The sequence below is a fragment of the Pelmatolapia mariae genome, linkage group LG17, assembly GCF_036321145.2.
Source record: "Pelmatolapia mariae isolate MD_Pm_ZW linkage group LG17, Pm_UMD_F_2, whole genome shotgun sequence".
NCBI lineage: Eukaryota > Metazoa > Chordata > Actinopteri > Cichliformes > Cichlidae > Pelmatolapia > Pelmatolapia mariae.
Genome location: NC_086242.1, coordinates 35406651 through 35478016, shown reverse-complemented (window position 1 = coordinate 35478016; position 71366 = coordinate 35406651). Strand labels below are relative to the sequence as shown.

The window sequence follows — 71366 nt, the reverse complement described above, 5'->3', positions numbered from 1 at the left end:
CTGCACTCTGAAGAGCTGCATGATGAAGCTGTGCGACGTCTTGTGTCCAGACAAAACGCAGATTTTGGCAAATGTGAGCCCGAGGAGAAATACGATTGCTGATCGGGTTTGTGAGATGGCCACTGATTTAAGAACACAGTTGTGTGAAAGAAGCAAAAACTTTATTGCATACTCTCTTGCTGTGGATGAAAGTATAGACATGATGGACATTGCACAGCTGGCCATCTTCATCCGTGGAGAGGAAATATTGAACATTAAATCGATGCACGGGACAACGACAGGAAAAGACATTTTTTAAAACGTATGTCAAAGTGTAACCGACATGAAACTGCCCTGGGACAAACTTGTTGGACTTACAACAGATGTTGTGCGGTGAAAAAAGTGGACTAGTCAGCAGGATGCGAGTAAAGATGCAGGAGAACTGTACCGGTGAGTTATCAGCATATCACTGCATCATACACCAGGTAAGGCTGTATGGTAAAATCCTAAAAATGGAGCATGTAATGATCACCGTGACGCAAACCGTAAATTTTATCTGAGCTAAAAGTTTAAATCACCGTCAATTTCAGTCTTTTATGTGGGAAATAGATTCAGAGTTTGCCGACATTCCTTATCATACAGAGGTCCGTTGGCTGAGTTGGGATAAAAATTCTCAATGGAGTTTTTGAGCTCAGCAAGGAAATCTGTCAGTTCATGGACATGGCATTTATGATGCGGTGAAGGCATTTCAAGTGTAGCTGTCACAAATGCACCAGTGCAACCTGCCTCACTTTCCCAAGTAATGTTGAACCAAGTCAATGGACTTTGCTGAACTGCACCTGTGCAGATTCAGATGGAGCTGCAGTGTAATGATACACTCAAGGGAAAGTACGACACTGAATGGGCCGCACAGTTTATTAGTTCCATTCCTGAAGCAATGCCCCAGCTCCGTCTACATGCAGCTCGAACCTTGTATATATTTTCATTTATTTTTTTCTGGGGTTTTTGGCAGCATGTTCATATTTCTAACTTGCATAATTTTGACAGGATATAGTTTTATAAAGAGCAAAATATTTAAAGTTAAAGTTTATTTTTTTAAGTTTATTTAATCTGGAATAATATTCCTGTCTGTTTTTATTCATATTTATGTTTAAAAAACATTGTTTTAGTGTGTTCAATAAATGTTTATCTTGTTTGGCCCGCGACCTAAAGTGTGCCTTGAGTTTTGGCCCCCTGTGCAATTGAGTTTGACACCCCTGCTTTAAATCAACAAAATATAAAATATACATTTTAAATTGTTATTGATCCCTTTACCCCTGGTCCTAAAGTGTATATTTATTTTCTTACTCTTCTTATATTTATTGTTTGTTTACTTGCACTGCTGTAACTGGAGCCTTGTCGTCTCGTCTCTCTATATACTGGACTGTATGTAGCGGAGATGACAATAAAGTTTACTTTGACTTCAGCAGCGAGCAGGCGCACCGAGGGCTCTCGCGCTCACTTTTCGCGTATAGAATTTCGAAAAAACATTGGTGCAAATTATAAGTCTGTATCATAATGTCTGGTGTTTTCGTGTTGTTGGTTTGTTTTTATTTTGTTTTATTTTGCAAGTTGGTTATTAGATGCTGCTCCAGCCACCCAGAGAATCCCCCGCCGCCCCGCCCTCTCCTCCCTGTGCCGCAAGCAGCAGGCGCACCTCGCAAACGGAGGGCGCCCTTACTCCCAGCAAATGGGCGATAGAAAACCGATCGGTGCCTATGCCATTCCCAATATGCGCTGGCTTGATGTCGGGGCAGCATGAGTACGAGCATTTTTTTTTTTTTTTTGCCGATGCCTGTGATGCCGCCCCGGGCAACCGCCCGTGTCGCCCGTATCTAAAACCGCTACTGTATAGGCCTACACTCGAACCTATACCCGTTACACTGCTGAACACCTTCAATTTGCATGCATTTACTGAACTTTGAACTCCCACACTTTCTTCTGGAATCCCTTACACGTGTAGCTGTAATTGCTAGCGATTTTGAATCAATCTATCTGTGGTTTAGTGAAATTCCTTTGAGGAATTTCTGGACATGGAGCGTTTCTATCTGTAAGAAGCATCAAGATATAAACAAATCACAGCATAGAAGGAGCCCTCCACACACAGACAGGCAAAGGAAATATGAAAGAACAAATTTAAAAGATGACTGTCTTAGTTTTGCTGAGCAGGGTACGGTGGCCCCTAGAGACAAAGCACGCACAAACTCCAAAACACTTGCAAACTCCAAAGCACTTGCAAAATCCAAAACACTTGCAAACTTCAAAACACTTGCAAACTTCAAAACACTTGCAAACTCCAAAGCACTTGCAAACTCCAAAACACTTGCAAACTCCAAAGCACTTGCAAACTCCAAAGCACTTGCAAAATCCAAAACACTTGCAAACTCCAAAACACTTGCAAACTCCAAAGCACTTGCAAACTCCAAAACACTTGCAAACTCCAAAGCACTTGCAAAATCCAAAACACTTGCAAACTCCAAAACACTTGCAAACTCCAAAGCACTTGCAAACTCCAAAACACTTGCAAACTCCAAAGCACTTGCAAACTCCAAAACACTTGCAAACTCCAAAACACTTGCAAACTCCAAAGCACTTGCAAACTCCAAAGCACTTGCAAACTCCAAAGCACTTGCAAACTCCAAAACACTTGCAAACTCCAAAACACTTGCAAACCCCAAAACACAACGGAAGTGCTCCAGGACGCTAGGGGCAGTGTTGAGCTTTTATTACCTAGTAACTACACAAGCCATGAAGTACCAATGACCGACGCCCTTCCCAGGTTGCCTAGCAACCATGATACTAACTTTGTTTGACAGAAATGAAAGAGAACATATTTTGTTCATTTGTTTGTTTGTTTCTACAAGAGCTTTGTGTGATTTGATAAGTATCTGAGGCTGAGACCACAGGACAGTAAAACATGATTTTTGGGCTTCATTTCTGTACTGAACAGTCATTTAAGATTAGTTAGTAAATAACAATTTGCTAATGTTGTTCATGAGACTAAAGTCATATCACTTTGGTAATGTAAATATTATATGGCCAGTATTATAGTTATTATATTAATCATTATTAGTTATTACGGCAGTTAACATGAACTCTGTGTTAAATACTGAGCTTACAGATTCAAGTTGCAGTTATTTATATGTCTTATCACCTTAAATCTTCACTCAAAGACAAGTATCTTTGACAGTGCATATATATATATATATATAGATAGATATAGATAGATAGGTGTATCATATATAAGAGACAAATGTTGTTCCTTCAGTATGTTGGCATTACTAAATTTGGCTCATTGCTTACATATATTTATAAAAATAAAATGTACGAGCTGTGATAACTGTTTCTGATAAAATGAAGAGTAGACTGATATATGAAATATTCCTTTATTGGGTGAGAAAATCAGACCATGTCATAACTGCTTTAAGTCATACAGAATAGATATCAGAGCCTTAAACAGGCTGACTTCTGCTAAATGGGTCAAACTGGGCAGAAAGTACACAAACACATAACATCCTTATAGAATATGATGTAACACTATAGATCAACTTACCTCACAATATATAAAGCATATAAACAATTACAGCAATATGATGCAACAAACACAGCAGTGCTACTAATCCAAAATACTCAAAGCTTCATAGAACTGAAACAAACATTTATTTTTAGCTCCATTCTGCTGCTGATACATACTTTAGGTTTCTGAACATTAAACTTGTTGCTGCCTTTCATAGTGTGTAACCTGAAGGCCCTGAGTACTTTCTCCCACACTGAAAACACTGGAATGATAACATTATTTGAAGGTTACCTAATAAGATTGATTCAGGACAGACATTAGTTATGTTAAACTTTTCTACCAGTCCTTCACAAACAGGGAACAGTCTGTCTATTCTCTCCATCTGTCAGCTGCTGCTGGCTCTTCCTCCTCCTCTTTCTCACCAGTGTTGGGAAGGTTACTTTTAAAATGTATTCCATTACAGAATACTGAATACATGCCCCAAAATGTATTCTGTAACGTATTCCGTTACGTTACTCAATGAGAGTAACGTATTCTGAATACTTTGGATTACTTAATATATTATCATGCTGTTTACAACTACGTGAATGTACTATTGCTGTGTGATTTATTACTGTTACTGAAGGTCCGCGGCTCTGAACCGTAGTAAAGGGACCTCTGACTAATACGGTGGGTTCCGTGTCGGGCTGGTAGCCGGAAAATAGCTTTACTTTGTTGTCTGGGTCAACTTTGCTTGCCAGAGACAGAGAGAGGCGCTGAAAGGCTGCTCCAACGGAACTTATTTTTTCCGGAGGAAAACACGAACACAGTGTACAGTTGAGTCTTAATAGCTTACTTACAAATGGGCTCGTCAGGCACTCTTCTTGGCTGCAGTGGTTATTATTATATTTACATGCTTCCAGCTCCCGTTTTTGCTCCGTGACAGCTCGGACTTTTCCTTTCTCTCCCTCCTCGCGCTCACAGACACATAACGTGTATGGTAGTCCATTCTCGCTGCAGCACGGACTACACTGCCCATGAGGCTACATTCTTTAGGGCCATGCCTGTAGCATTCTGCCTTTTAGCTTAGCACAACAACAACAACAAAAAAGGCGCTCTCTCACCCAGGAAACACGCAGAGAGAGAGCGCGTCACCCAGTAACCATGGCAACCGTAACGCTGCCGCCTGGAACAACAGAACATAGCTGTCAAACAAACCCAAACAGTCCTGACTCGCGATAATATGAAACAGGAAAGTACCGCCGTGTAATCCATTTATTTCAACAAAGTAACTGTATTCTGAATACCACCTTTTTAAACGGTAACTGTAACGGAATACAGTTACTCATATTTTGTATTCTAAATACGTAACGGCGGTACATGTATTCCGTTACTCCCCAACACTGTTCCTCACACACGGCTGAGTTTGTCCTGGTGGATCATCAGGGGTGCAAAGCCTCACAGATGATGTGCAGCAGTGGGTCCCTCAGTCTGTCCTCACTCTGGACACTTGCAGTTGTCACACAAGGAAATCAAATGTGTGATAAGCTGCAGGATTCAAACACAAGTGTAACTTATAAATACATGTTCATACTTTTATTCTACAATCAGAGAGAAAGAAACAGAGAGAGAGTGCAGGACAGACAGACAGGTGACAGTCTCAGGTGTATACACTGCTACAGAACAGCACAAGAGAAGGAGGATTTAGCGTTTGTGTTATTACGAGTGCTAAACAAGAGGAGTTCCCAGATGGTCCAGTGGACACATGTGTGACTCCTGTGATTAAAGCATCTTTCTTTCAGCTTAATGTTCACTCGTTAGCTCGTTCAAACACACGTTAAAGTCCATTTGGCTCGACACCACCGAACAGAGGCAACAATAAAACATAGCTGACATTAACAGTGCAGTGAATCCTGCTTGTGCCGTCATATTCAGGACTGCAAACCGAGCAGCATCACTGACTTTCAGCTTGTTGTGTTTGTGGATATATGACTGACTTTAATTATCCATGAAATCATCACATCTCTGTAAGACTAAGGTCGACCATTGAACAGCGAATATTTTTAAGTAAAGGCTTTAAAACCAAGCTAATGTCACATAACTTTCCCGACATGTGTCCAACAGTAATGTTTTAATGTTCTTCATTATAAAAACATTTGCGCATAAATAAGTGACATAATATTCAGTACTTACTTCTGAAAGTTTACTCTTCGGCCGCTCCGCTTCCGCCGTTTTTTCGGCAAAATTATCCACACCACCACCGCGCTATGAAATCTGGGGTATGTTGGGCCATGAAGGCTACACCGACCCATCCTTAAAATTCAGGGAAATTAAGGACGCATTTGAGGGCCGCATTTGGAGCAGCCTTTGAATTGGGACAGCCTTCGTCGTGTCGCTGTGACGTAATCGGCCTTAAAATGCGGCCTACAGCCCAAATCCGGTCATTGGTACTTCGTGGCTTGTGTAGTTACTATGTAACAAAAGCTCAACACTGCCCCTAGCGTCCTGGAGCACTTCCGTTGTGTTTTGGGGTTTGCAAGTGTTTTGGAGTTTGCAAGTGCTTTGGAGTTTGCAAGTGCTTTGGAGTTTGCAAGTGCTTTGGAGTTTGCAAGTGTTTTGGAGTTTGCAAGTGTTTTGGAGTTTGCAAGTGTTTTGAAGTTTGCAAGTGCTTTGGAGTTTGCAAGTGCTTTGGAGTTTGCAAGTGCTTTGGAGTTTGCAAGTGTTTTGGAGTTTGCAAGTGCTTTGGAGTTTGCAAGTGTTTTGTAGTTTGTACGTGCTTTGTCTCTAGGGGCCACCGTAGGGCAGGGGGACAAATTTAGCTTATTTTGGTATCGAAACTTAACAGAACTTCAGATTAAACCTTAAGTTTGGTTAAACTATTTTAATGTCTCAGCCCATATTTTTCTGTCCTTGGTGTGCTTGTTTTATTCTGAAAACTTCACTCATTATGAATGTTTACTACCTCAGAGTTCTGTTGGGTTCCAATTAACAGGATGTGGCCATGACATTGCCTACCTTTATCAACATCTAACCTTGATACAGATCAGTTTCATGCACTTTGCTGCACATTTAGAATGAATGTGATAAAAGCTGAAAGTACACGAGAGATTTTGCATTATTTTACACTGTTTAATACAACTGCTGTGAACTCTTTTTTAAATAAATGTAGTGTTTCTACTGTTCCAGTACCAGCACCTCTACTACCACCCAAAGACCTACTACTACATGTACAAATCCTGCTGCCAAATCTGTAACAATTAAAGCTTAAGCTAGTGGATCTCAGTCTATATAAACACAGGCTTCATTGGAGGGTCCCCCAATATGACTATTACCTATTCTATTCTTGGCTATTAGTTATTCCCATAGACAAAGACATGTGAACTATGATATAGCTGCTGTTTAATAAATGTGCATCTACCATCTTCTGTGGTCTCTTTACACGAACTTTTTTGTATCTAAAAACAAAAGGTAATGTTGATACATATTAATTATTTGGAGGAGACAAAAATATTTTCTCTAATAGATGCCATAGCACCTCTCCTGGGCTACTTATAAATCAACGGTTATAAATCCAAGGCCCATCTAGTGTTTAACTAGCTTTAGAATAAATAGTGTGGAAATCTGTTCGATCATAGTCATTAAAGTCGTTTTTCTTACTAACCAGAATCTGGATATTTTTGATCTTGTGAATATATAAATAAATAAGGCTTACGTATACACTGGAGCAGGTACTTGGTCCATTTTGGACCGCCTTTACTTTCCTTGCATCTGAGAATTGAGATCCCTGCTCTCCTTGCATTATCTTCTATACACGTGAGGCTAAAAGCGCTCCCAGTTTGGAAGCAGGGGTCTTTTGGATCCCCATTTAAACTGCTTTGAGGAATTTCAGGGGATGGACAGCTGCCTTTGGAGAAGTCTGACCTGATGTTTTTGTTCCCACAACTTCAAATTCCAGCTTAAATAATTCTTACTATCCATAATACACTTCAGCCACTTTCCCCCACCTCAGGCTCCTCTATAGCTAGGGTGTCTCCCTCTGAGCTCTCAACTTCTTTTTTGAATCAAAAGGCTTCACTATGGGAAGTTATTTGCTAAAAAAAACGTTTCAGCATTCAGATGTGTTCATCTAACTGTTGTAGTGCTCATGAAATGAAAATACATTTAACAAGAAATCCACACAAAAATCAAAACAGCATAATCATATCACATCATTCTGTTATCAAGGAAGACCTAGTGTCCTCTACACAGAACAGAAGATAAATATAAAGGGGCTTGTAAAGATAAAGATGTAAAGATAAAGGGGCTTGTAGCCTATTCATGTAAAGCGAAAGGTTGACATAAAATGTAAGCTGGATTGAACTAAGGTATCAGCTGGGTTCACAGGCAGAATTACGCATTGCAACTTGCGCATCGGACAATTTCTTACCACGGTTCATTGTTCATTCAGAATTATTCTTAAGCAGGGCTGGGCAACTCCAGGCTTTGAGGGCCGGTGTCCTGCAGGTTTTAGATATCACCCTGGGTCAACAAACCCGATTCAAATGATTAGTTCATTACCAGGCCTCTTGAGAACTTCAACACATGTTGAGGAGGTCATTTAGCCATTTAAATCAGCTGTGCTGGATCAAGGACACATCTAAAACCTACAGGGTACCAGCCCTCGAGACATGGAGTTCCCCCACCCATGCTCTAAAGCATTGGGCGTGCCGGTTAAATGGGTGGAAACAGAGAAATATGTTTAGCTCGAGGTGTATTGTGGAGAACAATGTTTTAAGACAGCAGCATTAACGGCTAAAAAGGGAGAATTTCTGTGCATAAGGCACGAAAACAATGGTGTCTGAGGAGGAAACCAGAAGGGCACGTCTTTCTAAAGTATGTCATCATGAGTGAGAGGCTTCTGGCCCCATTCCAAGTCTGTTTGCAGAGCATAAACAAACCCAGGTAATTAAATACTGACAATTTCCTTCTTGCATAGTTTTGTGCATACACATTGTGAATGAGGCCCATGCTTTTGAATTCATTACTGTCAAAATGTCACTGATTTCAAAAATCCTTTTTCAGTTCTCTCTTGGTGGTTTTAACACCTCTGTATACCCATACAGCTGCCCTTCTAGCAGATCTCCTTTTCTTGAATATCTGATTGTCTTCATCTCTGCCAGGATGAAGATCTTCATACTCTTTCTCTCCTTTACTAATTCCATGTATCACAATACACACTACAATAACAACTGAAGTGATGCTGTTTACTAAAACTCTGGGCTTTTAATCTGATACAGGAAAGTTTAGTTTGTAAAAACAATTGAATGAAGTACCTTTAACAAGGTGGTAGTGAAGATAAAATACTAAAATACCACTTAATCATTCTCATCAAGTAAGAATGCTCCAATTTAGCGGCTGAATTAAGTAAAACAACTTCACTATAAGTTGAAACACGCTGAAGAAGAAAACAACAAGAATTATGCCTTAACAGAGTTAATTATGTTTATTTTTATTACATAAAAGAAGCAAACTGCTGCTAGGACAGAAACAACTGAGTAGTCTTTTTTTTTTTTTTTTTTTTAGATTAAGCTTCTTAGGCTATTTAAACAACTAAAATAATAGCAAGATAGCCATGATGATTTGGGGATGGTGTTGTTGGAATTTATCAGGCTGTGACAAACACCATCTGACTAGAGTCCAGTTCTATGTGAGGGTAAGCGTCAGTGGGAAAGCCACAGGGTACTACAGTATATACAAGTCCACTTCAGATGGGCCAGGATTCATGGGTTTTACTTCATCTGGTGTCCGCACTGGGATGTGCTTTTTTGACTTCCTGAGTTAAAAAAAAGGGAGAGATGGCAATGAGATTGATTAAAAAACAATTAACTGTAATCTGATGGGTGCATGACAAAATTCATCCAAGCTCGCTGTTATCCAAACATTTTCTTTTACCTTTGATACATTAAGGCGATGATGCCCAAAGAGCAGAGAATCACCAGTAAAACAATGACAGGGATGGATGCCAGCGTTGCTGCTTTAGAAGGTCCTGCTAATAAGAGAAAATACTGAACATCAATTTCTACCCATGTACTCTTCTCATTCTCATTTTCTCCACAGAAAATAATACATATAATATGGCATTTTATCAGACATGATGGCTTTGTGAATCTTTCAAGTGCTTCAGCGTAAACATCAAAGACTATAATGAAACTCAGTGGGATTCTGTGCTGTGCCTGCAGCGTGTCCTAGTCTAAAAAAATCTGGGAGGGGGTATTTAATGCTAAATAGTGCAAAAGCTTACATGGTCTGAAAGCAGAAAGGAACGCTAGGGGAAACAAATAACCAGAAGCCACAAGGAATACATATACAGCTAACTCAAGGAGCGGAAACACTATGAAGGCACACGAGTATGTGGGGCGACTCAACAAAGGACAAGGGAGAGAGTGAGAAAATAAATACAAAATGTGATGAGGCTGGGGAACACAATGTGAACAAATCAGGGATGACAGACTGAAACATGCAAACCTGCCACAGAGAAAACTAATGGAAAGAATAAGAAAACAACAACAACAGACTATACAAAATAAGCTTAACGCAGAATATTCATGAAAATAACCGTAAACTGATACAAGGAAATGAGGAACTAAAACTCACGATACTTAGAAATGTGGCGAACAAGAATAAACAATAACGATGAAGAGATTAAGATCAAAGTGAAAGTAAGTTCGTCTTTACCTTCGGTAAAGCACTGTGGCCAAGATTGAGTTACAAGAAAGACTTTGACCATTTAGATCACACTGGAGTGCACAGATGTTCTTCTCACTATCTCATTTTCTGCAGGAAAATTCCCCACAGTCTATGATGTCAGTAAATGACCACAAATTAGCAACAAGGCTCTGTGGCAGTGTTAACTCTGTTATTAGAGCTGTGTGTTAGATAAGCATGTGAAACCTCAGATACATGCCTTTCTTTAGAGACTTGACAGCTAAAATCTAAAAACAAGATAACATAGCTCAGCTAGCTAGCTCAAGGTGAGGCCTTACTTCGACTTCACATTGCTTTTCTAAAGAACACACACCATTCATAGCTTAGACTCATTAGCAGGGCATATTTGGCCTATGGGATGCCCTTGAAATTCCTTTTATAGGTGTGTTTGTGTTTCATCTGTGGTGCTTTTAAGGCAGAAAGATGAATTATTTCTGGATGCTACTAACTGTTAATTGTCAGTGTTTTGTTAAACTGCTTTGATGACTTCCTTAACTACCCATGTTTATCTGTCCTCGCTATGGTTGTTCAGCTCTGAAAGGTCATCTGATGATGAATGTTCCTGTTCTCTTCTCTTGGTCTTGAAGAGGACGAAGAGGTGAGTTCATAAGCACGTTGGAAAGGTTGCGGTTAGTCATTAATTTTGGCTGTTTGTAACGCCAACTGAGCAGGTAAAAATAAGCTGTCAGCAACAGCGAAGCAGAAAATTACCGTTCAAGCACGGTGTGACTTTGTGCTGTTTACCATGTGTGTATATTTCTATGGTGTCCCTTTCTCCAGGAACTGATGGCAAAGTGCGTACATTCTGCATCATCTTGGTGGTGGAAGTTGCTGCTGAGGAGAAAAAAAGATCAATCACTGTTAAATGGAGTAGCAGACATTAGACACCTGCTTGTCTTTTCTTGCTGCCCGAACAGTGCGAGGCTCTCCTTCATGAACCTATATATGAACATCATACTTCAAAACAAAACAAAAAGATTTGAAAACATTGGGTGCAGATCAGTTGAGAAGCTAAATGGTAAAGCATGTTTGAAATTGGGCTCTTAACAGAATGCGGTATTGCAGTTTGGAGCATTCTGGAAAATAGACAGTGATTGCAAAAATTTCTGGCAAAACTTCACGTACTTCCAAGGTGCATGGAGAGGGTGAAAGAATTCATAATGCAGGAACTCCAGCAACACTTAAGGGAATATGAACAACTTTAATAATTGACCAACGCGTTTCGGCTTGTGGCCTTCATCAGTGATTGTCTGGCACGGAAGAATATCTCATGCACTTTGGTCATATATTTAGTTTTATAATGCATATATTTGATCAAAACTTGAGAGAATTTTGTGTCAGTTCACACAGTTTGTTTTAATGCTGATGCAAAGTCTTACATTCATGCAAAGAAAGACATGAGAGTATCAAACCATCATTCACCACATTTACTATTTAGATCCTACTCTTATCAATGCAGCCACACATACCCTAGTTTGTAAAGCAGCTTTTCTCTGATAGATTTATCATCTCCACTCTCAAACTGAAAGTATTGCAGACTTTCAAAAGCTCTACAATTGGACAATCACATCACATGACTCAAAGCTCTACATTACAGTGTTTGCTGATGATGTACTTCTCTACGCTCACACTATGCCTAGTTAAATCAGTTTAAATCTCAATTACAAATGATTTTTCCTCATTTTGGGTATGTTACTGGAAAGAACGCTTCTGTGGTCCACATCATAATTTGTTGGTATGTATGATTTATTGAAACACAATAAATGGATAAAACATATTTAAAACATATTTAAGTTGGTCAGGCTCCAAAACCTGTTGTATAGACGGGGCGGCTGAAGCTCAGTAGGTAGAGCAGGGCATGTGCTGATCCGAAGGTTGGTGGTTTTATCCCTCACTGCTCCAGTCTCTGTGCCAAATATCCTTGGAGTATGAATGTGACTGATTCTTATATAGCGCTTTTCAACTCTCCCGGAGGACTCAAAGCGCTCTATACAACATGACACATTCACCCATTCAACAAGCACTTTCTTCTATGATTTTATGTGCTTACTAACATTCACACACATTCATACTCAGATGGATGCATCAGAGAGTAACCAAGGGTCAGGGATCAAACCACCAACCTTCCGATCAGTGACCTGCTCTGCCTCCTGAGCTACAGCCAGTATGTGGCTACCAATTTTAAACAGCCTTGTGTTGGGGGCTTAGTTAAACTTCTCTGAGGAATCTCTGGACATTGACAGCTGTTATCTGTAAGAAAATAAATGAATCTTTACAATATCATAAAATGTAAAATAAAGCAAAAATAACTAATCTTATAATTTTTTGTAAATCCTGTAAGGCAGATCTTATCTCTATGGCTAGAAGATAGAATTAATAGTCCTATGATAAAATTAATTTAAAGAATTAATACAAATGTAACTTCAAACACATGTGACATCTGCTCGTTGTTGTACTGCTCCCTCTTCATGTCCTCCTTCACTACATCCATGGAAATCTCCACTGTTCATCTTCTTTTCCTCCTGACTAGTAGCTTCATATTCAACATCCTCTGTCCAGTGTATCCACTATGCCTGCACTGCACACGTCCAAACCATCTCAGCCTGACCTCTCTAACTTTGTCTCCAAACCAGTCAACTTGAGCTGTCCCTCTCATTTCTAATCCTGCCCATCCTGGTTCCTCTTACTGGAAATCTTAGCATCTTAACTCTGCTAAATTTCTCAGAGGAATCTCTGGACATTGACAGCTGTTATCTGTAAGAAAAATGAATATTTACAATATTATAAAAATAAAGTAAAAATAACTAATATTATTATTTTTTGTAAATTGTAAGCCAGACCTTAAGGCTGGAAGATAGAATTAATAGTCACCCCATGAAATAATAAAAATGTAACGCTATCAGGTTAACCTATTAATTCTAAAATCAAACTCAAATTCGTCCACATCCAAAGTGATACAGAATTGTGAGTTTCAGCATTTAGGTCTTAAGATTGGCAAATATGTGCACGTAAAAGCACGTCTTTCTTCAATCACCAATCTGAATTGCTCAGATGTTTGATCTTATACACACATTAATGATTAATTTTGAAGGATATGATGGAAAAATGATTTCTGGTAGTGTGTCTACCTGAATCTAATTTGCAATTACACATAACAAATGTGTAATTCTTCTTTTATTTCCTTTTTCTTTTTTAACTTACCGCTGCTGGAGAATCTTGCAACTCCTGGCAGACAAACTATCATAATGCATACATAGAAAGAAAGAGAAATCAGATCCATCTGACACGTCGATCCTGACTGTCATGGCTGCATGCAACCACACAACTGAAATACTTGGGTAATATTCATTTGATCTTTTTGTCTTATGTTTACATTATGCTCTAAAGCTTCTGTGATCATAAGTTAACTAATTTAATATTTTGAGTTTACCTGTAATGCATGACAGCATTAAGCTATAGTCCAAATGATGGCATAGACTCTGTTTTGCATTGTTTGTTATTTTATATGGGTATATGTTATATTAATTATATTTCTGTTTTTTCTAAGTTACCTGGCCTCCGCTCCAGTCCTTCCTGGTTTGGCTGAAAGAGGAGGCTGAGGGTGGAGCTGGTTTAAATGCAGAAGCCAATAAAATGGACTGGACCATCTATTGCGATCATGTAGGGGGAATGGGGTTCTTCTTGAATGATGGTTAGCTGATATCTCTCTAGTTTTCACCTTTGGTGCATATAATGGTTTATTCATTTGCTATATAACTGGAGCTGTTTCTCATTTGGGCAGGTCAGTTTGTTGAGTTATGTTGTGTTAAGTAACTTTTAAGTAGAGTTTTGTTAAGTTAACCTCTTTTATGGGCCCACTTGGTTCTTAAAAAAAGTTTATTTTTGTCATTTTGAATTTTTGTAATCATCTTGTCCTTTTTGGGGTATAATAAAACCCATTTTTTGAAGATTACATTTGTGCCTGTGTGTTCCTGGCTGCTTGGTTCATGATACTGACTTAAACCACGTTCTCCATATAAAGACAGACCGATCAATATCCCAATACCTCCTGACAGTGCAGTTATGTCTCTCTCACACCTTACTCATGTCACTCCTCTAAAGTCTAACGTCATTTAGGACTGCGCAGCCCTTATTTGGTTGTTAAGTGATGACGTGTAAACCCCGCTTCCGTGTCCAAACTACACTTCTTTCATTAATGCTAATGTCCTTTTAGGGTGTTTTAATAGAATGTGGCACGTTGTCTTAACATGTTGGACAGGGGGGTCCAACATGTTAAGACAACGTGCCACATTCTATCTGGCTTTAATCATATTTAGTCATGTATTTATTTCCTATATGTTTAAAGTGTATTTTTAAACCTTTCACAGCCTTAAAAAGCTGAAATAACAGATCTAACAGTTATTTAGATCGAAAATGGGGAAAAAACCCGACTGTAATAAAGTTTTGGAGAAACTCGAGCTTCCTTTCATTCTCAGTGAATTCACCCAGAAGCAGAGCTGGGAAAGCTGATCACAAATTCGGTTATTTGTGAAAGACCAACTCGTTATTTATGCAACACTTAAAACGGATTTGTTTTGTTTGTTCCCAGAGTGCATGTCTACACAATAACCAAGTAAATGCACCGAAAAGCTGTAAAATTCAAGTAAATCTCGGATCAATAAAACATCGCACCGTGCGCGTGTTACTAAATTGGAGTCCACTGACTCGCGGTCCTTCCCCAGTTTCACACTCGCTGATAGCCTCCACTGAATGAACTGATAATGATCATGAATGTATCATGGAGACGCGCACCGCTAAAGCAAAGAGCAGGGGACTTTCGGTAACGTTAACAGCAGAGATACTGAATGCTTTGTTTAACAGCATCATTCGTGTATACGACGAGATGACTGTTCCCGTTGGAGTCTTGGCAGGTTGAATGCTTACTTGTGCATCCTCGCTGGACAAAATCCACAGACAGCGCTCATAGGTGTGGTTAGTTTTAGGGGTGACTTGCAAAAGTTGCCGTTTTCTAAACACAAGCGCAGCCAGTTCATGTCAATATAAAGCGCAAAATATAAGACGTGCTTTTTCAGCGTTTTGGAACGTTTTTAAATCAATTTGTTCGCTTGATATTAAAATTATTTTGCATTTTCATTTTTCCTGCCTGCCAGCCAGCTCTGACGTCGTGATATTACTCATATAGTGTGAATAATGATAGAAAAAAAATAACAATAGTAATAATAATATAATAAATTCAATAAAAAGATACATAGAGAGCGTTCATACTCAACTCACCTTGGAAAAGTAAAGATGTTTGGCGAAACAGTGCGTTCAGATCATAATTCTGATTGAAAAGCTGCCGGGCAAGACAGGCAAAAAACAACAAAAGAAAACATTCTCCTCTCTGTATTTTGAATCTTGAAAAAGGAAATACATAAGCAACAAGGTCAGTCACACAAATGTGTCAGTTGTGTGCCGGATAACATTCGACGGTACAAAGATAAAGGCAGCGTCTGCCCATCTGTTTGTCTGAAATCTTCTCAAGTTGACTTCCAGTGGAAAGTAAATTAAACCTGAAAGTCTGCAGATAGACACGGTGATAGAGGAAGATATGGTCATCTATGGCAGAAGTAACGAAGAGCACGGTGAAAGTCCCTGTGCTGTGCTGCAATGCTGCAGAGCAAAAGGAGTTCAACTGAAGCAGTGTGGCGTGTGTAAGAAAAAGTCAAGTGTGATATATCCACAACTGCAACTGTCAGACACATGGAGGCCCAAGAAGACAAAGATGAGCAAGAACCAGTCCTTGGCATGGTCAGCTACTTCACAAAATGTGTCCTTGGTCTAGCAATCCACCTTTGCATCACCTGTTCAAAAATATTCTGATGATTTCATATGATACACAGCATGAAGCAGATTTCAGGAAAACAAGGACATCACAAGAGAGCCTGTTCTAGTCCAATCGTATTTCGACCCCAGCAAAGAGCTCAGACTACAAGTTGATGCAAGTAAATGTGAGCCAACGGTCGATTCACTGGATATGTTTTTTTTAAACACATATCCAGTTAAAAAGCTATCTGCTATCCATCAGTATGTACATGGTCATCACATCACTGTAGAAAGTGACAATAAACCTCTAGAGTCCATCACAACCAAGCCACTTACAGCAGCACCTTCAAGACTACAACAGGTGATACTTCAGTTGGAGAAGTATGATCTTACCATCTGTACTCTGTCCAGGAAGATGCACAAGATGACCTCGACTTCCAGAGGCCAGTTCATTTTCTGTTCTATATTTCTACTCCTATCTTTAAAGTCATGCTGAATGAAAACAGCATTGTTTTGTGACTTAAGTATTTAATGTTTCAAAACAGAGGTCCCCAATCCCAGTCCACGAGGGCTGGTGTCCCTGCAAGTTTTAGATGTGTCCTTGATCCATCACAGCTGATTTAAATGGCTAAATTACCTTCTTGACATGTCCTGAAGTTCTCCAGAGGCCTGGTAATGAACTAATCGTGTGATTCAGGTGCGTTGACCCAGGGTGAGATCTAAAACCTGCAGGGACACCGGCCCTCACCGACTGGGATTGGGGACCCCTGGTTTAAAAGGATTCTACATGCTTTATTTTGCAGTATTGTGAAATTCAACTATATTTTATTCAAAAATTGTCACAAATGATCTTTTGCAATTTAACTTTTTTCATTAGTGTGTTCTCAAATATGGGACTATGCAGGACTACTGGACTTGGCTACTTAAAATAGGAAAAACTAAAACATTTTTTTTAGTGTCTTTCCCAAATTATATTATGGTGCTAAGGAAGGCCAATGAAGATTCCAGGTTTCAAAGTACAACATGTTGTGTATTCAGAGATGCTCTTCTGCATACCTTAATTGCACCAAGTGGTTATTTCAGTTACTTTCCTATGAGCACAAAGTGTTTGGCATTTGAAGCTAAAATTTCATACAAATCATATATATTGTATATTTTAAAACTTTGTTCCATCAAATTTTTATGCAAACCAGGGACAGTGACCCCATATGTTAAATGAGCAACCTAACAAAACTATAAACAGAAACCATAATATAGCCACATAGATTTGCAAAGCTGTTGATTGCGTTCATGTACTTATTAATTTTGTTCAAAGTACATGGACAAAACCCGTCATACATTTCATACATGAGAGCTGCTGTAGTTTTACGCTCTCCCGAGTAGCTCTTTGCACTGCTCATGCAAATCAGCTGAGTTTTGACTGTTTGGAGGTGGACCACAAAGAAGAACAGGGTCCTAATGTGATTTGTCTCTTTTACAGTCACTTCAAGTTACACTGTGACAGCCACAAAAGCGCCGTTTTAAAGTGGATTTGTTTGCCAAATTATAAACAGTTATTATCAACAGTTATTGTTTTCTGTGCAGCCGTGCAAATACTGAAACTGTCCGTGGATTACGTTACTGCTGAAGAAATCTTAGATTCTAAGGTAAGTCCTGAAGTCTCTGCACTCCTGTCCCATTAATTTGCTGTAGTTTGGTTAGCACTTATGATTTCAAAGAATAAATAAAATGAAAAAAATAAAACAAACCCATGAGGATCATGAAAGGAAGTATGCATCAAGATCTAGCAATCATAAGTTTGGCCAAAATACAAACATTTTTAAGCTTGCCAACAAAAAGTTGCTCAGTCTGCACCAAACACAATTAACTTCCCAAACATGTCTCGATTGGAATGCTTCAATGTGTGCCCTGGAATTCTACAGTTTTTAAGATGGTTTTCAGTATTAAAGTGAAACCAGTGATGAATCAGTACACCCACCAGTGCACAGGAGAAATAAAAGCTGTAGATAAACTGGCAATATTTCATTATGAACTATTATGAACCATTATGAAATAATCATATTTAGTCCAATGAAATCAATATAAAATATAAATCAATGAATAAATTATGGTGTGAATTGTTTCTGCTTCACACTTTGACTCAACAATTAGAGTTTGAAGTATACTGTAATGCAGAACATTTGTACTTTTATTTCAGCAAAAGTATTTTTACAGAATGTACATATACTACAGTTTACTACTTTTATATACAGTAAGTATAGGATTTAGCAAAGTTATTTCTACCACAACTGTAAGAAGTTAATAATGAGCATTTGTTCTTTAAAACTGTGGGTAAATCTCATGAGGGGACTGACATGCTTAACAGTAGACCCCAGTCTGTGGGCCTTTTTCATAAACATGCTTATCAGAGAATTCTGGCCAATTGGTGCATTACCAAAGCCAACATGAGTGGACGAAATTGCAACTAAATACACTTTAACGGTGGGAAATGTTCTTCCCTCATCTAGTATATCACGAAGGAAGCATAAGAGATTTGTACTGATTTGTGAGTGAAGAGCTCCTGTACTCTGAATAATCTCTTTCACCCTCTGACTCATTTAAATTCAGGCTGTCATGTACCAGACACAGAGTGCAAGACGCTGCATGTGGATGAAAAATTTGCCTGTGATACCAGGTCCCTGTGCAAAAGTAGTGCCCACTGCTTGCTGTGGACCAGACAGGCTAAGTCTGCCTTTCATAGCCTGCTGGGGCAATAAGGAGCTATAAAAATCAGCTGCTCCCTCATCCTGCATAGTACTGATGGTATGAAGCTCGAGGGAGTTGGGGAGTGCATACAGCAGCAACTCTGGCCGTGGGCACGCTAGTGCTTCCTCACCTAATGGCGCACCCTCTGTTCTTAACAAAAACAACTTTTTTTGCATGATATAATATGCTAACTGCAGCAGTGTGTGCACAGTGGCTTCTTTGTGCACAGCTGCCGAGTTCAAAATGCGTGGGTTGCTAAATTTCTGCGCAAAGAAGTGCACCTGTGAAACGAAATTATTTGTTCAGATTAGATTTTATTTTTTTCCCCCTCATGATAGAAAATAACTCCAGTTATTTAAAGAAATGAATATTATTTCGTCTTTGCATGGAGACTATGTTTCAAGCATTTTTACAGGCCAGAAAATAAAATACTTGAAATATTAGAATATTGCAGTATGTAAATTACTTTTCAACCCTAACTAGTCCGAGGATTACGCTTCAAGTACAAGCAACCACATTAGGGTAGGAAAAGCACTGCAGTCTTCCCTTGTGTAGCTTATCTACACAAGGGAAGACTGCATTGACTACCACATGATACTCATGAACGCCCTTCACAAGGAGGGTAAGCACAATATATGGAAGATCAGGAAAGTCAGTCCATGAAATAAAGCTGTAAATCACTTTCTAGTGACTTCATAATTTGTGATTACTTCTATGTTGATAAAATATTTGCTATGTTACCAGAGAATACAATTACTAATCCATCAATAAATACTTTATTAAACAATTAAAAGACTTGATTACATGACTCATCAATGCAGAATTTAAAAACAGTATATATATTTTAAAAAAAAAGTGGCAAAATGTGATCTCCCTACTGTAGTTCATGTCTTACTGCATTTCCTGTTTCCATTCACAGTAACATGTAATAAATAATTTAGTTTCTCCTTTAAGATCAATCTCCATGCCCAAGTAAAACTTGATGTACTTAGGCAAGTCTGATTTGTCTGACTTAACAAACAGGCATAGCTAACAAAGTGGCCAGTGATCGTTTCTCTAAGGGGCTAAAATCCATTTGCCAGGTATAAATAAGGACCCACACAAATTACTGAGTGTTTGAGCAGAAAGCGCAGCAGCGCCAAAAGACATGTTGTTACTGGCCGAAATAATACTCTGTGGAAAATTGAACAAATAATTTGGTCTGCTTGTGTCCATCTAGCCTGATTGATACTGAAGATAGAAAAGTATTATATAATTATTGTTTTTGTACAAGAGTTAATCTCTGTGACAAAGCAATACATTGCATCAATGCCTGGCTAGAGACAACATTTAGTTTGAGTAACTCATTATCGGTTTTGGTATTTTCATGAGATCTGAATAATAAATAAAAGAAATAGAAATCAAACACTTCCCACCATAGCACCAGAGCAATGGTTGACCCAGAGGGATGTGAACGATAAAGTTCCTCATATAGAGTTGTTTTTTGGTTATGTGAAGCTAGAAAGCTGTTAAGATGAAAGTTTCAGATTGAGCCTCTTGCACTGCCATATTAAGATGGCTGCGATTCTTTGGGATGACGTCCACAGAAGTTCAAATGGGTTATCAGGCACTGATGACAACCAGTCCTACGTGGAGGTAAGAGTCCATTCTTCACTTTAGTGGGATGTTGCTTTTGGTAAAACACTGCTGCAGCCCTCTGCGACTGCAACGAAGTCAGTGTGTTTTACTGGTCCACTCCAGGTGGGCCAGGACTCATGCATTTAGTGTGCACAGCTCCTCTGGGTCTTGGTTCACTGGGGTGTGCTCTCTTCTCCTCCTGAGACAAAAAAAAAAAAAAAAAAAAAAAAAAAAAAAAAAGGACAATCAGGATTGAAATGGATTATAACTAGCCAACTGCAAAACAATGAGTATACAGAAAGATCCAAAAAGTAGTTTTGTTTTTACCTTCGATACAGTAAGACTACCCCTGCAGTACAGACAATCACCAGTAAAACAGTGATGACCGTTGCCGCTGTGGTTGTTGCAGCGTCTGCAAATGAGAGAGAAAATCCTTAATGTGCTCTGATTCAGTTTCTTCACTGAAAAGAGGTATAACATGACTGAATCTCCTCAAATACAAAGCAGACTTGGAATTGTTGTGAGTTTCAAGTGTTTTCAGACAATCTCAGTGAATGTATCGTCCTAAACGTCAATCGGGGAATCTACACTGCGAGTCTGCTCTGTGGCCTTCAGCATTTCTAAAACGTCTTGCTTCACAAACAGCGTTTAGCCTCAAGGGACTCCCTGCTTGTCCACTGAGAAGTGACATCACTGACTTACAAATAATACACAGACACTCGCAGACCATTATGACCACCTGCTTAATATTTTGTTGGGCTCCCTTTTGCTACCAAAGCAGTCCTTACTTTACTAGACTTCCTTTGGCAGTATCAGAGGGGGGCCTGCGTGGATTAAACAAGTTTGATCCACACATCCCACAGATGCTTGATGTTCCTACTTGCTCACTAATATATGCCACATAACAGGTGTTGTGATGAAGAGATAATCAGTGTTATTCACACCACCTGCTAGTGGTCACACACACACACACACACACACACACACACACACACACACACACACACACACACACACACAATGGCTGATCAGTGTATTTAATGAGATTATCTCAGATAAGAAATAATTTCTAATAACGCCGTTCAAGCTTACCAATTTCAAGCGCAGAATGGGTGGTGTTGTCAGGTCTTGTTGGTGACATGGCGTGCTTCATTGTGTCGGTCTTTCCTGTTGTCTCCATCACAGGTTCTGCTTTTCCAGTACAAAATAAATAAAATTTATAAAAAGTAGTGCAATTGTAAAGGCAAAAGGACATAATCAGTGTCATGCCTGACAAGTTTCTTATGCATGTATATGCTGCTTTGTGAAATGCTGGGGGAAAAGCAGATATCAAAGGTTAAGCTTTATGTACCACTCAGTAAATTACCACAAGGTGGGGTAAGGTTGGGTGGCAGTGCTTTTTACAACCCTTATTGCATTAATGGCTTATGCTTAGAGCGTACGCTTTATTTCACAGGCTTATCAGCTGAAATCCAAAAATACACATCCTTCTGTGACAGCTAGCCAGTTCAAGATATGTCTTCACTTTGATAACTCTTTGAAAGTCTGCTGACATTTCTCAAACCATCCTTGGTTCATCACAATTGATTCTCCTGAGTTTCATTCTTTTGGTAATCTGCAGATTCAGGTGTGGACAGTTACTGCATCTGCCCAGCAGGGGGAGCTCCCAATGCAACAGTTTGTTCAGAAAAAACAAAGTGTTTTTCCTTTAGCAAGCTTCACTTAACACTAGTATTTCTGTGCAATCTGAACTATTAGCTCTCAGAAATTACTGTGTTTAATATGATAATTAACTAGTGTTACAGCATTTATGATAAAGAATAGTATAGATCCCCTTTAAATAACTGCTTGTATAAATACTGCAATGACAGCTGTCTGGATTCAATGGAAGAGACGGCACATTAGCAGCTTCAGCTGTTGTTTCAAGTAATGTATATTTGTACTGCTTTACAAACAAACAACCCACACACTTATGTCAAAGTATGATTTTTTTTTTAATTTAATGTTAATGATGCCCTAGTTTTGAAACTTGAGTCTGTGATCACAAAAAATTATTGTTGAGGTAAATTCATTTAGATATCGTCTTTATATAGCCCAGAGATGTTTCAAAGATGGCTTCAGAAGCCCAGACTTATTTCTCAAGCACTTTGATAATATCCTGTGAACCAGCATTAGCAAAAATATCGTCCATTACATGATTTTATATGCTGAGGGCATCAAAGTCCTGCACCCCAGGTATTGTACAATTCACTTTTTAAAATCCAGTTTCAAGTGCAGAGAAAGGCTTATTCACCTCTGCCTAAGACTTTGACCTTGGTATTAAAACCTTAGATGGCACCTGCCCCGTTTCTGTTTCAGTTCCTCCTAAATTATTTTCATAAAACCTTTCCTTTGGAAGTACAGCAACTAGAGATGCACAATCTTTGTCTCCCTCGACCTGCTGTTTGCTTAGAGTTTAGTTACACGGCCTGCACCCATTTAACCAATTACTCTTTCCAGTGTACAGCTCTCTTTCACCTGTCACCATTTGTGGTTGACGTTTAACTGGAACTGCTTTTGAGGTTTGACCTGTATACAGCTGCTGTCTGTTATGAAACAGATCTGGGTTTCAGACTTTGGGTCTTCCTTTCCTGTCATGCTAAAGCCAGGACACCGGACACAAAGTTCTAAAGGCTAACAACCTTTTGAACAGCACTGTGCCATTCAACACCAAACCTAAAAAAAAAAAAAAACCCCCAAACAAACATGTGTGCTGTTAATGCTAATGATTGTGTATCACAACATTGTAGATTCTCTTAAAGATGTTGATGTAAAACCTCAAAAACTACTTCAGTTCCCTTTTCACATCATATTTACAGTACAGTCCATTAAGTGCCCATCCCTAGATGTCCCTTATATCACCAGTGTAGAAGTAGTTTCTGCTACAAGACAATTTTTATTTTTTTTTATTTTTTTTTAAATTTGAGATTTTTTAACCAATTCCTTGCATAGCAAAGGATTTTAGCATGCTGTAGACTAGCTGTGAGTGCCTAAACCCATCTGCTTTCACCTTATACAAGTGACAAAGTGGTTTAGTCCGCTACATGATCTGGACTTTGTGGCTTGGAACAGCTAATTTCTATAGGTGACCGAATTACTAAAAGTAATTTCAAAGAAATTTGTCAACAGTTTCGATAGAAATTTTAGCAACAGTGTGGTAAACGTGGCATTGAGGACGCCAGATTATTTTACCACATTTTTTTAACCACAATGACACTTTGAGTCAGACAGATTTCGTTAGCTTTAACTAGTTCTAACGAAACATGTCCACACTGCATGGATTACTAAAGCGTCCAGTTTGTATCTTCAAGAACACAACGTTTGTGTTTGATTACTGGCCTGTATTATTCACACTTGCAAAGGACTGTGAGCGAGAAGATGTGATTGAGGGTTTAGGCAGTGAAGACTACAGGATGTTAATATATGATGACGGTCCTATAAGTCTGCACAGTTTGTTATATGAACAGTTCATTAAGGTCTCCTTTAAAGACTGCTACAGATTGGACAATTTTTAAGTAAATATCAGAAGATACATGAGTGATATGCATCAAGAAAGGACGTACGCCCACAGAGACTTTTTTCGACACCCATGAAAGGGTTCTGTTCATCTCCCGTGAAGGCTGCATGACAAAAAAAAAAAAAAAAAAAAAAATTCACAAAGGAGTTAAAGAGTCTGTGTCTCATTGCCCAAGAGAACATAGATGGTCAGTTTTTACAGATGCCACATCCTTTAGTCCTGGACCACCTCACGATTGTCCTTACTGCTGACAGTACACAAGTACACACACACACCCTGCCCATTTGCTGATAGTACAGTAGTGAACACAGCCGTGGATTTGATCTCTGACAACAATGAAGCCACTTCGGAAGGGAGATTTCACCTCACTGTTAAGACAACTTGGAATGAAATTCCTCGATAACTATGGTGGCAGACCTTCCATGGACACTGGTGGTCTTGTAATATGAAGTGTAACGCACACTCCACTTAGAATTATTCAGTCAACACAACCTTCCAACCGTGAGGGAAATCTCTAAGGTTGGATTACAAATTAATCTTTTTAAATTTCCTTCAGTCTTATAAAAACACTCCGAAGCAGTTAAAGAAAAGCACATGCCCTTCAAATTAAGCACTGCAGGCACTGACGGGTTTAAATAATTGTGCAGTAAGTTAGTGTAATTTGAAGCCTATCCATATATCCATTCTCTTCTGCTTAGGCACAGAGGCAAACAACCAGTCGCACACAGATTCACAAGTACAATCACATCTATGGGCAATTTAGAATGACCAATTAATCCCCACTAACTGCATGTTTTTGGACTGTGGGAGGAAGCTAGAACACACACACACACACACACACACACACACACACACACACACACACACACACACACACACACACACACACACACACACACACACACACAAAATAAAAAGGGGTGGGGAGAACATGCAAACACCAACAGAAAGGACCTGGCTAGGTGGTGGAATTGAATTCAGCACCTTCTTGCTGTGAGGTAACAGTGCAAATCGCCACAGTACCATGCTCCCAGTACAGCTATGAGTTCAAGAAACAGCACAGTTCCTTGGCTCAACCATCTTACTTTGACATCATGTGGTCACAAATAAAACAAAGCTCTAAGGCTATAAATCTGAGATTGCCAGTGCGAAATCTTCTATTAAACGAGGCTATTAGCCAACTTGTAACATGTCTGATGGATGAAAATACAGAGAATCCCAAATTTATGCACTGCTTCTATGCAACTTTCAGACTTCGCAAAGTCATCCATTTGGACAGATTAGACTCTGAAGGGCTACTTCTGGCTCAGAAGCAGTTTGTTTTACATTCAACGTCTGGTGAGCCATTAGAGGTGCTAGAATAGCATCTCATATCTGAACGGTCCCTTCTCATGTCCCTCTTGGTCTCAAGCAGACCTAATTAAATGACAAAAATATATTTATATTGTAGAGGGTGCCCATTTTAGTGATAAAGGTGTCAAAAGGCTTGAAGGAGAGTACAGTGGGGAAAGATTAAATAAACCCCATAATTTAGTGGCTTGTAGAACCATCTTTAGCAGAAATAACTTGAAACAATCAGGCTCACATCCTTGAGGAGGAGGTTTGCCCCACTCTTCTTTACAATGTTGCTTTATTTCACTCGGGTTTGCCACCATTTGTTTATTCATAGTACTCTCAAGTTGTGCCACAGCCTTACAGTCAGGCTGAGGTGTGGGTCATTGCAGACCTCAGCAGCTATGCCTGGGATCACTGCCCTGACTCCATTTGAACAGAGCTTTAGCTGTGAGACAAATGGCCTCATATTTGACTGTAGAATACTTTAGTATATAGTGGGGCTCATGGTCAACTAAATCACTAGAAAACAAGCCCAAATCATCTCCTCTCTGCACCACCATGTTTGACAGCAAGTATGAGACAGAGCCACTGAACGCATAAGTCCCTATAAGCAGTCTGGGGGATGTGGTTAGTCATGACTTTGGGCGTCTGTAGCAACATCTCACCTGGCACACTTGAAAGCAACAGCTCAGCGGAAGCCAACTGAGAAAGTACGTATGAATTTAAGTTCTTTACCGTGGGTGGTTGTCTGTGTACTGGTTCCTTGTTCAAGCACTGTGCTTGCATTCTGCATCACCTGAGCAGTGGAAGCTGTTGCTGAGAAGAAAAAACCCACCTCTATTAATACTGTAAAAACCCTGACCACATCTCATACTGCTAAGATTAGTTATAGCACGAATGATCCCTCTGTTATGAAACATGCGTTTATTCCATTATCCCCATTACTAAAAATTCATAACTGTCTTCAAGCATGCATGGAGTGTTGTTATACTTGGTTTGATTTTACATTAGTTAGCTTCAACATGCCACGTATATTAGAATAGCTGAAAAATACACGCAGGATTTCATGTTATCCATCCGTCTATTTTCTTCCGCTTATCCGGGGCCAGGTCGCGGGGGCAGCAGCCCAAGCAGAGAAGCCCAGACGTCCCTCTCCCCAGCCACCATTTAATGTTAGTAAGGGAAATTAACACTTTAACAAAATGTTAAGAGGAGCTGGAGTTGTATTTGTTACTCCCAGATGGATTTTCCTCAGATTAATAAATACAAGCAGCAGCAAGATCCATATGAGCATCCCCAAAAGGAGTGAGCTGTGCACATTTACACATGTCACATTATAAGTAGCTTCTTGTCTTCACTCATTCATGACTATCACTTAGTCACGAATGAGTAAACAAGTTAACTATGACTAACCATATTTTTTGGAAAGCTGAGTTAAATTTCACTAAACACACCTGGGCATGATTACTGCCAGATCTGTTAAAGAAATCACTCAAGCAGATCCTGTCTGACAAAGTGAAGTAGATGTGAACACATCATGCCACAATCTAAAGAAACCTTCATGGAGTGGTGGGCCTACCAAAATTACCCCAAGAGCCCACTGGCAGCTCATCCAGGAGATAGAAATACAAAAAGCCCCAACATTTAAAAAAGTAAAACAAGTAAAAAAGAAAAAAACCTTTAAGTTTTTTTGTTTTGAGTAAATAGTCAATGAACTGATGAGAGAAAGGGTTGAGGTTTGCATCTCATTACATCTGGAATACAGCTAACAAAGCACTTCATGAAAAGAACATCATACCAACAGTCAAATGGTAGTGCAATGATCCGTGTCTACTTTGCTCCTTCAGAATTTGAACAACTTGCCATAATTAACTGAAACAATTATTCTCTCCGTCAGAAAATCCTGTAGGAAAATGTCCAGGAATTTCATGCCATAAAGCTCAAGTGCACTCTGACAATGATTTTTCCCTTAATGAATGAAATCATTAAGAAGGAAAAAAGAAAAAAAAAATGCTTTCCAGGGTTAAGTTTGTCTAACACTTAGATTTGTGTGATGATCTGAAACATGCAAGTATGACAAATATGCAAATAACAAATGAGGAAGGGGAGGGGTGGGGGGGGGTTCACAGCCACAGATGTACACAGCAGAAACGTAAACTGCCCCACTGATCATTTACAGTTAATCTGAGCATGACAACTGCTGTGAAATGAATGACTCATAGGAGCTGGGGTGTTTTTACTTTACTGTTAGTAAGGGTTCAAACCAAGTCCCATGATTTTCAAAAGTTAGTTCTTGAAGCGGTGATTATGATATCAAGATTGTCTGGTTGCTTAGCTGAGCTGTGTTGAACTATAATGATTAGAGCAACCAACCATGGGAACACTACCAGAAGTTTCTGTTACTGGATACATTTTGATTTGACAAGAACAGATGCTCTTCATTTCCATGATGCTAAAAATCATAAAGAAATAAAGCAAAATTTCTTGATGTCATTCAAAGCAGATTTGCTACATATCAAATCTTTGTGTGTTGCTGTAGGACTTGAGGTTTCACTACAGTGAACCATTTCCTTTAATAGTAGTTGCACTGCAACACCTCCTGGATTACTTGGAGAGTCATTTCACCCAAATTACCCAGTTCAAATTTAGACTTTTAGGACCATTTGCTCACTGTACACTTAAATAGCCCATGTTACATCTACTAGTTTTAACATTCCAACCTCTAACACTGCAATATATCAATAAGAATAATAACTTAAACTAAAAGGAAATTCATGTGTCTGACTTAGTTCATCTGCCATTTGTATGAGAATTAAGAAGCCTGATGGCTGCAGGTACTGGGGTTTGTTTTTGTTCCATAAGAAGTTGTAAAATGGGCGATAAAAGTAAGATGAGTGTAATATATACACAGACACTATACATGGCTCTAATATTAGTATTACTGCCACACCCTTGAGACATTTAGTTTCCTTTTAGTTTATTAGTAGTGGTTATAGGTCACGGTTTTTGATCGTCACAATCATGCAAATAGAGAACTTACTGATAGCGGAAGTACTGATGGAGTAAGAGGAAATATCAGTGTGACTCTCTGCAAAACCAAACCATCATTAAGCACACATGTCAGCAAAGTATGGCAAACACCATTTTCCTTAGACAGACGCTTACCTGTTGTTGTTGTTGTTGTAGTAGAAGTTGCACTTGTTGCTTTTGCTGGTTGTGTTGTTGTTATCCTTGGGTCAGCTGAAACATGACAAAGAAAGGAAAGAGATGCATTTAAAAAAAAAAAAAAAAAAAAAAAAAGAAAGTGGGAAAGCTAAAAAATGTACTGTATGGATCAGAGATCTATTATAGATTATAAATCTATTATCACCGCATTCTGGTTGAAAGTACCATAGACTTGACTAAGATCCAACTATTCCCCATGTCCAGGGTGTTCTACAGGTAGACAGTCAAATCCCTTTTACTTTGCATTAATTAAAGTTCTTCATTTCACTGCATTCCCATGATGTACTGCTCTGCACATCACCTGTCTGTCACAAATCACCCCGATACTGGTCTCCATCTGTTCCACTCTGCCTGCATTCTCTTCTCCTCTCTTGCGCAATGTTCGTTGTTTTGGATGGTTGACCTTAGATATTTAAAAAGGCATCTACATTCCCTCTTTGCATACTCAGCTTTCCAACAATCTCCCTCTCATTTACATACATGTACCGTGTCTTGGTTCTACTGACTTTCCTTCCTTTACTTCTCCAGGCTCTCTTAAACCTGCTTCCTGCTCCCACTAAAGATCGCAATGTAATCTATGAACATTCTAGTCCACACAGACTCATGTCTGACATCACCCATCATTATCATAGCAAACAAGAAGCACCCAAGAGCTGGTCCCTGATGTAATCCCACCTCCACAATGACCTCATTTGTTGCGGTCCTAATACACTTCCTGCATCACCCTCAGATTTTTCCTCTGCCACTCCTGACTTATTCATGCAGTACCAACCTTATGGTTTCACTAGATTAAAGACAGTACAACTTCTTTTGACTTTTTATATACTTCTCCATCAGCACTCTCCAAGAAAACAGTGTATCTATAGTGCTCTTTCTACAAAGCCTTGTGGGGCAACAGCAGGAAACTTGGACAGCTAATGAGGCCAAGAGTGGTACACATTGTGAGTACAATCAGCAAGAAGGCAACTAGGAAAGTCAAAACAAATACAAAGCACAAGAGACAGACCATCAGAGTAAAAAACAGGAAATGACAAAGACTCAGCCATACATACTTGCAGAAAGAGGACCATGAGACAAAACTGGAGGAACAGAATAAAGAACTAAAGGCAAAAATAGAGACTGAAAAGCATCAGATACTCATCTCCACCTGCATGATAAGCAGAAGAAAAGAAAAAAAATAAAATAAATCAAACCCATAAAACTTAAGTCTGGGTACAAGACCCAGGGAAAGTGACATTTTATCCCCACTATAACTGCACATCACTGCCGTTCTTGTAAAAATAAATATCAGCACCAGTGCACATCTTCATTCCTTAAGCATTGTCTAATTGTGTTACACAGTGTCTCAAAGTCCACTGCACTCACTTCCTCCTTACTAATCCTCTGGATCTCCTAAATTACTAAATGTCCTTCTTCTGCTCTCCCCTTCTCATCTCCTTCTATTATGAAACCTTAAAAGTGCTCCTTCCATCCAGTGTTTTGGGTCTATAGATAACCTTTCATCAAATCTGTTTCCTAGCAGGTGAATAAATGTTTGTGGTGTGTAGAAACAGGTGCATGCATGAGATTTTCACTCTGAAACCACTCCCCTAGAGAAAACATTCACTCATTTCCTTTTACAGTAGATAATGTCACCTTTGCGCCAAGCTAGAGAGTCTAAAAAGGAAACTGCTCACCGCTGTCAGCTGTGACAACACAAAAACAAACCACATGTGGGTGGCTTTCCACTGCACCCGAAAAGGAACCATTGCATTCTCTTATCTCTTGTAAATTTCAGACTTCCAGCCAGACACCTGCTGTCAACAGTTCTAGTATGACTCTGCAGTTGAAATATCGGAAGGGAGGATGTGCCAGTGTACTAGAGAGCGTGGGATGGTTTAGTCAGCTGGTTTGAGCCGAACCATCTCGACGCATGGGCCTGTCAGTTCTGTTGATGTTTTATCAGTAAACAGTGGCCTAGTGTGACTTTTATTCAGCCAGAGATGGACAAAGACTAAATAATCCACCGATAATCATGAGACATCCTTCGGTTGTGCCGCCATGCAGATTATAAAATTCCCGTGACACTTTGAGCAGATACCAGGCACCAGCCTATGCTCTGTATTAATATTTTAAGTTCCTCCAGGGAATGCATGTAGGGGCTGGCCTTCTATAAACCGTCTCCACCCATTCATCCAGAGCATACTTTCAGGGTTACCTGGCAATTCAGTCATCCCCTGGGGTAATGACTGAACATAACAGCTCCCATTTTTCAAAGTGATAATGGATTCATGTTATGATAATACCAGTACTACTACTACTACTGTACAGTACTATTAGCTACCATTAGCTGTAATCTAAGAATCTAGGGTTATAACAAATATGGGTTCATGGATACTGGATTTGTAATCCCCCCCCCCCCAAGGCCAAATCTAATGTGAATACTTGAAAGTTGACCAAGAGGAACTTTTTACACTAAAAGGGAAAAAGAAAAGCAACAAGCCGCAGTACTGCTGTTTCCAAATAACCTGAGCATGGAACTTCAAGATAAGAGAAGCCTCTTTGAACCATTCAGCTGTGTTTGGGACCTCGTAACAATGTACCGGTCTACATATGTGTGGATATAGAGACGTTTTCACTTTGATATCTTTGCTGTTAAGAAATGAACCAGCAAATAATACTTACGTATACACACTAGCTCTGGTTTGGTTTTGCTCCACTGTAGACCAGTTCCAGAATCTTCGCATTTGATTAAATTTGAGGTTCCCACTTTTCTCAGGTAACCATCCTTACATTTGTAGCGAAAATGGGCACGTATTGTGGGATTGTAGCAGCCTTGTTGTGGGAGGTTTGTTAAATTCAACTTTGGAATTTCTGGACATGGACAGCTGTTATCTGTAAAAATAATAATGATAACTTTTTAAAAAATAAAAGCATACGATTTAAAATAAATAACCAGTATTTTTTTTTTTTTTGGTGAATGGTGTACGTAAGCTCCATAGTACATTGCTAGAAGTTAGAAATAATGGTAACCTGATGGCGTCAATAAAAACTTTTACACCATCACATACACATCAGGTCAACCCCGCTTCTAAGCCTAAAATTTAGCAGAATTCATAACGATACACACTTGCGACTTTCAGCATTTAGGTTTCATTATGGAAATTTACGATACGGGCCCGAGACGGCGAGAAACAATGATTTACCAAACAAACAAACAAACAAACAAACAAACAAAACACAAATCAAGCCGCAGGTATGTCTTCAATAAGCAATTATCCCCCTCCAACATATCTCACTGGTGTAAAATGCTCAAGTGTGCGAGTTTATGCCTTCTATTTGAACGACTTGTTTTTGAAGGTGATCAAATTTAATCACTGATTAAATAAGCGATAAAAATATAAAGAAAAAATCGCGACATGCGCATTTTAAAGCACTTTCTGGAGCGTGTACGCTCGAGTTGAAATTTGTTTGCACTTACCGCTGCTGGATAATTGAGGCCAACAAACTATCATAACGCAGACGGAGAAAGCCAGTGAAACCAGAGCCATCGGACACCTCGGTAGTGACTTAAAACATGTTCACTAAATAAAACCAGGCCGGTAAAGACCATCGTCGCTGTCGCCGCGGTATTTCTTTTCGTTCACACTTTCGCTTTATACCATGCCACTCCCCTTGTGCTCGTGTGTGATCCGCCCATTTTCAATAACAGGGCATATTTCTGCAGAAATCGCTGGTTTCAAATGAGTCATCCGGGCGCCAGATGGCGCAAGAGCGTAAAATGCCGGCAAATGTTGGCTCTTGGTTTTTGTTTTTGCGCTCAGGCTTCCGTTACGAGCAGCGAGGAGGTATATCAAATGTGCTGGTTAGCCCTTTTTAAAGAAGAAAAGTAGATTAATATGAACTGACCTGTGATTAATTTAAAATTATATATAATAGTGGTAGGTATGGAGACAGTGGAACAAATGTTGGGTCTTTTCTTTATACATTTCCTAAGGAGCAGACATTAGCAACACTAGCCTTAGCTTTCGTTAGCTAGCTAACGTTTCCCAGTTTTTCCTGGGAAATTTGCTTCAGTACCAACGACAAACGACCCAATCACAAAAGGTTATAGCGGAGATTTGTGATTTACCTGTTGCACGTTATAACCGATTTTATTTTTTGCTTTTCCAATCAGTGAAGGACTGATTGATCATGCAGTAGGATAAATATTGAGAACTGAAACGTGTTTGTGTGTCCGAAGGCAACAGGAGCACTGACGGGCAGCAATGTCGCTCTATGATGACCTCGGTGTGGGTGCCAGTGACACTAAGACCGAAGGCTGGTCCAAGAACTTTAAGCTACTACAGTCCCAGCTGAAGGTGAAGAAGGCGGCTCTGACACAGGCCAAGGTGCGTGCAGTACTACACATGTAATAGTGGGCTGTCATTCAATAAAGGTTAACGTACACTTTTGTTTATTAGATGGTCAGAAAAGATGATAGTAGTGCTTGTGTGTGTACATGTGTACATTTTTATTAGCTTGTGAAAAAAGCTCTTATTTTTAAATATTAATTAACCAAATATTTTATACTATTTTACATTTGGTCTGAAAAATGTTATGAAAGTCTTGAATTAAATCTGGTCTAGTACATCCCAGTCTAGACTCACCGGTGTTTGCCTCATTCATCCCTTCTATGTAATACTGAGCGGCTGCCGTCAGCCTTCATTAAGCTGTATGTTTTAAACACAGTATCAGACTAAGTTCTGCAGATTTTAATAAAACTTCTGCAGCTTTACAGGACTTTTTAAAAAAATAAAAAAATAAACAAATGGCCATGGATGGAGCAGCTACAAAGTTCACTTTTCATCACTTTGGAGTTTGTTGATCAGGTGCTTTGATGAAGGACTCCCACTCACTTTTTCCCAGTAAAGGTTTTAATGTTGATCACAGGAAGCACGCTGATGTTTTGGACGCCTGAAACAAGTTTTCTTTCACTCAGCCTGAGCTTACCGTCTCGGTAACGGCTCTGCCTTTTTGCTCTTTGCAATCTGTGTATGTGTAAAAAGAATATGGCTCCATGTTAAACCAGCGTCATCATCACTGCTGCTGTTGTGTTATCAGTGCTTTTGTTGAAAACTGGAGGCTGTGTGAACCTGATTTGGTCAAACCTATTATTTACATGCTGCTCCTAAATAAGTTTCTATTGTAGGTCTGTTTTTACATGTAAATGTGGGTGAAATGCTTGCATTTCCATGGTGATAATGGCACGCTACAGAGTCGTACATTAAACGAAGCATCAAAGCAAAGAATTTGTGTCAAAAACTTATTTTTAATTGAAATATTTGATTTACGTGATGAATCATTGCAGCCCTGGGCAACAGCAACTCAAATAACCACTATGAGTAAACCACAAATGAGTATGCCGAAAAGCATCTCTGAATGAACTTGTCTATATACAGCAGTTTTCTTGCCATAATTTGAGCTTGTTTATATAGACTGAGCATTTTTTTTTTTTTTTAATGCTACTTCCTTTCTGAGTATTATTGCTGACCATGTCCATCCCATCATGACCACTGTGTACCCATGTTCTGATGGCTGCTTCATGGCTGCAGATAGCATCCCATGTCACAAAGCTCAGATAATCCCAGACTGGTGTCTTGAATGTGATAATCCCTGTGCTCGAAAGGTCTCTGCAGTCACCAGATTACAATTCAGTAGAGCATGTTTGGGATGTGCAGCCAACATATCTGCTGCAACTGTATGGACCAAAATCTGAAACTGAGCGCATCCTAATGAGTTCAGAGTAAGAAGTGATGTTGTGTCTTTTTGCTATGCTGATTTTCTGTTTGATGTATTTCTACAGTCACTGATCAGAAGAAGAACAAGGTTAATTGGTTGTTTTGTTTATGCTTTTTTTTTTTCTGTAGACCCAGCGGATGAAGCAGACCACCGTCTTGGCGCCTGTCATTGATCTTAAGAGAGGAAGTTCCAGTGATGAGCGACAGATCACAGACGCTCCTCCACATGTTGCGGCTGGTCTCAAGGTACGGCTCACAGTGTTTGTTATGGATGGGTACTCAAGACCAGTGTTAAACTATTACTGGGTTGGTCAGTATGGAAATATTGAAAAGCACCTGGACAAATTCTGCTGTTTATGCAGCATTACTTGAGTCTTAAATATCTGTTAGACCCGGTCTTTTATAATGACAAAGCTGGTGGTGATCGTGTCTGACGTTGCTGTGTGTTCACATTCTCTCCGGTCATGGCTTACAGGCTGAATGTTAAAAGCAAAGGCTCGCTTTGAGAAAATATGATGTGATTTGCTGAACTACAAATAAAACTGTTTCCAAATCAAGTCGAGACTGAATGTTGTTTTAAAAATAAATGTGCTGATTTGTTTGATAAGCAGCAGCCACTGCTTCTTTAGTGGACACTGGTCAGATACTAAATTTAAGCTTATTCTCAGTTTCTACATGAGACAGGAAGAAACAGATTTACAGGGCTGTCGTCATGGTTCAGTGATGAGTGTATGTGGAGCTGCAGCCACTCCTTTCTGGGTGCCAGTGAGGCAGCACTGCAGTAGAGATGAGCAAGGTGGAATGAAATGAGTTGCATTTCTTTAGTTAAGAACAACTGCTCTTTGCTTTGTAGGTATAAAGATAATTGAAGAATCACATCACCAGTCTAATATGCGTAAAACTGTATAAAAGCCACATTTCCCCTGCTTCCATCCACCCCTTGTGTGCCATAAATCCAGCATTATCTTTAGTATTACATATAGTATTCTATAGCGTAATGTTGTCAACCAGTTCTTTCATGTTGTCTGTATTTTGCTGTTTTTAATTTTTTTTTAAAAATTTAATTCAGTTGGATCTTTGCCAAAGATGCAGAGTGAAAATATTACAGTGTCCAGTGTAAAAATTGTAAAGGAACTCCATTTATCTCACTCATATGTTGCATTTGTTCTCCATGTTTGCTGGTTCTTGCTTTAGGATGCAGTCCCCAGTGCCTTCTCTGCTAGCGATGTGCTGATCCCCTTAGCAGACGAGTATGACCCCATGTTCCCCAATGACTACGAGAAGGTGGTGAAGCGTCACAGAGAAGAACGGCAGCGACAGAGGGAGCAGGAGCGGCAGAAGGAAATTGAAGAGAGGGAAAAGTATGGCTGTTTTCTTTTCTTTTGTTTTAAATTCTCCTCAGTAGGTGATGTATTATACAAGCTAAAGATTGACAAACTAGATGAAATAAAATACTTGAAGCTTTCTATTCTTCCACTTTTAAAATGATTAAAAGAGATTTTTATTTATTAGTTTTCAGGAATTTGGAGGATCTTTACTTTGATTTAGAAATGAACTGAATGAAGCAGACAACTAAATCCTGAATGTGGGCGTTGTTTTTGCAGGAAAAGGAAAGACAGACACGAAAGTGGAGCTCCCAGTGGCTTCTCTCGTTTCCCGGCAGGAGAGGAAGACTCAGATGAGGAGGAGGAGTACGAAAAGGAGAGGAGGAAAAGAAGTGAGTTCTCGAAACACCGAATGATGTTTTGACTCTGATTTGCAAGTAAAATAATCTGTGATCTGATCCTTATCCACATTGTTTGGACATTTAGCGTCTCGTGATTTCAAATCAGTTGACACCCTAGATGGTTTGTGCCCCTCCCAGAGATTACTTGTCTTTGTTTTCTTATCTTAAATTGATCACTGAAGTTATTTTGAAAGTAAAACAAAAAGTAAAATTCACTTGCCTGATTGTTTGATCTGTTTTTGTCTCTGTCTCAGGCATGGGTGGAGCAGCCATTGCCCCTCCATCTTCCCTTGTGGACAGAGATGGTAAGTCTGATAAGTCTGAGGGGATATTTAGCTTTTAAAATAGAAGTAGCAGCATACAACTGGCTCACTGCAGAATAATGAAGAGAAACTGTAGGGTTTTTTTTCCTCCTGAATTTTCTTTCTGTGTCATGGACACAGAACATGACACACAGATTTTGGGATCTTGTGAAAACCGATGGGCTGGTAAAGTCAGGATTGTCAGGTTTGTTGAGCTTTGCTCCACCATGCAATACCATCTGAGAAGTATCTGATTGGGAGTGACTTTGTTTTTCAGCATGATAGCACACATTAATAGTGTGTTTACACGCACTGGTAGATAAAGGTATGTTTTTACTGGATAGATAAAGGCATACCTGGATATGCTGGAACACTATCGCTCATGAATTGGCCTCCTCAAAGCCTAAACCTCAACCTTATTGAAGCAGTGTGGGATCATCTCGACAGAGAACGGGACAAAAGGCAGCCAGTGTGTACTGCCACACTGCTTTTTAAGTTTTTTAACTTTAACACAGTACAAAAATTTAGCTTTCAGACTTCTGAATGCTCAATTCTAGTCATTTCTTTCTGCTCCTAGCACCATATAATGGCAGTAAGAGTGGATATCATATACTGTATTCCCAAAAGTGCTTCCTCACCCACTCACCCATGGCCAAAGTGGATAAAATCAAGCACCTAGGCATTCAGACTGCTTCTACAAATGTTTGTGGATGAATGGGTTGCTCTGAGGAGCTTAGTGAATTCCAGTGTGGTACCGTGATAGGATAGCAACAAGTCTAGTCATGAAATTTCTTCACTGCTAAATCTTCCACAGTCATCTGTAAGTAGTATTATAACAAAGTAGAAACGATTGAGAATGACAGCAACTCAGACATGAAGCGGCAGGTCATGTAAAATCAGAGAGCGGGGTCAGCGTTTGTTAAGTGAATGCCTTTGGCAATATCGTGTATGTTTGTCTCAGGTTACTACAGGGCAGCCTGTCGAGGAAATAGAATGATGGTGGTGTTAAAGTTAAAGGAAGAGGAACTAAAACATGGTTTCAGACAGAGGATGAATATAGCTGTATTTACTAACCCCCGTCTAACTGTGAATCATGCAGTTCCAAATAAAGATGTGGAGCTGGAAATGACCATAATAGGTCACCTTTGTATGCCTAAAGTTTACTTTGAATGCATGTTGACATTGCAGTTCAGCCCTTTGTTACTGCACTATAAATCATCAGCCATTTTCTGTTTTGTGTGTGTGATCTCAGGCTCTTCATTTTCCTATGAAGATGAGGGCCGTCCTGCCAGAGGCTCAAAGGCGGCCATCCCTCCACCTATGTATGAAGACTCAGACCGGCCCCGCTCACCACCCGGACCGACCAGCTCCTTCCTTGCTAACATGGGGTGAGTGCTTATATTACACAACAGGTACTTTCATATAATTACTTCATTTATTTCTGCTTGAATAAAAAGTACTTCAAGTTAAGTACTACAGTTAATCAGTTGTATATCATGTTTATATGTACTGTATAGCTGAATGTTTCATGTTATGCATTAACATTAATTCTCCTTCACCTGCAGAGGCACAGTGGCCCATAAGATTATGCAGAAATATGGCTTCAAAGAAGGCCAGGGACTCGGGAAGCACGAGCAAGGCCTCAGCACGGCGCTGTCTGTGGAAAAGACCAGCAAGAGAGGTGGAAAGATCATCATAGGTGACGCAGCAGAAAAACGTAAGAGCGACCTTTGTGCTTTTTTTTTTTTTTTTTTGTTGTTGTTGTTTTTTGTTTTTGTCCTTTCCATCTTTAGCTTAGGGCTGGGCGATGCCTTTGTTTTTGTTTTGTTTTTAAACAGTACATTAGCAGGTTAGATCAGAGAAGTTGGTTGATCGAGTTATAATTTGATCATTGTGTCACATAAATGTTTGTGCAGTCATATAGATGTTTACGGGTCTCTCCCCTGCCCCCACTCTCTCATTTCTTTGAATTCTATGCTCACTCTCACAGTGAAAACCAAAACTAAACTGCACTTAGCTGAACTATTGTCATTATTTTAAACATAAGACTGCCATTTGTTAAAAACGGCATTACTTCTTAACTAAATATACAAATTAAGAAATATATATTAATTTGTAATCATGTGTCAGACTGTCAGTTTAAGTTTTTATACAAATTCCTGCAAATGTTTCACTCTAAAAGCCTCGTTAAGAAATGAAGCGTTTCCTACCAGTGAGACTCTGGTTAGAAAGCGAAGCAATAAGCTAATGTTTTCTTTCATGATGCGTCAGGAGTTGACTTAGTGAGTCAGTTTACACTTGAACTTACTAAGCCTGGGTAAATTGACACGTTCAAAAAGACCTTGTAGGAAAACACAAATCATCATTTACAGTCAGGTCATGACTGTATCTGTGTTAATAAAGTTTCTGTGCCACTTGTGTAAATAGGCACATTACAGTTTAGTTGTTTTTTTTTGTTTTTTTTGTGTGTGTGTGTGTGTTAATGTTCCCATGATGGACCAATCTCTGAGTAAAACCAGAACTAAAACCCTGAAATACTGCAAACCCATCAGCTCACTGTAAAAATGAAGTCTGCTGCTTGTAATAATCATCCTTATGTGTCTAGTAAGGATTCTTCTCCCTCCATTACTCAATGTTAAGTTCACTGTACCTCTGTTTTATTATAATGACAGTGTTACCTGAAGCATGCAGCGTGTGGGTCTCAACCCTAAACATGCAGGAGTGAAAAGCCAGAGGTCAGACCCAAAACTTTGGCTTTGTGCTTGTAGCTTTGCGCCATCCAACCGTGCCAGTTAGGCGCTTGTAAGACTCCTAACAGCATTTATGACAGGCACATGTGTGTCTGGTGTGGCTGATGTGGCTGTGGGGTCACGGCAGATGGCTGCCCCACCCTGAGCCTGGTTGTGCCAGAGGTTTCTTCCTGTTGAAGGGGAATTTTTCCTTCCCATTGTCACCAAGTGCTTACTAATAGGGGGTCGTCTGATTGTTGGGTTTTCTCTGTGTTATTGTAGGGTCTTTTCCTTACAACAGTCATTTCAAATTCAAGAGGGTTGCGGCCCACTTAGATACCAGAAAATGCCATGGGCCAAATCTTAAAAGAAAAGTCAAGTTACAAGAGAAAGAAATTCATTTCCTAAAAATTCTGTTTAAAAAAACCAAACAAAAACATAAGCAACGCTTACGCTTATGCTAATTGCTGAGCCACTGTGTGACCCACCCACCACTGGGCCCCAAGTTCCAGTGCAAGAGCAACATTACTCACTACTCTGCCCTAAATAGTCAGAGTAGTGAGTAATATCACAAACTAATCACTTCCTATTACCAGTTTTAATTCCCTTTTTATAAAAATGAATCATTTTATATAAATATGTAACTGTAAATGTTTATAACTTCAAACTGAATTTCTGTGATTGCTGTAGGCCACCTGCAGTACCTTCATAGCCCACTCGGGGTCCCCAGCCAAACCTTGAGTATCACTGCCTTACAATATCAAGCTGCTTGAAGTGACTGTTGATGTGATTTGGCGCCATATAATTTAAAATAAATAAATAAATACATTGGTCTCCATCAATTTTACAGTTTTGGTTTATTGGCTTCTGTTCATAAAATACTCTTTTATGACCCTTTTAAACTAGATTAGTTCAACTGGATTTTTAATTTTTTTTTATTTCTTCACATTGTGCTCCAGTAGCACGCTACTCTCAGCCTGCCCCTCAAGATCCACATCGCCCAGCCCTACCGCTCATTTTCTGATGTTTATGCCCCACCCCACCTTTCTGTGTTCCTTTTCACCCTGTCTGCTTTAACGTGATTTTCTATATCTGTCAGCTGCATGAAAAGCTGCTTTTGCCTGTATTGTCAAGCCTGTCCTGGTCTGTGTGAGCATGTGCAATATTTAGCCGTCCACTGTTTTCACATACTTTTGTTTTGGGTGTGACCACAACAAGATTCCATTTCAGTATCAGTTATATGTTTTACAGTGACCTTTACATGCACGTCTTTTCATTTTTTGTGTGCGTGTGTGTGTTTCTGTGTGTGCGGGCGTGTGTGAGCAGCAGGCTCCAGCCAATCAGGTGCCACTGAGACTTCAGGCTCTGCAGGTTGGCTTCCACTCCCATTTTATCCCTTTCATATTGCAGAATGTGCCACATGGATTATCTTTAAAGTTTGTGTTTGCATGCGTTTTATATATATGCATACTGTCACGCAGTTGCTCTATGCGGGTGTCACAGATTCTCAGATTCATTGCATTAGCATGAATCTCTGCATCCATGTTCTCTACGCAGCATATTTGTGTTAAAACAGCTGTCAGCTTGGACACATCCAGTTATTGATACCTTCGTACCTTCCTGACTTATCACATATGGTAGCTGGGGGTATTATAAGCTGAGTTGTAAAGTAGATGAGGGTTATTTCAAAGCTAACTTACTTTATTGGAACCTTGCATAACCACATTTAATATAGACATGTGGACTTTGACCTACAAAGAAAGAAGGCTGCTAGTGCGTCCACTGCTAACATTGATCATATTAAGTTGGTGTTCTCTTACTTAAAGAGTAGATGATTAGTTTAATGGTTAAATTTCTGTTTAATTAGGAAATTTGCACTTTGGGACACCTACATTCTTCCATAGCTTATTGATGTGAGTTTGTAGCCACATTAGACACCAGCCAGTGGCTAAAAGTGCGCTGAATGGAGATAAAGTGTGTACCTGTTCTCAAGGGTAATACTGCACACAGCTTTATCCATTTTGTCTGGCTCACTTTTATCAGCAGGAGTTTTAGTTGCACTCTGCCTACTACCCTGTTCACAGCTCTCTTAGCTCCACTCAATGTTTCACATGTAGAGACTGCCCTCTGGTGGCGTCATTATGCAGTGCACTATAATATGACAACCTCGATACAGCATCAACAGTGTCATATTACACCAAATCTCTGTCTGTTTGTTTGCTTACAAACTCGATCTGATAATCAGGAGTTGAGTAACCCAAACTTGGCTCATATCTTAGTCCCCTGAAGCTTCTTGTCTATATCAGAAAAAATCATCCAGTGATTGAGTTTGTGCACCTGTAACACCTTCAAAAGGATCTTATTATTTTAATTTAATGACATTAGTATCTAATTTATCATAACTCGAATATTTGTATTTCCATTTACATCTGAAGTCAAGTTTACTGTATTTAGGGTCTATATCAAAACTTTAATGTTGGATAAATAACTGTATAATTGTACTTTTATGCTAAGGGCTTTCAAGCCATGTGAATTCCTCCAGCCTACTAAAGCACTTTCTTTCCAGCTTGTAATTTTTGCCAGGTGCTACTGTAGGTAAACCATAAGGCTAATGTGTAAATAAGCCAATGTCATAAAAAATTAAGTTATAAAATCCTCTTTTACTATATCGTCTTCCATACCAGTTTTTCATTATTCACGTATTCTGCGGTAGACAGTGTCTGGATACTGAGTGTTGTAGTATATTCCACAGCTGGTTGACTTAAAAATCATATATGCATGGCAATACATTATGCCGTTTATAAACGTACTATGAGTCCCCTAATTACCTTCTATTTATTAATTTGGCCTCTATCACCTTTTTGTAACTTTTGTAAATGCGATTCGATCAAACAATACTGTAGTCTGGTTATGTACTGCAGTCTGCAACACAAATGCTCTGCTGTGCTATAATGCTGTGATGCCGCCCAAGCTGAAGCTGCAACCCGGCCTCAATTTGAAAATTTATTTTAAGTCTTTCCTGCTTTGAATTTGGTCTGTGCTTCTTATAGCAGGGTGCAGATTTTTGCCTGTACAGCATGCTCTTTGCTGCCAACTCAAACAAGTTTCAAGTCTCCATTATTTTCCCCTCTCAACAGCTTTTCATCAAATGTTTGGCTTCTGTGCAGTTTTCACTCTTTGACCTATTCTCCTAACCCCTGGACAGTCATTTATGACAAGTCAAATCTGCAATGTATTCCATTATGACTTAACCCAGTAAAGCCTGCACATTCACATAATTGCCATAAAATTTCCGCCTTTTTTTTTTTTTTTTTAAAAATTGGAGCATTTATGGAAAATTCTGACAAATTTAAAAAAAAAACCCAATTAACATCAATTTGTATACATGAGGGTGTTTTTTTGCAATTTATTGTTTATAGCCATATATAGCAAGCATAGATTAAAAATGAGATGGCCGCTTTGTAATAAGAGGCTGACTCCTCCCTGTCAATAAACATGTCAGTGTTTCTGTTTAACCACTAGAGGGCACAATTGGATATCGTCCCATCCATGTTTACCTTTTCTGTATGCCTGTTAAATAACTTGAGCTCTGTTATCAGTGTTGTTTATTGTCCAGTTAAATGAGTGTCAAATAAGAACATTGCTACTCTGATAATCTCTTATATTCTCAAATGTGCTAGCAGCTTAAGCGTTAGCACATTTAAAAATAACATTTAACCCCTTATTATTATTATTAATTAGTAACATCAATACTTTTGTCAGATCGTCATTTAGATTTCTGAAATGTGGAAAAATAGTGTGGAAATTGCATTCTTTTTTTGTTTGTTTTTTTGTTGTTTAACTTAATATCTAAACGGAAAAATATAAAGATGAGCAGAAAAACTTCAGCTCTGTTTTGTCGTATACATTTCAGTATTTGAGTGAGACTGGCAACTTGGCCACTTTCCAGAAATCTTAACAGTTTTATTACTTGAATGACCCAGAATGACCCAGAGTGGTTTCTCAGCAGCACAGTAAAAGCCAACTGGATGTCAGACGAAGCAGATATCAGACCAGCTGACGCAAAACAAACTGCTGAATTGTTTCATTTATCATCTGTGTTGAATCAATCTCCCAAGTTTTGAACAGTCCTGCACAAATCCACTTATCGTCCGACACCTTCTGTTGCTCCATCCAGCATACCTGCTGCCTGTAAATATTCTGATGATAAGGAAAAAATTATGATCACCTCTGTTTTCTTCCAATCAGCTGACTCCTCCAAGAAGTCTGACGCGAACCCGCTCACTGAGATCCTGAAAAACCCGACCAAGGTGGTCCTGCTGAGGGTACGTGTATCCCTGTTGTGTGCTGTTAAATTCCCCCTTTCTAGGTTTGGCTACTATAGCATTAGAAACATGATCAGTGGGTTATAAGTGGCACGTGTTATTATTTCAACACAGAACACTGGGGTGATGGAAGGACTGTAGTTTTAATATGAGATTATGACTAGTCTGATGTCCCGTGCAGCTTGGTTACATGTGTCGTTTCCCTTCGTAGAACATGGTGGGGCGAGGAGAGGTGGACGAGGACTTGGAGGGAGAGACGAAAGAGGAATGCGAGAAATACGGCAAAGTAGTTAAATGTGTCATTTTTGAGGTGAGATGAAGTGATTTATAAAACTCGATTTATGTAAAGTCATCAAAACAGAAGCGTGAAGATTCTTTCCACTGTCAGATTGCAGAGGTGCCAGATGATGAAGCTGTCAGAATATTTCTGGAGTTTGAGAGGGTGGAGTCGGCCATCAAAGGTCAGTATTCGCTTCTTTTAAGTGCCATCCCTGGAATGGGCCTCAACTCATGAAATATCGGGCATTTCGGCCTTCAAGTGTCACATGAGCTTGAGGAACTTCCTCGCTGTGCACTTGTTCATAATGAAAGTGGTTGCCTCACACATTTCCATTCCCATTTAAACAATGGTTTTCAGTCTGCATATGTAGGCGACTGTTTCCTAAATTACTTCATGTAACAGCATCACACTTTTCCTTTTTCTTTCTCTTTCTTTTGGGGGGGGGGCGAAAGGAATCATTGCATAACTGCTCTAATAATGTGGGTGAAAATGTGTCCCATTCTAAATGAGTTGGCCCAGATCAGAAACAAGGTGAGACTCCCATTCCCTGTGGTGTTACATCATTTGTGACCCAGCAACCCAGGCGTCTCCCTGTGGCACCGGCAGAACCGCGCTTATATCACAGCTCTCAGAAAGCAGGGCAGGTTCTCAAAGAACGACACTAAAACCTGTCATAAAGAATCAAATTAAAAGTCTCACACTAAGTGATCTGTTTCTGGAGGTGATGATGAAACATCTGGAAAGTGAAGTCTGAGGGCATGTTCTCGCACTCATAGGCCGGAGATGATTGTTGTATTTAGTGTCTGTCAGGGTAGCTGTAAATAATATGCTGGAACCCAGTTAAACCTGATTTCCTTCTGTCACTGTGTGAAAATGGGTCATGTTTTTCCTCATGTTAGCTATGATTCCCCTACAGGGAAGAGAACGGTGAGTGTAACATCTAGCACCTGGTTCATTTAAGTTAGTTTCTTCTAGTAGAGGTGATTTAGCTTGTTTTTGCTCATGAATTCCATTTGTAGTTGCTTTGGATATGGCTGGAGTTGTTCAAAGTGCAGTTAAGATATACCAGTCTGCCCATAACATCCACATTTTTATCTCCCCTCCAAGGTTGCATCTTTGTGCACCTCTGGTCATCATGTGCAACTAAGACTTGAATCCACCAATTGAGACATCAAGCATGTTGCCAATCTGTCTGCAATCTGTCTACATTTGATTTAAACAGACCAAACAGCGCGGTTGTGAAACACCCTTTGATGGCTCCCTTTAAGCCCTGTTCTGATCACTCTTGACCACTCTCTGTGATTTTTATCGCTCATCTCGAATGTGCACAAAAAGCAAACGTCATCTTCCTCGTTAAAGCGATCGATGCTGTCTTCAGTGTTGAGACAGGGTGAGCGTGACAGTGACTCAAAAGTAGTAAGAAGCAGTTTTGGGTGACAGGATTCCAAGGTCAGACTGTCGGCTAAAGCCTCTCAAATACTGAAACATACTGTATTCTGCTAGAACACTACTAATCAGACATGCAGAGTTGTTGTTGTTAGTTTTTTTGTTTTTTAAGCAGTGGCCACACAACAGTACATCACAGTAGTGTCCACGCTTGAAGGAATGCAATACTACCCAAGAAGATAAAGTTTGAGGTTAAATTTTCCCGGCTATTCTTTGAAAGGTTTAATGGCTACATAGAAACCAGCTAAATAATCTTGTCGGTTCTCTTCACTGCTGACGTGAGTATGAGGTGATGGAAAGGTTACAGAGCCTGGTGATTGCACATTGTCCTCAAACAGAAAGTTGTTCATTACCTTCATTAGATTACAGATAGTAAATGACAATATTTAGAAACAGTTTGTCATTTTACTGAGAAGTTGTAAAGATTTATAATGATGAATTTAGATCTGTTGTTGGACATTTAGCACTTTCTGCTTGGCATTTACAGAAAGAGCACAGTGACAATATTGCACATGAGAGGTGGAAACTCAGATTTTTGCAATTGGCCCTGTTGCATAGGCGTTTCTCGGAGTTCCTTTCTCAGGGCACAAAATTTAGTGAGGGGAATATTTAAGTTTTGCTATGCATAAGATGTATATGTAATAACAGTTTTTTGCACATCGGTTTTGCTGTGTAGAGGAGACATCGCAGTAAGTTAAGGGTGCGCGCTAGAAGTGCGCTTATTAATTTGTGTGGAATTCCAGATGAGGATGTGGTTAAAAATGGATGGATTACAAAGCCACCTAATTCTAAATTTGTTTAGTGAACTCCGAAATGACCTGGAAACTAAAAGAGTCACGCAGTGCCAGCGGCAGCAAAACTTATTGCACTTCTTCAATTCTCGGTTTCTGGTTCCTGTAAACTGCGGCTTCTGCGGCTATTTCACAGCCTTCACGGAGGTTCAAAGCGAAACAGCTGACGAATGGCAAGAACAGGGGGAATGACTATGTTGAATTTGGACCCTATCCTTAGTATATTCAGGCCTTGGATATGGATGTTGGTCTGATTGATGCATTTATGTTAATAAATCTTTATTAAGAAAAGAATTTGTTTTTTTTAACTTTTATTACACTGAAATTAAAGCATTTTGATTTCAGGATCATAAAAGGCGCACATGGTTTTCACCATGATCTCGTGATCCTCTAACACATGACTGTTTTTTTTTTTTTTGTCATGGGTTACACAAATTCAGCTGCATGCACTTTGGCAATAGGTGTACGTCTGTGTAATCATATTTGATTTTTTGCATGTGATCTATTTTTATTTTTCTCAGCGTAGAACCGTTATGGTGGTACTGTCAACATCGAAGCAATTACTAAAGCCTGTTTCCATTCTAACGAGCTCTTGACTGCCACTGTAGGCCTACACTGAACGTACACATGTACAACTGATTTATATTGATATGCTTGTCCTGTTAGTAAATTACCCACAGCTCTTGGCAGATTGTGCGTGTCACATTGAAATGAACAGACTGCGCCTGCGTTTAGAAAACAACACAACTTTTGTAAATCATCCGCAAAACTAACCGCACCCATAACATAAAATAATTGCTCTCTTTAACCCTTGTGAAGAAAGCACGTTTAAAAAATGGTCTGAATTCATCTTTGAAAAGATGCGCAATTGTACACTAACCATCTGTTGCCATACAAATCAAGATGTTCCCCTTAGCTGCTGTAGTCATAACGCACGTTGTTTTGTGCATATGCACACGCTTTATGGCTGTCTACCAACTGAAGTGATCTCCGGCGTCCTTCAAGATCCATTATCATGCTTGGGACACACACGCCTCAGTGACTAATGATGAATCCTGTCCTCTCTCACACAGTCGGATAAGACGCGTCCTTTTTAAAGGATCATTACCTCAGTGGTTCATCTTTAGGAGACGGTCCTGGGAAATGACCCTGACATAAAATTTCCTATTTTCCTAGAATGCAGTACGAGAGGCAAGAAAAGTTTTCTTTTTTTTTTTCTCTTCTTGAGTGTTGTTTGCTGGGAACTACCAGCATGAGTCGGCTGGTTTTCATAAACAGTGTAATAATTTATTTTTTACAAAGGAGAGATGAACTGATCTGTGGAGGTCACAGAGAATAAATCTACCATAAAACATATTGAGACAATAGTAACTTTGTTTTAGTTTGTTGTGTTTTGTTCTTCCTGTGCGTAAGTGATACAACATTCTCATGTTAGTAGGGATCTGCTTCAAAGAAACACAATGTTTCCAGATTTGTGCCAGATACTCCACAGCATCTGTGTTCTGATGTCTTTGATGGGCCTGTTTTGATCAGTGTTTTTAATTGAAGGCCACATGCTTACCCAGTAAATATCAGAATAGGGTGCAGCCTCAACTGTACAAGTTTTTAACAGCCATATTGTTAAAAAAAATCAGCATGCAGCTGAGTTGTGTTGGGTATCTATACTGATGTGGACTGGGTAAAATGTTAGGAGTCAAAAGATGCCACGTTTGTTTCATGGAGATGGAAAAACATCAACATTTGTATGTGAAAATCAAGGAGGTTGGTCCATTGGGCTGAAATTTCATTGCAGCAACTCAAAATGGTACTCAGTAAGCCCCACATGCATGTATGCATTACTGATATCACAACATGCTCCTAATGAGATCATGGGTGTCCTTGGGGGATTTCCTCCTAGCTCGGAAGAATCAATGAGTTCCTGGATGGTGCAAGGTGCAACCTGCCAGTGTCAGGTGGACTGAAACATAATGTCCCAAAATGTGGTGGATTTTGTTCTTTTTGCATATGACTCTACTTTGTTTTCCCAGGTTCTGACATTAATTGTCCCTCTCTTTTGCAGCTGTTGTGGATCTGAACGGACGATATTTCGGTGGGCGAGTTGTCAAGGCCTGCTTCTACAATCTAGACAAGTTTCGGGTTTTGGACCTCGGCGAGCAGGTTTGAATTCACCCTGGAAACTAAAAGAACCACCACACAAGGAGCTCACATCATCTCCCCACATGTACATAAACCTTTTTTATATTTCCTGAACAGCAGTCTGTGTAGTGATACATGTCTGTAGTATATTGGCTTGTTTGTCCTGTGTTGAAAAAGAAAAATACCTTTATGTAAAAAGAATAAAGGGTATAAACAACATTGAGTTGATGGTTTTTGTCATTTTTACATAGAAAATTTTCTGTTTCTGGTTTTAGATCTTCATTAGTTAAGACAACAAAGCTCATTCTTCATGTTGACTGTCGTTGTGTTCTTAAGTGTCAAAATATGAACACTAATATAACGGGAAGTTAAACTCTAGAAACCCACTCCAATCATATGTTGTATCTCCAGGAAGCCTACTTTCCTTGTCTGAAGTTTGTCTGACATAACGCAGGTTCCTCGCTAGTGTTAACACATCCCCAGGGAGAGACGGTCTTGATTTAGCCTTGCCGGATTATAGGAAGGGGACTGGGACAGTGAACGCAACCCCAGCCTCATTCAGAACTTATGTAAGTGCGCCAGAAGGGCCCTGGAGGTTCCCGTGAAAAACGTCAGGAAGGATCCCACTGGAGAAGGTTTAAATCAGATCAGGGAAACAGGTTGGACAGAGAAACAGAAACAAGAAGCGAGACCCATTTAAAAGATTTAATCATTCCATTCATTTAGGGTTGCAGAAGTCAAAGGTTGAAGTGATGGGAGTTAATGGGTAAAAGCTGAGGAATGAAAACAAATGTTTGATCGACTGCTCTTGTTGATCATTTTGATTATGAAATAAGCCCAGCTAAGAGAGCATTAAACAACAAAATGTTAATTTGATTATTCAGTCTTTTACTGAGCGTGTGCAGTGTGTTTGTGTCAGAGTGCAAACCAGGAGCAGGGCTTGATGTTGAGCGCGTGTCCTGAGCATGCACAGCAGAGTGCTGTTTGGTCTATGAAACTAACCAATGTGTCAACAGTGTAACTTGAGGTGTGTGGGGGGGGGGTGGCCACGGTGTTTGCTCACAGTAGTTCCCGTAGTGGAGCGCACACTCGCACACCATGTACTGAGCTTGAATATTTATTGCACTGGCCTCAGTTTGATTCCACCATGGGCCACTTGCTATAAGTCGTCTCTTTCCTGTCAGCCACTCCAGTGTAAATGACGTAAAGCACCTTTCAATTCAATTCAATTCAATTCAATTTTATTTATATAGCGCCAAATCACAACAAAAGTCGCCTCAAGGCGCTTTATATTGTACAGTAGATAGCACAATAATAAATACAGAGAAAAACCCAACAATCATATCATATGACCCCCTATGAGCAAGCACTTTGGCGACAGTGGGAAGGAAAAACTCCCTTTTAACAGGAAGAAACCTCCGGCAGAACCAGGCTCAGGGAGGGGCGGCCATCTGCTGCGACCGGTTGGGGTGAAAGAAGGAAAACAGGATGAAAGACATGCTGTGGAAGAGAGACAGAGATTAATAACAGATATGATTCGATGCAGAGAGGTCTATTAACACATAGTGAGTGAGAAGGTGACTGGAAAGGAAAAACTCAATGCATCATGGGAATCCCCGGCAGCCTACGTCTATTGCAGCATAACTAAGGGAGGATTCAGGGTCACCTGGTCCAGCCCTAACTATATGCTTTAGCAAAAAGGAAAGTTTTAAGCCTAACCTTGAAAGTAGAGATAGTGTCTGTCTCCTGAATCCAAACTGGAAGCTGGTTCCACAGAAGAGGGGCCTGAAAACTGAAGGCTCTCCCTCCCATTCTACTTTTAAATACTCTAGGAACAACAAGTAAGCCTGCAGAGCGAGAGCGAAGTGCTCTAATAGGGTGATATGGTACTACAAGGTCATTAAGATAAGATGGGGCCTGATTATTTAAGACCTTGTATGTGAGGAGCAGGATTTTGAATTCAATTCTGGATTTAACAGGAAGCCAATGAAGGGAAGCCAAAACAGGAGAAATATGCTCTCTCTTTCTAGTCCCTGTCAGTACTCTTGCTGCAGCATTTTGGATTAACTGAAGACTTTTCAGGGAGTTTTTAGGACATCCTGATAATAATGAGTTACAGTAGTCCAGCCTGGAAGTAATGAAGGCATGAACTAGTTTTTCAGCATCACTCTGAGACAGGATATTTCTAATTTTAGAGATGTTGCGCAAATGGAAGAAAGCAGTCTTACATATTTGTTTAATATGTGCCTTGAAGGACATGTCCTGGTCAAAAATGACTCCAAGGTTCCTCACAGCATTACTGGAGGCCAAGGTAATGCCATCCAGAGTAAGGATCTGCTTAGATACCATATTTCTAAGATTTTCAGGGCCGAGTACAATAACCTCAGTTTTATCTGAATTAAGAAGCAGGAAGTTAGCGGCCATCCAGGTCTTTATGTCTTTAAGACATTCCTGCAGTTTAACTAATTGGTGTGTGTTACCTGGCTTCATGGATAGATAGAGCTGCGTATCATCTGCATAGCAGTGAAAATTTATGCTATGTCTTCTAATGATGCTACCTAGGGGAAGCATGTATAATGTAAATAGAATTGGTCCTAGCACTGAACCCTGTGGAACTCCATAATTAACCTCAGCATGTGAAGAAGACTCTCCATTTACTTGAACAAATTGGAGTCTATTAGATAGATATGATACAAACCACTGCAGTGCAGTACCTGTAATACCTACAGCATGTTCTAATCGCTCTAATAGGATATTATGGTCGACAGTATCAAACGCTGCACTGAGGTCTAGCAGGACAAGCACAGAGATGAGTCCACTGTCAGAGGCCATAAGAAGATCATTTGTAACCTTCACTAAAGCTGTTTCTGTGCTGTGATGAGCTCTGAAACCTGACTGAAACTCTTCAAATAAGCCATTCCTCTGCAGATGATCTGTTAGCTGTTTGACAACTACTCTTTCAAGGATTTTTGATATGAAAGGAAGGTTGGAGATTGGCCTATAATTAGCTAAGACAGCTGGGTCTAGAGATTGCTTTTTAAGTAAGGGTTTAACTACAGCCACCTTGAAGGCCTGTGGTACATAGCCAATTATTAGAGATAGATTGATCATATTTAAGATTGAAGAATTAATTAATGGCAGGACTTCTTTGAGCAGTTTTGTAGGAATGGGGTCTAAAAGACACGTTGATGGTTTGGAGGAAGTAATTATTGAAGTTAACTCAGAAAGATCGATTGGAGAAAAAGAGTCTAACTTAACATTAATGGTACTAAAAGTAGCTGTAGACGATATTACATCTGTGGGATGATTATTGGTAATTTTTTCTCTAATGATAAAAATTTTATTTCTGAAGAAGTTCATGAAGTCATTACTAGTTAACGTTAAAGGGATTGTTGGCTCAGTAGAGCTCTGACTTTTTGTCAGCCTGGCTACAGTGCTGAAGAGAAACCTGGGGTTGTTCTTATTTTCTTCAATCAGTGACGAATAGTAAGATGTTCTGGCTTTGCGGAGGGCTTTCTTATAAAGCAGCAAACTATTTCTCCAGGCTAAATGATGATCCTCTAAATTTGTGACACGCCATTTCCTCTCCAGCTTACGAGTTATCTGCTTTAGGCTACGTGTTTGAGAATTATACCACGGAGTCAGGTACTTCTGATTTGAGACCTTAGTTTTCACTGGAGCTACAGTATCCAGAGTCGTACGTAGTGAGGAGGTAAAATTGCATGTGAATAATATCCCACGTGTGGTATGCACCCCAACAACTATCGGGTCGCCTCCTGCAGCATTCTCAGGCTGATCTTCAACAGTGTTGTGCAGCACTTGTCAGGAAGTTACCCCGAGTACATTACTATTTACATGTTGGCTGCCGGTGGCATAATTCGAAAGAACTGTTTATGCTTTCGTAGTTATCCTGATGACAACTTGTGTCCAAGATATTACTCCAGATTCTGATCTTTAAATCAACAAGGTGACAAAAATGAATTTTCCACAGCCACTTGCATATCAAATGCATGCTATTTGAAGACTACTGCTCTGCTCTTACTTCAAAGGGTCATCTTTCTCTTGATCTCTACGCTCCTTGTTTATCTTCTATTGGGCCTTGATGGAAGCCCTCAGTTCATCCACTGTAGGAATCAAACAGTTTGAACTCTTCTCCCTTTAAGCCAGCTTTCGTCTGATTGGCTGCCCCTTGCAAACACAAGGTTTAAAGAGCACTTGAGTGGGACTTCTGTGCTCACAGGCAGAGCTCAACATTTATGGCCAGGTCCAAAACTACAACTAATTCCCTTGTTAACTACATGCCTTCAAGGATACTGGGAACATCTACTTTGACTTTGGAGGTTAAAATCCAGCATGTGTCTTTCACATTAGAGACAGTTAAGCATGGTTTCTGAATAGTTTTTAAACTAAACTAAATCATGTCATAATAAATTGTTTGTTCATTGAAGACTGGTTCCAGGTGACTTCCATAGCTTTAAAAAATAGCCCGCAGAGAGGTCATTACAATCCTGACCTTACACCGTGTGTTAGGGGGCACAGTTTGACGTCATAGTCCAGAAATGTAATACATTTAGCCTGTAGTGATGTAGTGATGATGTCCTAGTGAGGTGGCTGTTACATTTTTTCCACACAAGTTGTATTTCGGAATATTAAAGAAAGGTTAGTACTGCCCAAAGATATTGAGCCAACCCTCGTTTCTTTATATGTTGCAAGGAAAATGCAAAACTGTACATACAACAAAAACAGTACAATTGCAATCAGTTTGAAATCACCTTTCTTCTTTAATACAACCTGAATTCTCTTAGTCAAGCTTTCTTGTCATTTTTTTTCTATCTTCATAATTAATTGTGGCAAGATCTTCAACGCCACTGGCTGAAATGTGGACCCAAACCATGACAGAGCCTCCACTGTGTTTTACTGTTGGCTGCAGGCACTCACCTGTGTCCTGAGCTCCTCTGTACATACTGACAAGCACTCAAACAAAAGTGCCAATTTTGGATTCATTACATCATAAGATCTGTTTGCCACTGATTTTTCAGTCTAGGTCTTTTGTAATTTGGCTTCCCTTAGTTTTCCTTCCTTAAAAATGTCTTCTTGACAGCCACTCTTCCACTGAGGCTATTTCTGATGAGGCTTTGGTGAACAGCAGATCAACTGAGTGAAAGGTCAGAGGCTGTGTCAGAGCTTTGTTCTTCCTATTTCTTACAAACATGACAGACAAGGTTTTTTTGTCTTCTAGGTCTGCCACTTGTCCATTTACCTCTGATATTTTAAGGACATCCCAAACACAATGATGTGAAATGATTCTCAGCTTATAATTCTTTGGAAATGATCTTGCTGGTGCAAAAATGCAATTTTATGTCAACCCATGTCATTTAAAAAAGATTCTACTAAAGACAATGGGGGGGTATGTTTTAGTAACAGGCTGCTAGTAGCGGGTTTAATTAAATTACAAATTGGCTCTCTGCTAGATAGATTAGACAAAACTTTACTTATCCCTCGGGTGGGTTCCTGCAGGAAATTCTGTGTGCTAAGTTGTTTGTACTGACGCAACACTGGTTCATCCCTTTAGTTAGGTGCTTTTTATGCTTGAATGATTCATAGGTCAGTATTAAGTGTTTTAACAAACAAACATGCCTCAGATATTGGTCAGATACAACAACTATACTGAGAATGAGTGAAAAAGCCACCAGTTTCCAAAAAAAGAGGAAAAACTTTAGAAAGCCTGGATCCTTGGAAGCAAAACAAAAAATTTGTTTTGTACTTTTGCACAGTTTGTTCTAATGCCTACAGAACTACACTGCTATGTGCTGGTATAAACAGGGTTGAGAATAAATGAATGACTGTAGCCACACATTAAGAACACTGGATCAATGACCTTAATAATACACTGTTATCACAGACTGCAGGCTTACTTATGTTTCCTAGAGTTTCCAAAACTAAGGTGGTAGAGTCTTTATCTATCAGGCCCCTCTGCTTTGGAACCAGCTCCCAATTTGGATTTAGCAGACAGGGATCCTCTCTATGTCTAAGATAAGGCCTCAAACTTTCCTTTTTGATAAAGTTTAAAAAGTCAGGACTGGGTCAGGTTACCATGAACTGTCCCTTAGTTAGGCTCCCGTGACCTCAAACGATGGACTGATCACCTCTCCTCCCCTTCATTCCATGCATTCACACCCACACAGACACACACCCATGCACGCACGCACGCACACACACACACACACACACACACACACACACACACACATCAACAAGCTAAGTGTTTATTGTTATATTGTTGCTCATTTCCTTTGTCTCCCTGATCCTCTCTCACCTTTCTGTCTGTGTGTTCTTCACATTAAAGAGTGCTTGCTTAGGGGCAAATTGAATACACAAAGCGAAGTACTGCAAATGATCCAGTGATGACTTTTAAATACACATCTGTAAATTTTATCAGTATGACACCTCAAAAAGCTCAACACTACATGTTTACTTTTGAGACTGTGATTATTATTTTCTTAAACGTTTAACTGTAATCACTTTGTCCTTCTGTTCATCAGTTCAAGCTGAGATTAGTCCTCCGTGTAAAACTTGATAACAAAGCAGAAATCCCTTTGTGTGTAGAAAGATGTCAGTCAAATAAAAGACTTAATCAAGAGTTTCCCTTCAAAATAATGCTTTAATTACCAGATGCCTATACAGCCTTGGCCCCATTTGGGTTAACAGCTATTTTTATGGGAGCTCATTCCAAGACAGACAAGCAGTTTACTCTCCTGAGACAAAATACAGTCTGCATCACTGTCACTGTTCCTGCATATTATATGAAGCCACAGCAGTCTTAAATATATATTTAGGGTTTTGCTCAGTCATCAGCAGTTTTCTTATCCCAACACTTTTTTGCTCATTTCCAACTCTTTATTGTTGACCATATTTACCTTATGCTATTCCCCTTATGATTCGCCCCTTAATTCATGTTTTAAGCTAGCTTTCGTCTGATTGGCTTGCTCATGCAAACAAAACATTTAATAAACAGCAGGTGGGTGGGGCTTCTATGCTTAGGTCATCACCTAACAAGTGGATGACCTATCAGCCCAGTTTCCAGGTCCAAGCTTCTATTGCAATAATTGAGGTTGTCATCTTTTTAGGATGTTTGTGTCTTGTTTAATTTGATAGAAACCAGCCTCATTCTTGGTCTCTTCAGCGTTTTATTTGCACACCGGCAAATTAGGAAATCTTTAAAATCTCATGCTGTACACTGCAGCCCATGGGCACTTCAGAAGATTTCAGGATCTTACTTAGGATCAGGACTTTTTCATATCAAGTAATCAAAATCATGCGGCAACATATTAACGACTAACCTTGTGATGTGGATGGATTATGTCAGATGCTTTCCTGGCTGAAGTTTAGTTCTGCTTTATGATGATATGATAGAAAGTTATAGCAGAGCTGTACATTTTACAATTTTTTAGAAATTCTTCAATTGGAACATAGTGTGTCATCTTTAGGTGGGAACTAACTAGCTAATTTCCTGCTAACATCTAACTGCTAAACTTTATAAATGCTTTATTCAGAAATCCTTGGAAGCTAAACTTTATTGTAACACCTTAGAGAAAAGAAAATTGTGAAACAATAATCAGAGTAATAATCCTCAATGTAGAAATGTGAAGACTGATTATCTCAGTACCTACAGTATATAATATAAAAAGATTCTGAGAATCTGGAGAAATCTGTGCACAAGGGACGAATGAAGGAACAAATTAATAGAGGATGTTCGTGAACTTTGGGCCCTCACTTACAGAAATCAGTGTCTGTGAACATAGTTTTCTGTTCCATCCATGAATTCAGATTAATGCTCTATCATGCAAAGAAGAACCCATATGTAAATACGATCCAGATGCCAGCATATTCTCTTGGATGAATCTAATTTAAAATGGACTGAGGAAAGTGTAAAACTCTTTTCTGGTGTAATTTACTTTTGGAAAACATGGATGCCAGAGAGGAGGCATTGTTATTGGTGCTCAGTACACCAATAACAATGGCTTGTTATTGGTGCTCAGTACAAAAACCTGCATCTCTTGAAGGTATGGCAATGTATCATTGCCTGTCCAACTGGCAGCTTGCGCAACTGGAAAGGAACCATCAATGCTGAAAGGTATATGCAGGTTTTAGAGCAACATATGCTCCCATACAGATGGCATATTTTTCAGAAAAGGCTTTGCATATTTGCACACAATGCTAAACTGCACCCTACGGCTGTTACAACAGCGTGACTTCGTAGTAGAAGACTCTGGGTGTTGAACTGGCCCGTCTGCAGTCCACACCTTTCACCTGTTGAAACTATTTGGTGCATCATGAAATTGAAAATATAAACCAGTTTAAAGTGCGATAATATTTTTCTTAAAATTGTGGACCTTTACAGTTTAATCGAATAACTTTATTTATGTTCTGTTATGAATAAAATTTTAAGGTTTATGGGATTTGCAAATCATTGTATTCCATTTTTATTCACATTTTACATCATCCCTGTGTTTTCAGAATATGGGTTGTAGATATGGAGCATTTATATTGTTTAGATCACAGGGATTACTTAACTACTTAAGTAATCCCTTACTTAATTACTTATTATTTAGAAATTTGGCCATTTTTTAAAGTAATGAGATCAGCGCTAATCAGACCATAGTTATAACAGTATACATATTTAATAAGACATAAAATAAGAAAAAGCACAATCAGCCCCTTTAATTAGGACTAACGTGGCTGTGACCAAAAAAAGAAGAAGAAAAAAACCCTCCAGTGTTACAGTTGGTGGAAGGAGTGTGATAATATTATTATCTAAAATTCCAGAACTGTGTCAGTGCTTCTACAAACATTTATATATGTCCTGCTTTCTTTTTCTGGGGCAAATATGTTTTTTTTTCACAGTCATTTCAGCTGAACCCTTTCACTGCAGACACCGAACATATCTCAACCCTACAGGTAAAGTTCACAACCTGACCTTGTTTAACTCTTAATCAGCTTGGGGGGCAAAAAAGTGTGCGTGGTATGAATATTTACGATGGATGTAAATTCCACAACTATTGTGTCCACTGTTTGTCCAAGAGGAAAGAGTTTGTCACTCTGATTCATTCGGTAAACAGGACACGATGTAGAGAATCATGGTTGGTTTGGGAAAAAGGTTGAAAGGAGGTCAGAAGGAATCCCAACTTAGGCAATGAAGGAGTTTCAGATTGTCCCATATTTTTTTATGTTACTATGTGGCACTTTTTTTTTTTTTTTTTTAGAAAGATCTCACACACGTCAATACATTTTTAAAAAGCCATTATAAAGTCAGTAATGGGATCATAGAATGCCTGTTGATATTTTATAGCATATTAATTGGAGAGTAATGTATCAGTTTGTCTGTTTGCTCAGCTTTTCTGAGCTCTCCCTTTGCAGTCTGTTGTTATAGTGCTCAGGCTTAAGTTACAAAGCCAACTGCAAAACAAAGGCAGTTGTATTTGCTCAGTCTGTTGGGAAAGGATAACTGAATGTAAAAAAAAACACGTTTAAATGTTTAAAATTAACAAAGTAACATTTTTAGAGCAAGTGTTTAAAACCTTTCAAATTATATATATATATATATATATATATATATATATATATATATATATATATATATATATATATATATATATATATATATATTTCATTAAACCTCTCCAGGTTCTTCAGCTGTTAACCAAACCTGAGCTTCTTTCAGTATCATTTGTCTGTAATTTCTGCTTTTTCCACGTCATTTCCCTTCGAATGTCTTTATTGCGCTATAAGATGAAAGCGTGCTTGGCTAATGCGGGCATTTTTGAAAAAGTTAAATCCACACCAGTGTATGTCTAATGATACCCATTGTGACTCAGTGGGACGGCCCAGTATGAGGAAGGAGAGAGAGGTGATGTGAGGCTCTGCACGTCTCTTCTGGGGTTGGTTTCACACATCTTTAGACTGAAGAAAGTAGCTGAGATTTTGTTGGGGGTTGCAAGTGGACGTGGAGAACGTGGGAGGGAGGGGGGGGAGGGATTAATCTTGACCACAAAGACCGCGGACGTGGAGGGAAAAAAAAGAAAAGAAAAATTTGGTTTCAGACATTAAATAGTATCATTTTCGAATCGTTCTTTAATAAAAATAGAAATAAATAAATAAAATAAAACGCATAAATAGCCCCCCTTTTATAAAAACGTTATCAAAATTATCCTAAGAAATATAAAAACAATAATATTCGAAAATATTATGAATACACAGAAATACACAGAAAAATTGTTAATGTTATACATTCACACTACACGTTAGATCGAGACAAAATGGAAATTAATGGCAATGCTGCATTTTGAAATAGTAAAAAATTATTTAAAAAATAAACCTACAGCAGAAAGCTTCAGGAATATTTGAAAATCAGTCTTAGAGAACCACATGGAGCTTTAATTAATAAACCGGATATCAGTTATACCCGCCGCTGGCGCCGCTGCTAAAAATAGAATGAAATGAGTAATATACCGTGGATTGCAGTCGGTTTAAGAACTATTGCACATTAATGTCGGCAATGAAAAAAGGGTTACGTATTAAGTGCTGTTCTAAGGATCACCACAGAGTGACGCTGTGGCGCAGTTGTGTGCGCGTGTAATGTGTGTGAACGTACGTGCTTGCGCGCGCGCGCGTCCCAAGTCACGTTGTCTGCCGGCCGCGCGGGCGGAGTTAAATAGCGGATGTGTGGCACAGGCCGGTAGATTAAACCCGGCTCTGCACCGGTCAGTACGCTGAACACACTGAACGGAAGAACTACGCTCTAGTTTTACATCGCCTCCGGCTCTTCGAAGTCTTTTCATCGACGGGATTTAAGCGTCTTAGTTCACAAGGCCCAAAGGAATGCCCAGAGAGCTCACCCAAAACAGGATCCAAAAGATCTGGGTTCCCACAAAGGATGACAGGCGGAGAGGTAAAACACTGCAGATATTATGCTTTGCTCGTAGGTACCTCAGTAGTTACTTAAATGTAACGATAACTGGTATTTTCAATGTATTTTCGCGTATTAACGTACGCTAATCAAGCTAGTTCTTTCTTTTTTTTCTGACGACATGTGCCTGTGGTGCTGGGTGGGTATTGCCGTATGAATGCTTATCACGTCACCAGGTCGCTGCATTGCTATAAAACAACCCCGTAGTGTTACTTTTGTGACTGAATTGCAGTTTTGGTCGAATATTCTTGAGTCTTTGGGTGATGCACTGCACCTGCCGCGTACGCCGGTCTTCTAAATCACCAAGTCGAAAAACCGGCATCATTCATTCATTGATTGGTGGTCTCGCTCAGCACGTGCAACACGTCACTACCTCTCTCTGGCCTGACAAAGCTCCTGTTGCCATGGGTAATAGTGCCTTCCCCTCCCCCGCGCAACCTGCGAACGATGCTGGTTCCGTTTTCTTGTTGGTCAATCGGCAAATGCCCGTGAATGGGGCGGTGACTCGAAGCCGTTGCTTTCTTGCTTCTGGATCATTTAAAACTGAATTAAATGCTAAAGGAAATGACCTATTTGATAGAAGTAAAGCGAATTTCAGGTCATTTACATCCCTAATTTGTGTGGGTTTTTTTTTTTTGTGTTTTTGATATTTTGTGTGCTGTTACAATTATTTGCACATTTCTTATTAGTAAGTTTAGAAAAAATCAACTGAGTATTTTTACCCAACTTCCAATACACATGAATGCACTGGTTACTTCATTCTACTTCTGACTGATTATTGATAGGATTTTGCACATGGTTCACCAATCGTCTGTCAGTCCTGGGAGCTTGGCTTAAGCTTTGTTTTAGGTCTGATCCAGAGATAAACCTGCAAATTTATCCAACTGAACCTTTTTGTCATAAGACCTAAAACTATTGGTGATCAGCTGTGAAAGATGGAGGTTCAACACAGGGAAGGCTGACTCTGATGTCTGAGCATCTCCTTAAAGTTTGATCCGTCTTTCCGTTTAAGCACTTGTCTTGTGGAAACAAGATTAGCAGTGCTGTGGGGATGCGTGGGCCTATCTGAAGATGAATGGCTGATGCTGCACTGACAGAGAGGGAGCAGGCGTGACACGAAGCAAGCCCTGTAAAATCTCCCATGAGCCTCTGGGGGTGGGGGGCTTACTGTATATCTGGTCATGTGAACACAAATCGTCTTGGCTCGTGAAGGCTAACAGAAGTGGGTCAGATGTGCAGTGAGGTTGAAGCTGAATGCGAGCCCGCCAGAGGCAGGCGGCTACGTGCTTACTGGGAGCATGTCGGGAAATGGAGATTATAGGTTGGAGACTTGAAAGAAAAATTCAAAACCCGTTATTTATGCAACTGGATACAAACCTTAGTTTGCACAGCAGTCAGTTACTTAAAGTCAGTGTTTCATTGATGCTAGTCAAAATAATGGACCTGTAATTAAAAGCATTACATACTGTCAAAGTTTCAAATAATGAGACTGGTATATGTTCAGCTAATCACTGGAGCAAAAACCTGACTTTTTTTTTTTTTTTTTTTTTTTTTTTTAAAGTCTTGGCTCTGTCTAATGTCACATAATGCCCGTTATGGTCATCTGTGACCACAGAAGCCCTAGCCTCTTGCTCATCAAATGTTGCTTACGATGAGCAGCCAATCAGAGTATTGTTGGCTTAAAGAGAGGCTTGCCTTAACACTAGAAGTCCCAGAGAAGAGCCATTTGGCTTTTCTACCTATAAAACCCACCGTCGAGCCAAATGGCTGGTAGGCTTTTAGCTAATATCCTTAATCACCTGTGAACAGCTGCTTTTGTTATGTAAATAAGGTGGGGCCATGCTGAACCACTTGGAGTGGTTAGTTTCCTGAGCCACAAGGAAACTTGTGTTTCAGTTTGCCTTAGGGAGAAATCAACACACATGGGTGTATTTCCTTTGTTGCTGAGATTTATTGATAAAACAGTACAAAAAAATAAAAAACAACCATTTGTACACATATTTACAAATAACAATAAAAAGTGAGTGAGTACATTTCAACATTTTCAGCAATCACTCACAATCCTGGCACTGCTATGGTATCTGTAGTCTGCATTTACCACATGTGTATCTGTAGCAGTGAACACATCGCACAGTGGCATGATTGTTCTTGCATTTGTGTTTGACCTGACACGTGGCTCTTTTTCCAGGGCTAGGTGTGGAGGGTTGTGTCTGAGGCAACTGTTCTTTTCTTGCCTTCTTCCCAGCCATATGAGAGTTAGCCAACTCTCTTGCAAACTCCACCAGGAAGTCCACCCGTCTTTCCTGCGTCCCGGTGCATGCTTGATACAGCACATGTGCATTCAGTGCTCCCATGTCAATCATGTTATAGAACACAGCAACTGGCCAGTGCCGTGTTCCTCTGCGGACCGTGTACTCCCGCACCATCTGGTCCATCACATCCACGCCACACTTTGTGGTGTTGTAAAGGGTGACAGTGTTTGGCTTCCTTTTGGTGGTGTTATCAGTCTGAACCACGCTGTGCATGCTGCTAAGAATATAGACTGTCTTCTTCCGTTTGGCCGCATACGCCGTCAGCGTGGCAGCAGTGGTTGAAAATACCTAAGAAATAAGATAAATTGTTATTTCCATAGCACTTTTACACACAATGAAACACATAAACATAGAACCACAAAAGACCTGCAGCCTACCTGAGTGGTGAATTCATTGCGATTTGTGTATCTAGCGGATTGAGGAATTTCCCGGCGAATCTTGTTGACTGTGCCGAGGATGGTAGTTTTCCGTCTAAGAAGTTTTTGCGCAAGTGAAAGTGATGTGAAGAAATTGTCCGTGGTAACATTTCTGCCCTTGTCTAGGAATGGTTCCATCAGCCTCATCACTACATTTTCAGACAGTCTCTCCCCACTGGGACGATTGGGGTCCTTGCCAAGATATAGGAGGACATTGCAAATGTACTTGGATTTTAGGTCGCAGGCCACCCAAAACTTGATCCCAAACCTGTCAGGTTTACTTGCAATATACTGCAGGAAACAGCACCGAGTGTTTGACATGGCAGCACTGAATGCACATGTGCTGTATCAAGCATGCACCGGGACGCAGGAAAGACGGGTGGACTTCCTGGTGGAGTTTGCAAGAGAGTTGGCTAACTCTCATATGGCTGGGAAGAAGGCAAGAAAAGAACAGTTGCTTCGGACACAACCCTCCACACCTAGCCCTGGAAAAAGAGCCACGTGTGAGGTCAAACACAAATGCAAGAACAATCATGCCACTGTGCGATGTGTTCACTGCTACAGATACACATGTGGTAAATGCAGACTACAGATACCATAGCAGTGCCAGGATTGTGAGTGATTGAAATGTACTCACTCACTTTTTATTATTATCTGTAAATATGTGTACAAATGGTTGTTTTTGTAGAAATATTTTTTGTTTTTTTTTTGTACTGTTTTTATCAATAAATCTTTTGGAGATTTATTTTCCTGGATGATTGAGAATGCATCAAGACGAACACAAAATGAAGTTCACAGCTTTTAGCAGTTCCCCCTCCCCACACACAAAACAAAGAGGCAGTTTGCAGTTAGAAATCCGCAATCATTCACAGACCCCCACTCCCCTCCACAATTCTCAGGTAACGACCCAATTTACATATGAATTGATGCTAACAGACTAGCCAAGTTAGCTTCCACTTGGCTGACAGAGGGTTAGAAAAGCCTGGGACTTCTAGTGTTAAAGAGATGGGACCTAGGTGACCAAAAAGACCCCTAGAGTAATTGAAGTTAAACACACAAAACATGTTTTACGTTTTGCAAACAAGCGCAATTGTGATATCTCACAATGTCTCTACAGCAGGTGGTGCTCCCCACTTCGCCAACCCACCCACCGTCATTGTCATGGTGGGTCTGCCGGCTAGGGGCAAGACGTACATGTCCAGGAAACTCACCCGCTACCTCAACTGGATCGGCATGCCCACCAAAGGTATGCTTACAGACGGCAACACACATTTGTACACTGTTCCTATTTGTTCAGTAGCTTATCAGTTTCACAGTAACACTGTGGTCCTGGAAGTAAATGGCATCAGCTCATGTTTCCAATTCCAGGACATTGTGTTCACACTTGTTTGTCTTTCTTGTGTGTGTTGCAGTCTTCAATGTAGGAGAGTACCGCAGAGAAGCAGTCAAGAACTACAGCTCTTATGATTTCTTCAAGCCTGACAATGAGTGTGCCGTGAAAATCAGGCAGTAAGTCTCCCCTCATGTTACACAAACACTCCAAATAAAAACATATTTTGTTTATTTAAAAAAAAAAAAAAAGAAGAAGAAGAAAACAAACGTTTCTTATCATTGCTTTTCAGGCAGTGTGCCTTAGCAGCCTTGAGAGATGTCAGGTCCTATTTGAAGGACGAAGGTGGCCAAGTAGCGGTGAGTTTCCCATTTTCTCAAATAACTTGTTTCTGTGACACCCTTATCCTGTGGTGAAGCTTTTCTTAAACTTTTCTCTTTTTTTGTAGGTCTTTGATGCTACCAACACAACAAGAGAAAGGCGAGACATGATCCTCAAGTTTGGGGAAGAGAATGATTTTAAGGTACATGCTGCTAACGTTATCAGAGTACCGAAGTACTGAATCAGTGATGTGGAGCACCTTTCTAAACAAAGTCTCACTTTTCTGTTTAGATCTTCTTCATCGAGTCTGTGTGCGATGATCCCAGCGTCATTGCGTCGAACATCATGGTGAGTCACAAATATAACCTCAGAGACATTACTGTGCTGTTTTCACACAATGCTCACAAATCTCTGGCATCAGGCATGTTGTTTGCCATCTGACAGTTTTCCTTCCTATGCAGGAAGTGAAGGTGTCCTGCCCGGACTACCGGGACTGTAACAAGACTGAAGCCATGCTGGATTTCCAGAAAAGGATTGAATGCTACAAAAAGAGCTACCAGCCTCTGGACCCAGATCGATACGACAGGTTAAAAAAAAAAAAAAATTAAAAAAAAAAATTTAAATTTAATTCTCGGCTTAGATTTTTCTTGCTGGTTATGTCGCATCATTGCAAACCTTCAGATGAATAATTTGCATCCTGTCTTCTCCCAGGGATCTCTCCTTCATCAAGGTAATCGATGTGGGTCGCCGTTTTCTCGTCAACCGCATCCAGGATCACATTCAGAGCAAGATCGTTTACTACTTGATGAACATCCATGTCCAGCCCCGAACCATCTACTTGTGTCGGCACGGGGAGAGCACAGACAATCTGAAGGGAAGGCTGGGGGGTGACGCTGGCCTCTCACCTCATGGCAAACAGGTACAAAAGAGAGCATAAGAGCCTCCAGTTGATCAGCTGATACTTTCCTTTTTTTTTTTTTTTTTTAAATCTTGCATAATGAACACCAGGTGATAATGACTACTCCTTTGCCTGCTGTAGTTCTCATCCGCCCTGGCTCGATTTGTGGAGGAGCAGCAGCTGAAGGACCTGAAGGTATGGACAAGCCAGCTGTGTCGCAGCATCCAGACTGCCGAGCACCTCGGAGTCCCGTACGAGCAGTGGAAGGCTCTTAATGAGATTGATGGAGTGAGTGTCACTTAAAGATGTATTTTTAGGTTGTATTACACATTGCTAATTGCGCATCATGTCTAAGCTGACTACGTGCTCGGTGTGTTCTTTTAGGGAGTCTGTGAGGAGATGACGTACGATGAAGTGAAGGAGAAATTTCCTGAGGAGTTTGCACTGAGAGATGAAGATAAATATTATTACCGCTACCCTGCTGGAGAGGTACACGAGCAGCCATTTGGTGCATTGACACTTTGCTTTATATTTTATGAGGTAATGTTTTTTTTTTTTAACCCCCCTCCTTCCCCTTCTACCTTTGCAGTCCTACCAGGACCTTGTGCAGCGGGTCGAGCCAGTCATCATGGAGCTGGAGAGGCAGGAGAACGTATTGGTTATTTGCCACCAGGCCGTCATGCGCTGCTTGCTGGCCTACTTCTTGGATAAGAGTGCAGGTGGGTACTCCAAATCCCACAAACCCGCCTGGGTTCAAGGTCTAATCCAAATGTGTCCTCGCATGCGTTTTTAATCTTTATTTATATTTTCCTTGCCATTTGTTATTCCAGATGAAATGCCCTACCTGAAGTGTCCCCTCCACACGGTGCTCAAACTCACCCCAGTTGCTTATGGATGCAAAGTGGAGTCAATCTCCCTGAATGTGGAGGCAGTAAACACCCACAGAGAGCGACCAGAGGTAATGGGAGCTCATTTCTGAGAGCTGGAGTCATTGTCACTTCCTGTGTCTGAGCAGCTGCTGTTCATTGTCCTTATTCATGAAACTCCACGCATGTGTTTGACTGTCGAGTCTGTTTGTTTTGGTTCCCTGCAGGAGGTTAAGAGAGGTCCTGGCACCTTGATCAGGAGGAACAGCGTGACTCCCCTTACCAGCCCAGAGTCCAACATTAAGAAACCTCGCATCGACGACCTGGACGAGGCCCCCATCCAGGAGTTGCCCCCCTCTGTTTCTGCGCTGGCCCTCTGCAGCCCATCACACATACCCCTCACTCTGCCTGGACAGGTGTGATTATCAAAACCTTTAAAATTCTACTTTTTGAGGCTGTAGGTGTTAAGATAATGTGGAGTTTGAGAGGCAGTGTATTTGTACTCAAGCAAAGTAGATTGTTTATCTTGGCTGGAAATCCAGCTGAACAGTATTCAGGAAGTGACGAGTCACAGACGCATTTCCTTCCTGACAGCTTTCTGCATGCGTTCACTCACACTTCTTCTCATCTTTTTTCTTTTTTTTCCTCTGCCCTCTCCTCCTTCTCCACACCTTTCAGCACTGGCTGGGCAAAGTTTGCCTGTAAGTATTCAGGATATTCTGTCAGCCTCTTCTACTGTGTGCTGTATTGTATTCAATGACATTTCTTTTTCCGGACTTCCACAGTACTCGACTGTTTTACAGAAAAACAATGTATTAATAATAACTCTAATCTAAACTTGAGTAATGGGAAATGACGAATCATAACAAAATCCTGCTTGTGGAAGCAACGGGAAAAGGAAAGTTCTTAGTTCATGGGGAACTCCCACGTTTTTGTTTAGCATTCCTGTCATTCCAATCTGTTTTCATCACTACTACACTCCTGATCCTCATGCTGACTGTCCTGTTCTTGTCTTTGTGTGTTTTGGTCTATTCTCGGCCTGTCTTGTGCTGTTTAAAGGTGCACCATCCTCCACTATCTAAAGGTGGTTTCACTCTTAGTCTTTCAAAGGTAAACACACTTTAAAGGCTATGCAGTTTCTTCAGTTCTTCTAGCAGCCACATCAGAGTGCATTACTTAAATCTGCCAACCACAGCAAAGTAGGATGAGTTGGCTTAAATTGTTCTGTGTTTTTTATTTGCTGAGCAGAGCCATGTTCAAAATCATCTGTAAACAAACTTAATTGTATAATTAAATGAGTATGCAACAGCAGTACACTTCACTGGTGGCATGAGGATAGGATTTGCTGGTGCAGTGGAAAAGCATGAATAACAGTGCAGGGTGTGTGCATTTGTGCGCATGTTGTCATAATCACCCGAGGATTAAAGCGATGCTGCCGCAGCAACCTATTTGCACAGTGGCAAACTCGACGCAAGTTTTCACAGCATCTAAAAATATCAAAGAGCAGATTAGGGCTGAGAAAACATGCATGACGTAACGTGTGGTTAAGACATTATACTATCTTTGGCCACTCTTTGCGCAAGACTGCTGCCTTTTGTGTTGTTATGGATCTGTATAGTAGCTATGTAGTGCACAGCTGCCGCAGTACAAAGTGAATCTAAACTTCTGTTTTGTTTGCAGAACCTGATGAGCTCACCTGGTCGCCATGACATCCTGCAGCCCTGCCAGTGAAACATTACCGACATGTGGATCATTGAAGAGTCGGTGCAACATCATCAAAGTAAAATTGGTCTCCTCCAAAATCGACTTCTTTTTTCCTTCTCCTTAAAGCCCAGGACACAAGTTGCTGCACGTCTTACTGTTCAAAACACAGTTATTGTATTTAATTGATGTCTCAATTTTTTTTTTCTTTCCTTTTTTTTTTGTGATTGAATATGTGTTTTGAAAAATATTTTATAGAACTTTTGTTGCATCTCTGATGGAAACCAATTTATTGTGGTTTATTGCTTTGGAGAGACCAAAGACTGTTATGCAGAGAACTTTTTTCTTTCTCTTTTTTTTTTTTCTTTTTTTTTTTTTCTTCTTTAGTTTACATTGTCAACTTTGTAGTAGTTGTACACTGTATTTTCACGTACTCATGTTTTTTTTGTTTGTTTTTTTTTTAAGTTATGTAATTGATTGGTTTGTATGCTGACACTACACAATGAGCAATATTTTGCACAGTGGCGAAACATTTTGCTTCTGTTCGTCAGTTTGTTTTTCATGTTACTGCACAGTAATGATGGAGGTGATCTTTGCCGTAGAGTGCCTGTAGTGCTTGTTTTGCAAGCCTAATGCTGCTTCTCGCCATTTTTCTCCAGACTCGTTACTTGAGAGGCGCCACATTTCACCCATTAACTCTACATGTCATCTCAATATTTAATTTCTCCATTTAGTTTCAGTGCCACAGTGCACGCTGATCATTAGAGATGTCTCTGATGGGGAAACGTTACTTCAAGTTTATTTTCTTTTTGCTCTCATTGTCTGCTACGCACAAAGTTAAGCACCTATATTTTTGTTAAAATGCGTGCTGTTAATAATATCTCTGTAAATCTTAGTGTACATATGGTACTTGCATATACATATGGTGTAAGTGACACTGTATGGGAGATGACTTGGAACCCTTGTGGGAGACTTGATGAAAATGTGTGTAACTCTTTGTAATACTGTGTTGTGACTGAATGGAAAGTGTGACGCCTATGCAGAAAACTGCTGTATCAGGCTTGCTTGAGATACTTGAAATTTTTTCTTTTTGTAAAAGTGTTTTGTTATATTCCTTATTTATTTTTAAGTAGTTGTGAATAACTATTCGGAGGGAAAGACACTCTGTTTTGATAGAACTGTACATTATTATATTTTGTGCATAAATTTTTTTGTTTTGTTTTGTTTTGTTTTGTTTTCTTCCCTCCCCTTTTGAACCAATTAAATTCACTTCATGGGGGAAAACCCTGTATGTTTTCATTGGCCCATATCCAATAATACTCAGGCTACTCTGGTTCCTTTTATGGAGCTAATGTGCACATGACATTGCATGTTCTGGCTGTCTCACCTATTCACATGAGTCACAGTTGCAAGCTGCTTATCAGCCTAAAATGGGCTCAGGAAGTAGCTATGACTAGCACTGATAAGCCTGACACTTTTTCTCTTTTTTTAAAAGAAGGTTGAGTTAATAGTGCAACTTTTGTTGCTTGACAAATTACAGAAGGCATGGTACAAATGCAGAGTGCAGTGCTAGCATGACGTGAGTTATTTCTGCCAGCATAATAGCTTTGCAGCAAGAGTTAGCATGCTGAAAGCTACACTATAGCACAGATGAGGTAAATGTATACTTGACATAACTAACTAGAGTGCCATATAGCACAATACGACAAAAAGATCAGGATTAAACAAAAGCAACAAAGTAAATCTGAAAATTAAATACACATACGAAGTAATGTATCAATATCAGCAAGGCAAAAACAGGAATTAAGATGATTTACTAATCAGAATAAGTATTCACTGACATTAGATGGTCAATGCAGCACAACAAAACTTCCTTGCTGTGTGTAAAGTGTTGTGATGAACTGTTATCATGGTAAATGTTGCATTTGTACAGAGTAACTGTCCTTGTGTCAGCAGAGCTGGATCGGTCTGTTAGAGAAGGTTCTCCACTGCCTGTGGAGTAAATAGTGCAGAGGGTGGTCAGGATTATCCATAATGGACAACAGTTTGTTCAGTGACCTCTTCTCCACCACAGCTTCAACAGTAGTCATCATATTACACCGCTAAACATCAACATGTTGATATATGGAGGTTCACGTGTGCCAAAATTATGTGCACTCATGTTGTGTATGTTGTTTCTGTTATTGAAACTTTTAGCTAAACATGCTTTTATTCATTCAACTTTGAGCTCTATTTGCACCACCTTTTTGCATTATGCGTTGCTTTAACCATAAACAAGTTTAATTTTTTGCATAGTAGTTTACATTTGGACAATTGTGCATTAGTTATAACTGATTATACACACAGTCATACAATAAATTTTAAAACAGGATATATAAACTAAGTTGATTAGAAATAAATATAATTTATTTAATATAAATTACATTGTTGTTCAATATAATGCGTGCTGAAACTATTGACTGATTTCACTTGATCTTTATGCAGCTATTCTGGGTTCCTTGAAGACTTATTCTGTAAGGAAACAGCCAAGCAAAATTCAAATCCAACTACTTGCTTAACAATGGCAGCCAAACCAAAGGAAGAAGACAGCAACACATTTAAATGACTCATCAGAACGCCCTAAAGAAGAGCACAAAGGGCCCCCGAGGACAGCATTCATAACAATACAGAAAAACGACACATGAGGACGCAGAAAGGCGCAGGCCGACGACAGGAAACAGCTCAACAATGACTGAAGCTAAAAGCTGAATTTGCACAGACAAATGTTTTGTCAGGACAACTGACAAAACATTGGTTGTTGACATAGTTTTGTCCCAAGTGAAGTAGACAGTAGACAATAGACTAGAAGTATTTTATTGGCATAAATGAGACCTCATACATTAGAGGATTTTTTATAAAGTGAAGTAGAAATTGTTCATTTTATTTTCTATGACAAGACAGTCGTGAGACTGCTGGTTAGAATGGTTAATAACCATCTGCAGTAGACACCCTTAGTTAGAAGTGCTACTTGTTCAGCAAATGAATGGATCTGTGGTCTTTGATCTAAGCCTGTATGCTAATGGTTCACCTCAGTTTAAGGGCCAGTCGTCAAAAAGCTTAATAAGGCTGTTACCAGAGTCCTTCAGAGCATTTCTTAGCCATCACTATTTTGAAGCATTATTTAAAATGATTTTATTTTTTATGGCCGCAGGGATATCAGAACTGCACGGATGTTTTCTGGAAATTATTCTTTGATCACTACCTTTGCATCATCACCATAGCTCCTTATTATTCAGTTAATAAGTTGGGTTTATGTACAAAAATATTTATTTGTGCAGATGACACAATATCTCCATTGAGATACGCAAAGTAGGAGTTGGTTTGAGGTCCGTCTTTTCCAACTAGTTTCCATAAGTAAATGACTCGAGAGTTTTATTGCCTCCTGATATATAAATGTGCTCCTGGCGGATGGAAAATTCTGGCTTAGCTGCTGCTAAGCAAAGGCATGCAGTTGAAAAAGGACTTCATTCAAAATGTGTGCAAAATGTGCAAAAATCACCACAGTATATTGCAAATTTCCACATTTTCTGTTTACCACTTATGAGCTCATGAGACTTGATGAGTTACCAACAGCTTAAAATCAGAAACACATGTCAGTAGTTTGGGTTATTGTTTTAGCCTTGATGCGCTTGATAAGTCACTGAAATTCACTTTAATATGAGCTAAACATTTGTCATACTAGATGCTTCTCCCTTCCTATATTTGCTTCTCTCCTGCCACTGTGTCGCACACACTATATTTGCCAGCTGGATGTGGTATTTCCCCATGTCTGAATCATGGGCAGACTAAGTGTTTTGGCTCTGTTTGGTCATCCTGTGGGCAGAGTGGCTATGTGACTGCTGTCAGGTACACCACTTGGTGCTCCGCCTCCCTCTCAAACACACACACACACACACACACACACACACACACACACACACACACACACACACACACACACACACACACACACACACACACAGAGGCTTCCTCAGCACTCACAGGCAGTGAAACTCAAAAAACCTACTTTGCATTGTACCTTTGCATGTTGTTGTCGCTCACATTGGTGCACTTTACCTATTCAAGTTTTCTCCTTAGAAATAATCAGCATTTTGCATCATGTTTGCTCACATTTTATTATATTAATTGACACCCCCCACCCATCCCATGTTATTGCCTCGTGCTTGACTGAGATGTGAATTTAATGACAACGCTCCGGAGTCTAACTATGTGTTGCGTTGGCAAGCACAGGCTGAAGCAAACTTGCATGTGGCTTGCCACTGGTAGTCATGGTTAGCTCAGCATGTGTGTGTTTACGTGTGTGTTGTCTGTAATCTCTGTGGGAGAGAGGAGCTGCTGTGTCAGGAATCTGAATGGTACGTGGACTTGTTATTAACAGTCTGAACTAAGCTAGCAGCTCCACAAATAGCCGTCTAATGCTGCGCTGACGAAGGATTGTGTGTGATCCCAATCAGCCAGGTTACAAAGGCAGTAATACCGACT

General features: G+C 39.8%; 3 protein-coding genes across 14 annotated transcripts; 2 read left to right on the top strand and 1 right to left on the bottom strand.

Moving 5' to 3' along the window:
• Positions 1–18336: 18336 nt before the first annotated feature.
• Positions 18337–32169, bottom strand: il15ra (interleukin 15 receptor subunit alpha). Of its 8 annotated transcripts, none has more exons than XM_063501023.1 (8): positions 32002–32169; positions 31206–31415; positions 28482–28556; positions 28357–28404; positions 26052–26132; positions 21518–21616; positions 20753–20837; positions 18337–20624 (listed from the first exon to the last, which is right to left on the bottom strand). In XM_063501023.1, the coding sequence occupies exons 1-8, from the start codon at positions 32069–32071 to the stop codon at positions 20561–20563; spliced, it is 732 nt and encodes a 243-aa protein (XP_063357093.1). In that variant the 5' UTR covers positions 32072–32169; the 3' UTR covers positions 18337–20560. The 8 variants fall into 8 exon arrangements, with proteins under 8 accessions (XP_063357093.1, XP_063357094.1, XP_063357095.1 ...); XM_063501024.1 differs by having other exon boundaries at positions 21518–21613; XM_063501025.1 differs by having other exon boundaries at positions 26052–26126.
• Positions 32170–32265: 96 nt separating this feature from the next.
• rbm17 (RNA binding motif protein 17) lies at positions 32266–48215 on the top strand. 3 transcript variants are annotated; one of them, XM_063460183.1, is made up of 13 exons: positions 32266–32368; positions 32764–32911; positions 34430–34546; positions 35495–35661; positions 35905–36017; positions 36281–36331; positions 37581–37716; positions 37894–38045; positions 40384–40428; positions 43306–43382; positions 43594–43692; positions 43771–43843; positions 47959–48215. In XM_063460183.1, exons 2-13 carry the CDS (start codon positions 32789–32791, stop codon positions 48060–48062), a joined length of 1257 nt encoding a protein of 418 aa, XP_063316253.1. In that variant the 5' UTR covers positions 32266–32368; positions 32764–32788; the 3' UTR covers positions 48063–48215. The 3 variants fall into 3 exon arrangements, with proteins under 3 accessions (XP_063316253.1, XP_065325570.1, XP_063316252.1); XM_063460182.1 differs by lacking the exon at positions 32266–32368 and adding an exon at positions 32486–32627; XM_065469498.1 differs by lacking the exon at positions 40384–40428.
• A 10561-nt stretch (positions 48216–58776) lies between these two features.
• On the top strand, positions 58777–68129 carry pfkfb3 (6-phosphofructo-2-kinase/fructose-2,6-biphosphatase 3). 3 transcript variants are annotated; one of them, XM_063500760.1, is made up of 16 exons: positions 58777–58983; positions 62850–62975; positions 63142–63238; positions 63352–63418; positions 63508–63582; positions 63672–63728; positions 63842–63966; positions 64092–64299; positions 64420–64566; positions 64663–64767; positions 64868–64997; positions 65109–65236; positions 65372–65560; positions 65823–65845; positions 66204–66254; positions 66825–68129. In XM_063500760.1, the coding sequence occupies exons 1-16, from the start codon at positions 58914–58916 to the stop codon at positions 66829–66831; spliced, it is 1605 nt and encodes a 534-aa protein (XP_063356830.1). In that variant the 5' UTR covers positions 58777–58913; the 3' UTR covers positions 66832–68129. The 3 variants fall into 3 exon arrangements, with proteins under 3 accessions (XP_063356830.1, XP_063356829.1, XP_063356831.1); XM_063500759.1 differs by having other exon boundaries at positions 62847–62975; XM_063500761.1 differs by lacking the exon at positions 66204–66254 and having other exon boundaries at positions 62847–62975.
• The last annotated feature ends 3237 nt before the right edge of the window (positions 68130–71366 follow it).

What these genes read in the sequence shown, in the direction of transcription:
- il15ra (XM_063501023.1), bottom strand. Translation starts at nt 32,071, where the DNA reads ATGGCTCTGGTTTCACTGGCTTTCTCCGTCTGCGTTATGATAGTTTGT. An exon ending in GCCTCAATTATCCAGCAGCG is followed by an intron (nt 31,416 to 32,001) that starts GTAAGTGCAAAC and finishes TTATTTTTACAG; the next exon opens with ATAACAGCTGTCCATGTCCA. An exon ending in CCATTCTGCGCTTGAAATTG is followed by an intron (nt 20,838 to 21,517) that starts GTAAGCTTGAAC and finishes TCTCATTTGCAG; the next exon opens with ACGCTGCAACAACCACAGCG.
- rbm17 (XM_063460183.1), top strand. Translation starts at nt 32,789, where the DNA reads ATGTCGCTCTATGATGACCTCGGTGTGGGTGCCAGTGACACTAAGACC. An exon ending in AAAGGAGAGGAGGAAAAGAA is followed by an intron (nt 36,018 to 36,280) that starts GTGAGTTCTCGA and finishes TCTCTGTCTCAG; the next exon opens with GCATGGGTGGAGCAGCCATT. An exon ending in GGTGGAGTCGGCCATCAAAG is followed by an intron (nt 43,844 to 47,958) that starts GTCAGTATTCGC and finishes TCTCTTTTGCAG; the next exon opens with CTGTTGTGGATCTGAACGGA.
- pfkfb3 (XM_063500759.1), top strand. Translation starts at nt 58,914, where the DNA reads ATGCCCAGAGAGCTCACCCAAAACAGGATCCAAAAGATCTGGGTTCCC. An exon ending in AAAGGATGACAGGCGGAGAG is followed by an intron (nt 58,984 to 62,846) that starts GTAAAACACTGC and finishes ATGTCTCTACAG; the next exon opens with CAGGTGGTGCTCCCCACTTC. An exon ending in TCTCACCTCATGGCAAACAG is followed by an intron (nt 64,300 to 64,419) that starts GTACAAAAGAGA and finishes TGCCTGCTGTAG; the next exon opens with TTCTCATCCGCCCTGGCTCG.